The sequence below is a fragment of the Psittacula echo genome (assembly GCF_963264785.1).
Source record: "Psittacula echo genome assembly, chromosome: 17".
NCBI lineage: Eukaryota > Metazoa > Chordata > Aves > Psittaciformes > Psittacidae > Psittacula > Psittacula echo.
In genome coordinates, this window is record NC_137753.1 from 8,415,942 (window position 1) to 8,482,868 (window position 66,927).

Below are 66,927 nucleotides of genomic sequence, written 5' to 3' on the forward strand. Positions count from 1 at the left end.
GCATGAGGGTCACGCTTTGCTTCAGTCCTGGAGGCTGAAGCATGAGGAGGAGGATGATGCTGTGGCATCTGGTGGCTGGACATAGGGATATTGCTTGTCTGCAAGAGGAGAACGGGACGGTGGGGAGGGCGAGGACCAGCCTTGGGACCGGTCTGACGGGCACGGGGGCATCCAGGAGCCCTCACATCTGATCCATGCAAACAACCCGGATGGAGGTGGGAGACTTGAGCCTCATCCCGGCCTCTGCCCGTCCCGGGGGGGGGGGCCGATGTGGCCGCGCAGGGAGCCTGCAGCTGCGGCGGAGCCTCTTGGCAGATGCAGGGGTTGGCTCCTAATCCCCAGGCACCCCCGGGCCAGCGCTGCTGCGGCTCCCGCCGCGGCCAGAACCCCCCGTCCCCCGGCAGCAGCGGGGCTGTCAGACAGCAGCGGGTGATTGATGCCCCGCGGGGTCCCTCAGAGCCGCGGCTGGAGCGGGGCGGGAGCCGGGCTCTGCTGCGGCGCCTTCACCTGTTCCTCTCCTCAAGCCGCCTGGCTCCGCGGTAATTCCAGCTCCCAGACAAGCGCTCCCTGGGGTGAGCTGGGAAAGGCTGAGCCGGGGCTGCTCCTCACCCTGCCAGGGCTGCCGAGCTCCCCCCAGCGCTCCTGCACCTCCGGGGCCAGCACAGAGCACCCGGGCCACGGAGAATGGGACCCCAGTGTCCTCAGGTGCCCTGGGAGCGGAAGTGCTCTGCTCCGGAGGGACAGGACAAGGGGTGATGGGTTCAAACTGGAACAGGGGAAGTTCAGGTGAGACGTGAAGCAGGGGGTTGGAACTGGATGGGCTTTAAAGCCCTTTCCAACCCAAACTGTTCTATGGTTCCCTGATGTTAAATTGCTCAACGAGCAGCGTGGTTGTGCAAAGATCAGGATCTATGGGGGCATTCTGCCTCCTGGGCTCTTTAGTTGCTTTCCAAGATTTTCTTCCGGCCCTGAGGTAGGGTCATGTCTTCTCTGCTGTGTTATCCTGGGGATGTGAATCCCCTCTTTATTTATCCTAGCTGGAAGCTGACATCCCGCTGCATTCTCATGACTTCAGGACCTGGGGCTTTAGCAAAAATGCTAAATATTAGAAGCCTCCCCATAATTCTGCAGCGTTTTGGGTGGGGATGGGGAGTGGGGGCACTTGTGCAGCTCTTAAACCCATGGTTTGTTTGTTGAACGGGGCTGAGAGACTCAAACCCTCTCCCCCTTCTCTCCTTTGCCTGCTTGCCCGCATCCGCACTGTGGGAAAGCCGGGCTCTGGAGCTGAACCCCACAGCTCTCTCCTTCCTCCCCACCAGTTTAAACCCGCCCAACCCAGTCCTCCCAGTCCCAAGGCCCAGGGATGAGGGACCCCGGTCTTGCAGCGCTGTGGGAGCTGCGGGGCCACCGGTTTTCCCGGCTTGCGGAGAAAGGGATAAAGACCACCATCTGCTGCTGAGTGCCTGTACTGCAAACATCTCCCGCCCGCAGCCCGGGAGCTCTCTCCCCTCTCAAAGCCTCAAAGCACTTCAGGGACAGAGGCGGTGGAGCCCCAGGCAGGAATAGAAGGAAGGAAGAAACAAGATAAGGCAGAAGGAGAGAAGAAATTCCACGTGTGGCTCCCCGCGGCTGGAACTGTGGGTCCAGGAGGTTTCCAGCCTTGGGCAGTTTCGCAGCAAGCAGAGCTGAAGGGGATTGTAAAGCTGGGCTGTGATTTGGGCCCATCTTTAAAGGTATTTCCTGCATCCCGCAACCATCCCCAGCCTTTCCCCGCACCCTGTGTGGTTCTTCACACACACACCCCCTGTAGCATCCATGTCATGAGTTTCTTCCAGCCTCTCCCTAGGAAACAAAGTAAAACGCAGAGCCCGAGCATCCCCTTGGTAGCAGCAGAAGGCAAACCCAGCCTCTTGGATTGCATTGAGTACCTGCTCTCCAGCCAGAAACACTGCCTGGTCAGGAAAGCTGCCCCTAGGACACTGGATATAGGACTGTCAGGAGGAAATCAGGCAGGATGGGAAAGAAGGGAGCCCCAAATGTTCCAGTGTCTGCAATCTGCTGCCCAGTGCCAGGGGTCAGCCCTCATTCACTGACATCAGGGGGGGATTTTGGGCTCCCTTCAACCTTTATTAAGCCAAATTCAGCCCCTCCTCTGTGCTTTAGTTCTTGTGTTCAGGAACAGAGGTGATGGGTGATCCCCTTCACTCTTGGGATATGGTGCTGGGGTTTTCCAGCCCCATGCCTCCTCCTGAACAACAGCCATTCCCAATGCATGTGTTACGGAACTGCAAATGTTACTTTTCCTTTACATAGGGAGCGTGGTCATTGCCTCTCCTCTTGAACCTGGCATTGCCCAGAAAGCCAGAAGCATCCTTTGGGACTGAAAGAGCCTGGTGGCTGTTGCTGTGCTGGTCTCCCTGTGGCAGAAGGTGCTGCCCATCCTCTGCTCTCCCATCCTACCTCCCCATGAACGACCTGGTCCACGCTGCCTCAGTTTCCTGCTTTGCTTTGCTTTAAGGCTGAGTCTTGCTCCTCTCACCAAGGTCTCAGTGTCCCAGAGCTCGGGGTGGTTTGCATTAGCACCCTGCACAGCCCACGGTGGTCGGGGAAGGCCTTTGGGCTCCATCCAGGCAGCATCATGCTCACTCTGGCCTCTCCTAACGCCATCCCTAACACAGGACATCAGAGGGTTTGATCTGGCAATTAGCATCAGCCGGGGCCGCTAACGGGAAGCAGATGGAGCTGTGTGTTATCAGAGGGGAAAATCTGCCACTTCCCAGAGAGATCCTGGCTCCTGCTCCTGCCAGGCTCCAAGGCTGGATAACCCAGTGCTTCGGGATGCAGTGGGGGACTGCCAAGAGCCAGGCCAGCTCTGGCTGGGCATGGGAATGGGATTGAATCCCTACCAGAGATGCTCCAAACCTGTTGCCTCTCCTTATTGAGCCACGCAGTGCCCTTATACCCTCCCTAGACCCTTTTCCCCACCCCAGTGGAGAACAGAGAGCTCCAGGAGCATCCCAGTGGGCAGGAGGGTGCCTGGGGTTCCACTGTGCAAGCCCCTGTCTCTCCCAAACCCCTCCCAAAGCGTTTATCAGCTTCAAAAAGGCAACTGTTTAAATAGCATTAGGGGACTGATTTAAAGTCACAAAAAGCCATGAAATTCAGAGTTAAGGCTAAAAAATCCACTTGACACTCTGGCCTTAAGTCATAAAAGGCGTGAGCCAAAGGCAGCGGCGCCTGGCTCCTGCGATGCGGCATTCCCGATCTCCAGGAGAGGGGGTGCGAGGCAGAGCCCTTAATGAGATTTAAAAGAGCTGATGGAAATCAATCGGGAAAGGTTGGGAGATGTCAGTGGAGGAGCTCTGGGAGGGTTTATCCTAGGCTTGGCGGCAGGATGTGACTTGGAGAATGGGACATCCCTGTGGTCCCACCTGGATGACCTCAGGGGGTTCAGAGACATTCCCTGAAGGATCCCAGTGGGTTCAGTCCTTTCCTCCCTGCTGAAGGATTGGGGTGGTTTTGGAGCTGAACTGGAATCCCGGGTGCCCTCCCAGTGTGCAGCACAAGGATGCTTTGTACAAACCTGGATGATACTGAATTAGGTGCTTACCGGATGGTCCTGCCCCGTTCAAGGGCAATGGCTTCGTTTTAGCAGAGAACACAAACCTGGCTTGGTTTATTATGGTTTTTTCTCTCTGGAATGAGAAGTGCAGCCAAAAGGCTTATTCTGGGGGTCCTCAGCCTCGGTGTTATCTCTTAGCAGATGCATGCATGGAAGGTACCAAACACGCTCGATCTAGCTCTGGATTTGGCAACAATTTGAAGAAATCATTCACAGACCACCACAAAGGGTATTTAAAGTTTATTTTATTGCAGATTTTCTCAGTTAAACCAAAATTCACACCTATCAGTGCAATACCTTCATGACCCACATGCTAAACACCAGCCCAGGCCCAGACAAGATCCACACTTAATGCTTATTACAGCAGGGTTCTCCACTCTGGCTGCAAACCCTGATAATTGAAGTGTTATTAACTGTAGGTGATACAAAGGGTTTTGGATTAGAAATGATCCTGGAAGGACACAGACTGTGCCTAAGATCCCTTTTCCTGTTCTCATTGCAGGACCCATTGGTGTGACCATGCTGATGGCAAGGCAGTGCCTGCACAAGTCACAGCAACAGGGACCAGAGAGGCCAGCACTGATTTAACCTCACATCAGGGCAGCTTGCAGAGCCTCAGTGATGTGCCTGTGTCAGAAGCAGCTCCACAGGCTGAAACACAGCCCTGGACAGAGCACAAGGGGCTGGGAGATGCATCTTGCTCTTATAATTGCAGCCCAGCACCTCCTGCTAATTAAGTGATATTCCTTCAATCTCCCCTCCAATTCCTTCCAGGGATTTGAGGGATGCTGCAGCTTGTGCAGGAATGGTTCTGTTCCTGAAACACCTTCTCTTAAAGTCTTAGCAACATGAAGTGAACATGCAAGGACTGGAGCAGGAGAAGCAGCCAGACCCATGGGAGGCAGCCTGACCCCATCACCAGAGATGAAACAAGGGGACCAAACAGGGTGCTGCTGCTCCATCTGCCCAATGTCTGCACGTACCAAGACCATTTGCAAGGTAATGTGCAGGGAATCCAATCTGCTGCCTTCAGAGCAGAGGAATAAGGCACTTAAACTCACCTCAAAGCGGCACCGCATTCACAGCTGCCCTCTCCTGCCAAGTTCTCTCCCTACATCAAAAACATTTGGGGATATCTGAGCTTTGCCCTTGCTCAGGGACAGGGAGAAAACACAGCTCGGGGCTCCCACCACATTGTGGTTTAAAGCAAGCCCGGCTGCCCAAAACTCCCGGCAAGGCTGGCTCAGGCAGCCCTCAGCTTCCAATGGTTTCTGCTGGTGCAGCTCCCTGGGGACACAGGGACACAGCTTTTGGCAGGACAAGGCCAGCCTCTTAATGCTCAGATCCTGCTTTAACTGCAGCCCCATTGAGAGCGAACCATGCTGGACCACTCAGGATGGACAAAACAGAAGGCCAGGTTGGATGGGGCTTGGGACAACCTAGTCTAATGGAAGGTGTCCCTGCCTGTGGCACGGGGTTGGAACTGGATCTTAAGGTCCTTTCCAACCCAAACCAGCCGAGGATTCTATGATAAAAGGAAACTGGGCTGCAACCACACACCCTTAATCCATTATCACATCACTCTTGCATGGACCACAAGGACTTTCTCTTCTGCGTTTACAGTTTAATAATAGAATTTTCCTTTCAAAATAAAACCTAAGCTCAGGTTAGAGATCAGATCTAAGTGCTTCTCGAGGGTGTAGCTCAAGGCCACTCTGTGTGTTGAGGATCAGTAGTACCAGTGGGGCCAGGGAGCAGGAGGTGTCACTGCATGTAGGCATAGCGCCAGTCCGTCAGGGGCACGTGTGTCTCCTTGATGGCCTGAGGAGACGTCCAGCGCAGGATGTAGTGGGGGCCACCAGGTTTGTCATTGGTGCCTGTTTCAGAAGGAAGCAAAGTGCAGGTGACCATGAGCTGGAGGATAAGGGGACCTTTAAGGTCCACCTTAAAGGGGATGCACCACCTTGAAGGGGGATGCTGAACCTTTAAGGGGATGCAGCTCCATGTGCCATCGCACAGGTCCGTGCTGTCTGTGAACAGGGGTTTCAGGTCTCACCTGAGATGCGGGAGCCTCCAAAGGGCTGCTGAGCCACGATGGAGCCCGTTGACTTGTCATTGATGTAGAAATTGCCGGCTGCATTGCGCAGGAAGCTCCTGGCCTCCTCGATGATTCTCCTAAGGAGGGATAGAAACAGCTCTGACAACCCAACAGCAACTGGTGTGGAGGCCTCTACACTTCTAGAGCCATTAAAATCATGCAAAAAGCACATCTGCTGGCGTTTCAGGGCTGCACATTGTTTATACACTCATAGGATCACAGAATGGTTTGGGTTGGAAAGGACCTTAAGATTACCCAGTTCCAATGCCCTCTGTGGCCAGGGACACCTCACACTAGTTTGACACACGCTGGAGCAGGTTGTGAACACTTAGAGCCCACGTCAATGATCCCAGGTTTGTTTTCTTCTAGTTTGATTGCTATAAATGAAGGCGACTGAGACTTAAGGATGGTCCCTCATTGAGGTTACCCTGCTCTCAGCCCCCCTCCTACATGAGGGGTGTGTGGTGCATCCTTCTGTATGCTCCAAACATCACCTCTGGGGCAGTTTCTCAATGAAAAAGCATTTTTAGGCTTTTTATGGTTATTTTAGAAACAACCCCCTGCCTGTTGAGTGGGAGGAGGGTGTAAAGCAGCAGGAAATGCTTTCCTTCATCCCCATCGTGCAGCCGGGGAGCAGTGAGACACACACCTCACCCCGGAAGGGCAGAAGCATCCTCACTGCGGTGGCAGAGCGGGCTTTGGCACTTACTTCTCCTGGGCGAAGACCGCCCCCGTGAGGCCGTAGGGTGTGGTGGTGTCGATGAGCTCCAGGACCTCCTTGTACCGCTCCTCCGGGTAGACGTAAACCGTGAGGATGGGGCCAAAGATCTCCTGTGCAGCAAGAAGACAAGGGAGCAGTGAGCGGGGACAGCCTCCAGTCAGCAATGAACAGCTACAGCCGTGATGAAGAGGAACATCCCTGAGGAGAAGAACTTGGGGGTGTTGGTCAATGAGAAGCTCCCCATGACCCAGCTTCAGTGAGCGCTTGAGCCCAGAACCCCTCCGTGTGCTGGGCTGCACCCCCACAGCGTGTGAGCAGCAGTTCAGGGAGGGGATCCTGCCCCTCTGCTGTGCTCTGGGGAGACCTCCCCTGCAGCCCTGATCCAGCTCTGGGGCAGCAGCACCAGAGGGACGTGGAGCTGCTGGAGCGAGGCCAGAGGAGGCCATGGAGATGCTGCGAGGGCTGGAGCAGCTCTGCTCTGGAGCCAGGCTGAGAGAGCTGGGCTGGGGCAGCCTGGACAAGAGAAGGCTCCTGAAGGGGAGACCTGAGAGCAGCTCCAGTGCCTAAAGGGGCTGCAGGAAACCTGGAGAGGGGCTTGGGACAAGGGCCTGTAGGGACAGGCCAAGGGGAATGGCTTTAACCTGCCAGAGGGGAGACTGAGATGAGCTCTTAGGCAGAAGCTCTTCCCTGTGAGGGTGCTGAGGTGCTGGCCCAGGGTGCCCAGAGAAGCTGTGGCTGCCCCATCCCTGGCAGTGTTCAAGGCCAGGTTGGACACAGGGGCTTGGAGCAAGCTGCTCTAGTGGAAGGTGTCCCTGCCCGTGGCAGGGGTTGGAGCTGGAGGAGCTTTAAGGTCCCTTCAACACAAACCATTCCATGATTCTAAGATTCTATGCTCCCTGCACAAGTTACTCTATGGTGCTGGCTCATCTCCACACACTTGACTGATGTCTCAGGGTGGGATCTGCAGCCCCTTTTACACCTTTGCTGCCACCTCCCCCAAGCTGCTCTCACCTCTTTCATGATGGGATCCTGTGGGTCTTTGCTCTCCACGATGCACGGCTCGATGAAGTACCCAATGCTGTCGTCGCATCCCCCTCCTGCCAGGATGGTGAGGTTGGGCGACTTCTTGGCGTGCTCGATCCACTTCTTTATCCGTGCAAAAGACTGAGAAAAGGGAATAATGCAGTGTGGGTTCGGGGTCTAAAAGGAGGTTTGGGCATCCCCTGTCAGGGCTATGCTGCTCTCAGTGCTTCTCCAGCTCAGGAGCAGGAGAGGGAGCTGGAAATACGGTCCCAGGCACTCTGATCCTTACATCTGAGATGGTTTCTCAGTGTAATAACGCACTCGTCAAGAGGGGTGGTGACCAAGGCACGCAGTGCTCCAGGAGGGAGCGCAAGCGGCCTGAGAGGCAGCTCTAATCACTGATGTTCATACCTTGCTGTAAGCAATACAAACATTTAGCCCAGCCCTTGGTGAAAGTCCGGTGGCGTCACCTCCTTGCACCAGCAGAACAGGAGCAATGAGCTCACCTTGTCATCAATCACTGCAGAGAAAAATGTCCCAAAGTCCTGGGTGGGCTGTTGGGAAGCAAGAAAAGAGGGAAAGTCAGTGCCTGCTGAGCCAAAGAGCCAATGTGACACTCGGAGGAGCTGAAATTCCCCAGACAGCACTCCCTCCCGCCCCAAGCACACCTCCGGCCCAGGGCACAAGCTACCCCTTTTCAATTAGTCTGCAGCATTCAGTGACTTGCACGATCCTTCCTGCAGACACTGGCTACAAGTTAATTTCTAATCACTCTAAAGAAGAAGATGAAGGGGGGGATGGCGGTGGGGAGAGCCAGTGGATGAAAAGCTGGGTTCAATAGGAATTAGTAGCCAGTTACTGCAGTCTCTAATCCCATCAACCACCCGCTGAGCCGCAAAGCCCTTCAGCAGGCCGGCAGCTCCGCTCACATCTCCCACTTTGATCTTCCCGTGCTCCTCCAGTAGCTTCTCTTTGATCTGGGGCCACAGCGAGGCCGGGGCGTAGAGGCGGGAGCAGGCGGAGCATTTCTGGCCGCCATACTCGAAGGCCGAGCGCAGGGTCCCGTTCACCACGCTGCCCACGTCGGCAGAGCTGTGCACCAGGTGGAAGTTCTTCCCGCCGCACTCTAGGGTGCAGGAGGGAGGAAAAGAGATGAGTGAGGAGCTGTCAGGGATGCACAGCCTCCGAAGAGCACAGATCACAGCCAGGTCACTGGGGCAGCTCGCCCTGCCTGGTCCAGAGCTCCTCCATTGTGATCCCAGGGAGCACAACCCCGGAGCTCGAGGAGGCTTCCAAACCTGATGGGAAAGGGACTGAGCCGAGTTCCCAATCTTAGCTCTGTAATCCCAGAGTGGCACCTCCCAAGGGCCCATCCCATGCCATAAGCTCCTCCACATGCCCATCACAGCCACACAACCAGCTTCTGCCACAGAGGATGCAATCTGCTCCCTGCTCCCACAAGAGGAATCCTGGCCATCACTTCAGGCTCTCCCCTCAGCAGGGGACAAGCTGAACCCCCCATCCTGCATGGCCACCCCTCCAAAAAGGTGTGGAAGTGGCAGTTACCTCCAGCCAGACGTGGGAAGTTGCGGTACTGATCCAGGTTTTCTGACACCTGCCTCCAGAGCCGCTTGAAAGTTCTGGAATAGGGAGGAGGAGCTGGTCAGTGCACAGGGAAAAGGCACCAGTGGGTGATGTGCTCTGCTGAAGGGGACCCCAGGAAACCCCTGTCTATCCCTAGAAGGGATGCCCTGCAAGCAGAGATGCTGGCTGAGAGTGAGACCCTAAGGACCCAAAGGCACTACACAGTTAGAGAAGAAACTGTTGCAGTGTCACAGGAGGTGAAGTTTGTCCCCTTTGCCTTTCCCCCCTTCCTCCTGGTCCTTACTGTGACAAACCCCTCTGCTGAAAACAATAAAAATGCTAATAGCCTCCCAGCAGGAGCCCAGCCGCTAACACTAATTTATGAGCTTCCCACCTCTAACGCACGATGCTCATCAGACCATGTCCTGCGCCGGTGGAGCAGAGTCCGTGGGTTTAATAGCCCGTTGCAGGCTGCCAGGGACCCTCGGTGTCAGTAACACACCACAACGGGCAGGCAGAGCACGGGTTTGCAGAGCTCCCTGGAGCTGGCACCGCTCTGCCACAGTGAGGTGCGCTCAATCACAGCAGCGCTGGGAGATGGGGCAGCGTCACAGGCAGGTTTGTCTGTTCTGTGCCTTGAGTTTGGCAACAGAAACTGCCTCCTATTAAATTACATACAGATTACCTTCCAGTGCCCAAAGGGGCTGCAGGAAACCTGGAGACGGGCTTGGGACAAGGGCCTGTAGGGACGGGACAAGGGCCTCTAGGGACAGGCCAAGGGGAATGGCTTTAACCTGCCAGAGGGGAGATTGAGATGAGCTCTTAGGCACAAGCTCTTCTCTGTGAGGGTGCTGAGGCGCTGGCCCAGGGTGCCCAGAGAAGCTGTGGCTGCCCCATCCCTGGCAGTGTTCAAGGCCAGGTTGGACACAGGGGCTTGGAGCAAGCTGCTCTAGTGGAAGGTGACGTTCGAAGGAGCAGCCGATGAGCATCAGTGGCTCCTCACCCCTCTCCCCTCCGCCCCCTCCCCACGTACGGCACGCTGCCAGTGAAGTTGAGCCCGCACAAGTGCTCGGAGCTCGTGACGGTGTCCCCAAACACAGGCCCATCCGCCGGCACGAACTGCACGATGTTGGGAGGGAGCCCGGCCTCCAGCAGGATCTTGTAGACAGCGTAGCTGGAGAGCAGGGCAGTGTCACTGGGCTTCCACAGCACCACGTTCCCCTGCAGGAGAGGATGCAGTGAGCACAGGAGGAAAGGCTTCAGCCCACACATGGGTGTGCAGTGCTTAAATGCCCTGGTGAACATCTGTCCTGCAGCACACAGGGGATGGGACCACAGCAACGGGCACCTTTGGGTGATTCACACCTACAGGTCACCCTCAGCATTGGTTCTGACAAGGTCTGTGATTGCCTTGTGCACCTGAAGGCACAAAAGCCCTCCCTTTTCAAGCAATGCTTCCTGTGCCACCTTCACACCCTCTCTTGTTTGGAGCCCAGAGTTCTGCCTCCCAAAGAGGAGCTGCAAAGCACAGACCTGGTTTGTGTGTTGGGAAATGCATTGGCACCACAAGCGCTGTCACTCGCTCTGTGTGTGTGTGTGTGTGTGCCACTCACTGTGTTTGTGCCAGCCCCAGCAGTGAAACAAACCCTCCCTCCCGGATCAATCCTGCACAAGCAGCAGCACAACTGGCTGCAGAACCCAGCACCAGGATGCTGCAGCAGGATCCCACCCCTTTGGCTCCTCGCCACCATCCTGCCCTCGACTCTGTGCCCAGGGACCTCCCCATGTCACTGTCACACTGCCTGGCCCCACTGCACGTGACCCTGCCACAGGGTCACTGTCCTGGGGGGCAGGAGGGGGGGTCTGGACTCTGCCTCACCCCAGCACCTGCTTTAGAACCCACTGGGCTGAGTTGGAAAGGGCCTTAAGATCATCCAGGTCCAACCCCCTGCCTCTACAGGGACCCACGGCACAGGCAAAGCTCCTTCCTTCCTCCTTAATCCTTCCACTCCAAACAGAGAAAACCAAACTACACTGCAGAAGTATCCGCAAGCAGGGAAATCTAACTCAGGGCATGGTCAGTGACAGCATTCCCAGCAGCACTGCTCCAGTGCCAAGGAAATCCCACGGCCAATGCTGCAATGGCAATACCTGCATTGATCTCTCCAGCTCTTTGGGCAGAGGAGTGTTTAATCCCCTGGGAAGCGCACTGTGGTGACTAAACCACTGGGGCTTTAATTAATATCCACCTATTAAGTACCATTTTCTCCTACATTTAATGCCAGGTACCATTGCCACTGAGCTTCTCAAGGCACCCAGGTCCTTTATGCCCCAGGCCAAACAGGGGGGTTTTGTCATGGTGGGAATTCATCTTAGCCTCAAGGAGGGAGAGGTGGATGCACGGCAGGATCCCAAAACAGACCTGGCAGCATGGGCTTGCCCCATCCCAACATGGTTCATCTGCTCCGGGGTGAGTTTATCACCACACGTCCCAAAGCCAAGGACCTGCCCCAAATCCCGGGGTGGAAGGAATGCATCTTCTTTCCCCAAAAAACTTCCCAGCTCCACACTGGCTTTACCCTCTTCCTTCCTTCTCCCCACTCCTCTCCTGCAAAAGTGACAGGTTCAAATGCTTTGCCTTGAATATGGCTTTAAAATGGGATGTCCCCAAATCAAAATCTTGGTGTTCCCCCTTATGGCTGCCTCTTCTACCTCCAACACAGGATGCTGCAGCTGGAGGGACTGCCTTTGGTGCCAGGATGAAGTCTGGGCCTAATTAGTAAAGAGCTTGGGATAACTCTGTGGTTTCTTTCTTTCCATGTAAATTAATGCATCCTGGCCCAAACTCATCCAGTTATGGGTGTCTCTCCCCAGCACTCACCCTGCAAAGGCAGCTGCTCCCCATACTCAGTGAGCACGTTGTGGTGGGACACATTAGTTGTTACCTAGATCTTTCTGGACCATCTCTCATGTCTGCCAGGATCAGCTGTCTCCCAGTTCAGTGCTAAATGCCAGGGCCACGACCTGCTCCCACCTACCTTGCCCCAACACCCCCACTGTACCCAGAAAGCATCGTCCAAGAGGAACATGAGCAATGACAGGACTTACACTTCCGTGCCACAACAGCACCCTGTTCACAGAGCAAGCAGCATGCAAGGAAACAAAACCCTGCTGCACTGCTCACCTCCCTTCCCTCCTGCAGTGTGAGACCTCCTCTCGATCTAAACCCCAGCCTAGGAGTGGAAAGATGAGGTGCTTCAGAACAAAAACCCAGGCATGAGCAGTCTGTCTTGTTCCAACACATCACACCTGCCCATCAGTAGACAGGTTTAAGATCCAGCCATTAGAATGCCTTCTTTAAATCAAAGACATCTGAGCCTAACTGCAGCACAGCTGATGGAGTTCAAGGGGACCAAGAGGAGCAGGACCCCCACTGTGTCCTATTGAACAGCTCCAGGGAGGCTGAATTCACTCCTTGCAGACCGCAGACCAGGCAAGCTGCAGCTTGGAGAGACCAGGTCCTGCTCCAGCCTTCCCCTCCATAGAGCCCACCACACCACTCACCATCAGCGCTGGAGCCCCGGCCAGGTTTCCACCGATGGCTGTGAAGTTGAAGGGGGAGATGGCTGCCACGAAGCCCTGCGGCGGGAGAGGAGAGGGAGCAGTGAGCCCAGGGAGCCTCCCCTCACTGTGGTGACACCACAGCCTGCGTACAAACAGGCAGCTGCAGAAGCAGGGGCCAGCCCCTCACCTCCAGCCCCCGGTAGACCATGCTGTTGGTGCTGATGTCCACGCTGATGGGTTGGCTCTTCTCCAGCTCCAGGGCGTACTTGGCATTGAATCGGAAGAAGTCGATCAGCTCAGCGGCAGCATCGATCTCTGCCTGGATCACTGTCTTACCCTGTTGGGTCAGACAAAGGCACTGAGAGGAGGCAGAGGGGAAGGCAGCAGCCATGAGCCACACTGCAGCTCACAGACCATGTGCTTGCCTCTGAAAGATGTGGCCTTCTGCAAGCCCCCTCCTGCCACGTCTCCTTTGCACTGAGCAGAGGCAAACACCACCCATGGCTGTGCCTGGGGACATCTCTTCACTCGTGTTCTCCCATTGCCCTTTAGTACATCTCCTGGGGCAGCCAGGGCCTTTTGCAGGGGTGTACCCTGATAGCTGCAGCCCACCAGGAGCTGATCCTGTTCCCATGAAGCCCAACTCCCATCTTCACACCCCTTGTCAGCAAAGAGGCCACAGTCAGCCTGTATCCCCCCACAGTACAACTACAGGTGCTTCTAACATGACAGCCACCCCCACTGCCAAGCAACACATTGGCAGCAATCCCTGCCCTGCTTCCTGACTCCCCACACTCCCTCCCATGCACCCGTTATCCACGGGGTCAATCCCACATCCCCCTGACCTGCCCGATCATGGTTTTGGCCAGCACTTCTGCTCGCCTCAGGCCGCTCAGCATGTCAGCTGCCTTCAGGAAGATCTGCGCTCGGTCCTGCACAGGTTTTAGGTCCCATTCCTTCCTCGCTGCCAAGGCAGCGTTAATGGCTTTGTTAATGAGCTCCTGTAGGAGAGAAGGGGAAAGGCAGCAAGGAGGACCCCACCATCATCCCAAGTGAGGGGCCACCCATCCCTAGGCACAACCCAGTGCACTCACCTTGCTGGCATAGCAGAACTTGGCCACCTTGTGTGCATGGTTAAATGGCTGAAAAGAGAAGAAGAGCCCACAGTTACCGGTCCTACAGATCTCCCTCCGGTGGGTACCTCCCTCAGGTGCATCCCTCTGCCCATTCCCACTTGTTAAAGCAGCTTTCCCCCACACTCACCGACAGCTGGTACCGCACCGCTGGTGTCCACACCTCTTCTCCCCCGATCACGCATGGGATGGCTTCTGTCTTGCCCTTCAGGTCAGCAAGTGCCTGATGGAGGAGAGCACCATGGGGGCAGCTACACACATGGACCTGCCTCTCCTTCTGTCCTCCCTGCCAGCCTCACAGGCAGAAGGAAACCTGGGGACAAGCTTCCTTTGGGCCCTGGGTGTCCATGGGCTGGAGGGACAGGGGTGGCAGTTACAAATCCAAGTGTCCCCAAACTATCCTGGGCTGCACTCCCAGAGTGTAAGCAGCAGGTCAACAGAGGGGATCCTGCCCCTCTGCTCTGCTCCCATGAGACCCCACTTGCAGCACTGTGTGCAGTGCTGGTGTCCTCAGCATAAGAAGGACGTGGAGCTGTTGGAGCAAGGCCAGAGGAGGCCACGAGGATGATCAGGGGCTGGAGCAGCTCCTGTATGGAGACAGGCTGAGAACATTAGGGCTATTCAGCCTGGAGAAGAGAAGCTGCGTGGAGACCTCAGAGCAGCTTCCAGTGTCTGAAGGGGGCTACAAGGATGCTGGAAAGGGACTCTTCATCAGGGACTGGAGCGATAGGACAAGGGGTGATGGGTTCAGACTGAAACAGGGGAAGTTCAGGTTGGAGATAAGGCAGAAGCTCTTCCCTGTGAGGGTGCTGAGGCGCTGGCACAGGGTGCCCAGAGAAGCTGTGGCTGCCCCATCCCTGGCAGTGCTCAAGGCCAGGTTGGACACAGGGGCTTGGAGCAAGCTGCTCTAGTGGAAGGTGTCCCTGCCCGTGGCAGGGGTTGGAACTGGAGGAGCTTTAAGGTTCGTTCTAGCACAAACCACTCTATGGTTCTATGAAAAGGAAAGGGAACCGGATGGGGCCGGTCCCCACCAGGGAAGAGCCTGGTCCTTTAAGACCCCCAAAAGCCGCACCCCGTGTGCTGGTACCTTCTGAAGCGCTGCTCGCTCGGGGCTCCCTGGCTTAAACTCAAGGATGGGCTCGTTGGTCACCGTGACAGCCGAGTGGTGCCGCCATCTCCGCCTGGGACAGGAGGAAGAGGAGACACCGAATCCCGCTGGTTCCCTCCTTCCCAGCCTCCCAGCAACGCCTGGGTTTGGCTCCTGGTGCCCAGCCATGCGTGCCCAGGCACAGCCCCGTGCTATTGTTCCCGTGCTCCATCCGCCCATCCGATCGCGCTGCCCGAGCCAGGCACAGAGCCTGGACATCGCCCCCAGCCAGCGATCCCCTCTCCTGGCTATGGAAGATGCTGAATTCCCAAGGGAAAGTCGATGTTTGCTCCCATGCCCCAGTGCGCTGCCAGCTCCTGGTAAAGTCCAGGGGGCAAAAGCCAACCTGGTCCCTGCTGCCCGCTCCGGTGCGCGGCTGGACCCTGGGCTGCGGCTTTCCCAACTCAAAACTGCCGATCTCAGCAATATCGCCCCCAAAAAGCGTGGAAAAAGGGGCAGAAAGGGCAAGGCGGGGAGGAAACGGCCGTGCTCGGCAGCGGGAAAGGCGCCAGCAAGGAGCCGGAGAGGGCCGGGGTAGCGAAAGGGAATAACGGCCCCGCACAGCAAAGCGGAGCCCCGACGGGAATGGAAAGGGTCCGAGGAGCCGGTGTCGGGCGGGGCTGGGCTGTTCCCACCGGGAAAGGAAAGGGAAGAGAAAAGGGAAAGGAAGGGGACGAGGAAAGGGAAAGGGAACGGGAAAGGGCCGGGAGCCGTCACTCACCCGCCGCCCCTCAGCGCCCGCCACATCCCGGCCCCGCCGCACTCCCCGGCCGCGCCCACACCACCACAGATGGGGGGAGCACACAGGGCACACCACTCGCACCCGATGGAACAAGAGACGAAAACCCAAGGGAGCGGGTACGGGTCGCTCCCAGCGCGGCCCCACTCCCGCACGCTCCGGTTGCGCGGAGCTGTGCGGGGTTTGTGTGGCTCCCACCCCTGCTCCGTGTGCGGGTGCCCCCCCACACACACACAGGAGGCGGTGGTTGCGTCCGACCAATGGGGAGGCGGCGCGCCCCAGCACGTGAGAAAGGGCGGGGCGCTGGAGTGCGGGAAAAATCATTAATTAAAGAGAAATTAAGTAATTGCAATTAATAATAATTAATAATAGTAATAAATGACCCGAAGGAGGAGGCTTCGGCGGTGAGCAGAGGGTGGCGGAAGGTCCCAGCCTTGGACCTGTGTGGAAGATGAAGCACCTGCTTCCATCTCTTTAAGCACTCAAAATTGGGGGAAAAAAGGGGATTTCACCCCAAACTGGGGACGCGGCTGAGGCACAGGCCAGGAGGAGGCTGGGTTTGGATGGAGCAGGTTTAGCTCCATAAGAAAAGCAGGAGTTTAAGAGGGGCAGCTGAAAGATGAGCAGGTTTAGGGGAGGTTGGGGGATTCGGGGGTACTTTTAGGGGGGTTTGGGGTATTAACTTTAGGGGAAGTTAAGGTACTTTTAAGGGACTGTGGGGTAGTATTTTGGGGGGAGGCCGGAGTACTTTGGGACCCCAAAGACCCTGCCCAAAACCCGGGCTGTAGAGCCATGGGGAGAGGAAGGGTGGCCCCCTCCTCAGCTCCAACTCCACAAACAGCTTTTGCTTTAAAAGCATTTTCCACCCCACAATCAGCACATGCAGCCAATAACCAGGAATTCCATGTTTATTTTAGGAGTTTTTTGTCCTTTTTCCCTCTTTTTGTTTTTTCCTCATCACCAGAGCATGACTGGGACCCGTTTCTATCACACCCGCTCTGCACAGAGAAGCCCACGGAGGGGGGTACGGCAAGCGATGGGTCGGGCACTGAAGGATGAACCGCTCGGATGAGGACGGATGGACACAGGATGGGAGAGTGGAGTAGGGAGCAGACCTGGAAGGGGTCGGTGAGGTCGGTTTTGGCACTAAAAAAGGAAAATGGAGATAATCCGCTGGAACTCGGAGGAGCACGAGTGCTTCTGGCTCTTGCTGCCGGGGGTTCTCGGTGCTTCAGCTAAAGTGGATTAGGTTTTGGAAGCCTTTGATGGCCCCAAATCCCCCTCCAGTGAGTGTGTGTTCCACTGGGTCTGCTCACAACCACCCAGCACAGGCTTCCAGCCGCAGAGGGAATCGATTTGCAGCTCGACTCTGGAGCAAGCTTGGGAGCTGGTTCACCCTCCGTCCTTTCCTCGCCAGAGATCAAACAGCATCATCAAGTTCAGTCTTTTTCTTGAAAAGAAGCTAATATACAGAATACAAAGCACTATATTTACACCAGTAACGGTAAACAGGTTCATCTCCACACTGATCAGCAGTCTGTTTTCATGTGTATAAAAAGAGAGTCTTACATTGACTTCAGAGGAACTGATGAGAAGTGACACAGCACAGGGAAAGAGGCATCAATACCCTCCACTTAAACACCTTAAATAATAAATAATCATTACTTTTGGGGCAGAACTCAGCTAACATACACTTTAGCCACAGATGTTTAAGGACTGAATCGAGTGTCTTTTGGTGAAATCACATTACACAAGAAGTGGTTTTAGTGACCAAGCTTTTAACCATCCTCAACCCTCTCTGAAACAAAACTGCAGGATTTCAGATGAAATCTGTGCAGGGGTCACCAGTCTGGGCAGCCCACAACCATGGAGTGTTCTGCATTGCTATGACACAGCTTTGAAGCCACCCTGGGGTTGGTTTTAAGCATCATCATCATCATCATGTCCTCTGAATATAGAGTGAGCCAGACCTGTGAGCCCCATCTCTGCTCACACAAGTTCTTCACTGCTGGAGTGCCCCAAGTTAGGAGGGAATGGAGTTCTAGAAGCAGCAAATACCCACTGCTTAAACACGATTGGTTGCTTCTTCAAAAGAGAAGCTTTGAAAGGCTCCCGCAAACACGGAAGGGTCTTAAGACACTGAACTACACACAAAAACAGACAAAAGGAAACAAATCAAGTGGTTTTCACTGCTCTGCCAGAGACTTGTGTTCAAGCCTTTAGTGTTCCCCTCTCCAGAACCAGGATGGCAAGGGAGTGAATTAACAATCTGGCAGGTTGTGTCTCTAGTTTACCTCTAAAACCAGCATTATTAACACCAGGTTACTGTGTGCTGCCTTGGCTGGCAATTTGTTTTCTCTTTTAAAAGTCAACCAGAAGTTTGATTCTACTAAAAGCTTAAATCTGGGTGACTTAACACTGAAGGCAAAGCTTTTTAAAACCTGTGTGTTCCCCTGCAACCAAGTCCTGGACCAGTGCAAAAGAATAAAAAGAACCAGAAGTCCTGAAGAAACATATGGAAAATCCTCATCAGGGTATTACTAACAATGGAAGCACTATGATTTCTTCATTTTGCTGTGATAAATCACGCTTTTTAAACATTCAGCTCTAAAATGAAGCACTCAAATGTGAAACACAATCAGAGACTTCCCAATATTGCAATTCTCCTCCCGCACGCTCCAACACAAACATTCTTCCGTGTTTTTCCAGAGCCAAGGGAAACAAAAGGAAATCGCTGCTTTAGAGAGACCGCAGCAGCGCTGTGGCAAGGCTGTGAGCACTCCCCCAATCGCCGCGGCTTTCCCTCTGCCAAGCCTGGACCAATGACCCAACTTCTGCTTTTGTTGGCAAGAATGGTTACTCAAAATAAATAATCTCCGATTAGAAGCAGCTTTAGAAGTAGATTCAGGCACAATTCTGAGCTATTATTTTGTTTTCAAGTTAATTCCCATTTACGTGTGGACAAGCATCATTTATCTTCCAGCCAGGTATAACACAAAAGATGCTCTGGGGCAGGATTTAAAACTGCTGTGCCGCAGCGGGTTGTGGCACAACCCAATGTGCTGGGGGTTGGAACTGGATGATCTTAAGGTCCTTTCCAACCCAAACCATTCTGTGATTCTGTGATGCTCATCACCCTGGTATTCAGGGATGCAAACAGAGGTTCTTACCCTCACAGCAGAACCCCTCACCATCAGGGGAAGGGAAAAACACCACAACGGGTGTATTACAGCAGCAATAACTGTGCAGTGGCAGCAAAGCTGTTAACTGTTTGCTTTCCCCCCTTGCTCGAGGAAGTGATGGGCAAGTGCTTCACAGCCATACCTGTCCTATTGTTTCCACATTATCACTTGAAACCGCTAGAGAATTCGGAGCCCCACCAGAGCAGAAGATACTTTCCAAGGGAATAATTGCGTTTGCTAACAGAGTTCTGTTTGCACTTTAAAAACCTCTAATAAAAATAACTATATAGTGGGATTTTATAAATAGAATACACATTTAGCTTCGATGAGTTTCATTACATCCCTCCCCCCCTTTAAAGAGTTTTGTCTTTAACTCTTGTGAACTAACATGATAATTACTAAGTCTCTGAAAAAACACATTTGTACCACATTATTCTTTGGACATTTTTGAACATGCATCCACAAAAGCAACTGCCATTTGTGTACTGAAAACAGTTGTGTTGTACAAACCCAGTTTAGGAATCGGATCGAGTAGTACACTGCTAACAAGCAAAAAAATTTGCTTCCTTGAAATCCTCGTGTAAAAAATGAGATACAATGAGGAGGATTTTCGGATCGGTAAGTCTAAAAACGTGTCAATATGACACCGCAGTAAGAATAGAAAACAAAAAGAAAGTATTTACAGCTTTACAAAGGAAACAAAGAAAAGAGGTCATCAAAATCATTTCCAGCATTTTCACCTTTTTCTGCCAAGCTTTTGATCTGGTTTCTATGGAGTGGTTATATGCGAACACAACAGGACCACTGTCGGCTAAGTCAGCAGCATCGCTTGAAACTAAACCAAAGACCTCCGAGGGAAACTCTCAAGGACCGACCCTGGTGATCCACTAAGTCCTACACAGCCTAAATAAAAATAAACCCCTGATCCCAAGTATGAAAACACCTTTTCTTCTTTAAAAATGGATTAAATACGCTTAAAAGAAACAGACACCAACAACCATGGTAATTTACTGACATACACATCACCACCACACACATTAATTCTAAACCCTCTACTCTAGCCCTGCAACCCTTACACTTCCCAACAGACACAACCCTACTACAGATGCTCCTTGTAATTATGGCTATGAGATAAACCCGAGGTTACAGCTACCTTGTTACAGCTGAAGTTCTGCTTCCTCACTTGTGGCAAACTGAGGATATTCCACTGTTTCCTACCCTCATCACACCAGCTCCCAGTTTCAAGAACTCTCAGCCTTTATCCTACTAAGACATTGAGTTTGAACGGAAACAAACCCCACAACACAGCACCAGCTAACCCGGACGGCCACTGAAATTGCTCAGTTTCTCCAGTACCAAAGAGCGTTTCCTAACTGAGCGGAGCCAAACGACAGCCTCCACCAAGGCTGGGTCACTGTGCAAGTCGATTGCTTAACAACGCCTCCACAACCATCACTAAAGCATCACAGACATTCAGCTTTGGCAGATGGTTTCTCAGCCCCGTGAGAAACTATGTATTAGCAGCTGAAGTTCATACAGGCTTCACAACCTTAAGAGTACTTGATTGAAAACATGCAGTCCCAGCCCCCTCACAAAAATACCCCATATCTCTTGTCCCCCACCCACCCCCCAACTTGTAGCCCTAGTGAACGTAACATTTACCACTTTGGCCACCTAAGAAATAATAGGAATGAGCACTTTGGAATAAGGTTCTTTTCCAGAGAAAAGTTATCTACATTTTACATGATGAAAGAGGCTTTGAAAAAGCCCCTAACCCACACCACAGGAACCAAGAAGTTGCTAGCTACTCTATGAATAACTGCACTGAGTAAGGAAACCACCAGAATATCCTTGGATCTGTTTTCTTGAACAGAAGCCATCAACTGTGGATCATGACCTCCACACTGTGGATCCAGATGGATCATCCCAGCACCCCTCCCCACTCTGAAAAACACAAGGAGCCCATTTGATTCATGTAGCCTAAAAGCACCATCATGTCTAAGCAGGAGACGGAGCTGAACAGTGATGAAACTCCAGGCAGCAACATGGGAAACTGATTAGACATTACTGTACCCACAGTCACAGGGGGAACAGAAACCCCCTGAGATCCTGCCCCTCTGCATAGCTGCACAAGACAGAGGCACTTCTGCCCAGGAACATGCCATATGCTGAGACATTTGCACTCTTTTTGGCAGAAAGCAGCACTGATTTACACTGGGTGCATGCTTACAATGCAGTTCCACTGATTTCAGACCAATAGCTTGGAAATAATACTCAGGGAGCTAAAAAGACTGGCCAGCTTACCTTTACATAACACTGAGAGGGTGCTTAAATCAGGTAGTTCCCTGTCCAGTCCTAGCACTGCTCCTACACAGCAGCTTCTAAGCTTCCTGGCAGGAAATCAAATACATTTGGTATTTACTCCGAGTCCTGCAACTGCGCATTAACTACACAGTTACCTTTAGGCAGTATTAACTACACTTTCAATCTTGGTCTAAAAAACAAACAGAAAATTATTGGCTGAGGTTTATACCCTGTTTTTACCTGGCTGAGGTGCTACAATTCCCACTATAACCATACCTGATGATGACAGAGTTGCCTCAAACACCACCAAGACTTTTGATGCTGCTTTCTCCTGTGTAAAAATACAGAAAGATTGACAAAGTCTAGGTCTCCTCACTTTCTCACAGAGAAAGCACATGGCTGTCCCTCCCTAATTCTAGGGCAGCAGTAGTTTGGGATTCATTTTACTATGCCCTAAAAAGGATTACAGTATTTCCTGATGTTCAGCTTTCCTGAAGAACAGTGGTCTGGAACTCTCCCAGTGTCATGTCTCAAGCCTACATCTATCCTACCACATGTCAGTTTATCCTGATGCTTCAAACTATCCCACTCTAAACATCATGAAAGCAGCATAAAATGGAGTTACCTCCCTGTCAGCAAAGTCAAATCTGCAAACACTATGGTTTAAAAGAAGAATCCTGAAAACGAGAACACACAAAACACCACAAGAACTGAAGGGCTGAGTTCCCTCCTAATCCAATCACTGGAAACAAAGGCATTGTAATATGACATTCCTCCTCAAAAGAAGCTCTACAGATAACTAACATGTGCAAATGTGGTTTTAGCTTTCCTTTCCCAAGAGATAACTGTTTCCCAGCAGGGACCAAACATTCCATATAAATAAGGCGAGCTTTTTTTTTTGTGGGTTTTTTTTTTTGCATAGAAGTTTATCAGGGATATTCCCACCCCATGGAACCCTCCTCTGTCCCCTGCTTTGCCACCGAGCTGAGACCTGCTGCTTCTGCAGACTCTGGAGTGGAGCAGAGAGCTTGTAACGCATCTCAAAGGCTCCTTCAGCCAGAAAGATGGAATTGAGAAACTCCTGTTAATACTGTAGAACTGCTTAATCCTAAAAGCTGTCTCCACCCCTGCTCTTATTTTAAATGTTTCAAGTTCAGTTTGGACTGTTACAGTTCAAATTGGTACAGTTCAATTCTCTTGTTTGGAGCCAGACTTTGGTAATTGCACCATAAATGTCTCAGGTTCACTTCTCATTTTGCAAGCATTCCTTTTGCCAATGGGTGCAGCAGTTCAATAAAACCATGAGCTTCTTGAGACACCCAGAGCCTTTTGCAGCACCATTCTTTGCTGCTAACGGATTAGGATTTGTTGAAAGAATATTTTGTATAAAAACACCTGCTATTAATATTCCACTGGAGCTCAAAGTGGCTCAGCTTGGGGCAAAGGCACAATTAAAACACCATGTTTTCTTAGAGGACTCTGCATTTACGATTTGTAGAACAATAGAAATTTACAGCACCAATCCTTGCGTGGGGTGGGGATGCGTGTAGGAATGAGTCCTTAGAAACCCTGTGTGAGGGCTTAGAGTCTTATTGTTATCTGCCCCCACATCAGTGTATTCTTTTATAATCGTTTCTGGTATCTTCCCTTTCACTAGAGTGCTCCAGCTATGTATCAGGTGACCATTGGCTCCACATCCGTCTCTCTGTCCAGCTCATCCTGAATTTCATCTGTGTTTCCTGAGTCGCTGCTGGCTACAGAGCTGGGAGATGGAGAATTTCTGTAGGAAAGTCAGAGAAAGGTTTAGACAAGGAATTAAATATCAATGACAGATAGGGGGGAAAATGAACCTTAGAAGAAGACAGTGGCTTTCGCTTCCCACAACATTTTTCAATATACCTTATTAACATTAAACTTTGGGTTTATGGTAAATACAAGTAGTAAAACAGCCCACGTGCTGCCATCCCACTCCTGCCGTCTCCTGTCAAACGTAAAGGCTGCCCTGGGTTTACTGATGAGGAAATGGACGATGAACATCCTACAGAGAGTGTCAGCATCCATAAGTATAAAACTTGAAAACTCTAAAAATGTTTATCGTCTTGTTCTTTTAAGCCAGGATGTGCACTGTGGGCAAGCAAGAGCTAAGAAAAACCCCTTACAGTACAGGGTCCTTAACACATGAGAAGGTTAAAACCCAAGTTGTTCACATAAGCCCACAGTCAAGGTTTAATTTTGGCTTTTGTTTGAGAGTTCCACACCCACAACATTAAGGCTAAACATCCACTCAAATTAGAGATCCCTGGTTTTACCCACAGGTGTTGAATCCTTTGAGCTGGTACTGTGTGTAGCACACAGTAACTGTTACACAGTTCCTTTTTGACTGGTATTTGACTCTGAACAAAGCAACCTTATCCAAAGGACAAAATGATGCTACTGCCTTTAAAACAACTGGCAGGAAACAAACCAAACCTCTTGAAGCATCCCAGGCAGAACAGTAACATCTTATTACCTGTCAGCTGAGCCTTTGATAAGCCTACGACAGGTTTCCATTTGGACATCCAGGCCCCTTTTCATACTACACATTTCCATGTATTCATGAAGGTGGCGATTCATGTCACTCTTAGCTGTGGCCAATTCCAGCTGCAAGAAATAGAAGAGAATATTCAGCCTAAAGTGAGACGGTAACAGCTTCTCTCAGCTTCACTGCATTTATATATTGGTGGAGATACTAAAGCTATCCAGAGCCAAGCCAAAGCATCCACACCATTTATGTTTAACCTCAGTGTTGTAAACCATCAATTCATTCATCAGCTGATGAAGTGCAATTTAATCAGAGCTCAGCACTGGTTTTAAGCAGCCCTCAAGTTGTTTTTTTTCCTGCTGCTTAGCATCTTGTTTGTCAACACCCAGTAATTAATGAAAGCATGTTCTAGGCAGGGCAGAGAATTGGAGAAGCTACAGCTGTTGTGTCTGGCAACCTCTGAGGCCACGTCTTGGAAAGCGTTTCTCAGTGTGACAGTGGATATGCAAGGGGGGAAAGAGTAATAGTGCATTTTTGCTCTCTTTGTTCTGAAGGTTCTCTCTCCACCAGCTACAGATTTATGCTTACTCAGTAACAGTGCTGTGCAGAGAATGGTATTTAGAAAAGAACCCCAAGGGTATGTCAGAGGAAAATCCCTTACACAGACAGACATTCCACCTTTCCTCTGTGTATATACTGCATCAGAACACTGTAAGTTTTCATCCACTAGAAACAATTCCTATTGTCATGAACCACTTCCTTACCTCTATCTGCCCTATTGTTTCCTGGTATTCCTTGTCTCTCGTTTTAAAGAAGGACTCTGTTTCGTGGATCAAGTTTCCCAGGTTTTCCTCCTGCAGGGGAAAGGAGGACACAAAGAATTAGCAAGAATCTAACACAGAATTCAGGTTTTCTTGTCTAACCTGCTCAGAAATGCAGGTTGTGATGCTCTTCCATGCAAAGACTCTTCTCAATACATTTTTACACAGGCAGGGAATATTCTGCTTCTTAAAACACATTTTTGTACAATGACCATGGCTTTGCACACACAAAGTCTCTGATCAAGGGACCTACAGACCAAGGCTCCAGCAATTCACACACATACACCCGGTGCTGCCAAAGAACCAAACCCATGGATTTCCCGAAGCTTTCACAGTCTGATCACATTTAGATTGTAATTGCTCTCCCGCCACAAAGCTTTGTTTTCCTTGCATTGACCACAGTGCTACTTACAGCTTTGCTCTGGAATACCCATTTTCCAATTGCATATTATTACTCTCAAGTCCTTTCAGTTTCCATTCGCTCATACCTATGCTCTGCATGGATTGTTTCCTATTGAAATCTCTAACTGCTAGATAAAGCAAGCTCACTCCAGCCTACTACCGATGAAAATGCCACATGCAAGAACACATGCTGTCCCATAGGAAACGTCCTGCCAGACAGCAGCTCCCATAACATCATCACTTTGGATTGTCAGTCCAGTCTGGGCTACAAAACATACAGCACTATTTCATGCTGTCACAAAGAGACTAAAGCAACGCCACTGTTCTCTCTGTCACATTACTACCTATCTCCCTTCTCCAGAAAGAAAATGATCAATTTAATGCAACTGCACTGATGAGCATTAATTATGTTTCCATCCTCTGGTCATATCTGAGGCAGCTTTACCAGAATCATGCCTGGTATCAGCACCAGGCTACCCAGCCTATAGCTACAAGAATCATTCCACTTATCCTTTTATATGCAGGAGTGCTTTAAGGAGGAAGGTCATAAAAGAAGGTGGCTATGGCACCACGTAAGAACTTGAAAGGAATAAAGCCCCTGGAAGGAAGATTCAGGCATGTAAAGCACGATGTTAAAGACCAGGCACAGTCGGAGCAGTCTTTATTCTGAATCTCCATCTACAAGACAAATCTACCCTTTCCTTGTGTAATTTTCATTTAGAAGGATTTAAGCTGCTTAAAACCTTTATAGAGTTTCTGTACATAAGGCCTGAGTTCGGCAATATTCCTCTGATAGCTGTGCTTATACATGCACACATGGGTATATGCAAATCAATCTGTCACTAATTCCAGCACATGGCTGCACATTATCACTCTGCCACTTTCCCTGCTCGAAAGACGACATGTAGCTAAGCACACTGCTTTCTGCAGCCCTAGCACTTCTAAGTAATCTCTGCAGTTTCAGAGGATGCCAGATGATACACAAACGGGAAGACGTAACATTAACACACTCCTGGCAGTCAACACAAGACAATATTCAGGAGACTGCTGCCTCAGCATCTTCACACTACAGTGCTGATGGAAGGAGGCAGGATTATTTCTTACCTACTGCTGTTGTGCTGCTCGGTAATGAAATAATAGCATTGCATTTAAAGACTACCCGCACAAAGCCTGACCTCGGCATTTCAATCACTCTTTAGGCTTGTTTAAAAAGGCTCAGGAGTCACCGAATGAGGCAGCATGCAGCCATTAGCTTATTTAGTGTGGGATCTTAAGGATTAAAAGCAAGCTGTTTATTATCCACCAATGCCAGGAGAATCCTATTGACTAAGAAGATGGAAGCACATGATTCACAGCTTCAGAAGATCCCTGGGGCCTTACGCAGTCCTGCAGCCACAGCTTCTTTGTTTGTGATGGGATATACATGCTTTAACATCTTCCATAGGCCATATTGAGTTTATTTTCCTCCCCACTAAACTGTGCCACCGTGTGTGCTACGTGTACTCTTTTGACAATTAAAATGTGAATGATAATCTACAGAGATGCTGTGTAGAAGATACAGGGCTTGAGATAAACGACTGCTCAGGGTGACAGACCATGTGATGCTCCTGTAACACCGCGACACATTGGATCTTTTGACACTCAACCTGATACTTTCAAATACTCGGTATGAAGGAGCAGAAGAAATGAAGTTTGACAAATAAACTGATTGCACACACTGAAAAGCAACCATAAAGAGAAAGCACTAAGAGGATTTTTAAATCAAAGCAAGTTTGTGTGGCAAACTAGATCACCAGTTAAATACGCAAAGGCTCAGATGGCTGAAAGCAGCTGAGGGCTACAGTTCCTGCAGAGAATAGTTTGAGAAAAGAAGGGAAGTAAACTCACCTCTCCTTGGAGGTCAATGGAAGGATTGCAGTTTGTGAAGTCTTCCCAGAGCAGCAACGTTTCCTCATTCTCCTCCCATGTTAAACTATCACAGTCATCATCAAAATCAAATGTCTCACGACTGTTAAGGGAACGGGAAAACCATTAGTGAAAACTGCTGCAGCCCCACTCCTCTAATTAATCATCCTCTAATTAATCATGATAAAAGGGGCTATGAGAACCAAGTGAAGGAAACAATGCAGCAGCTGAAAATCCTTACAGGTTTTACAAACAGCCTTTTCCACTGTCCAAGTCCCTCACTCCTGGGCTCTTTGCCACCCCCAAGCAGAATAAAAGCTCCTTGTTAACATCCCTGATGCCAGGCCACAGCCCTAGCTCTGTCCTCCAGATGGTGCTGCACATTAGTTTCCCCTGTTTGCAAAACCACAAAGATGTTTGAAACTATTCTTTTTATACATGGGAAAATGAGCCCAAACACAGTGCGAGGAGTTTTACAAGAAACAGGCACCAGAAGCCTCCCTGCGGCTTTGCATGCTGAAGTTGAGCCAACATTTCCCCTGAAGCACTTAAAACCCATGATTCCCAAAAGTAACAACGATGAAAAACTGAAGCCTCAAAGCAACGTGCAGGTGAGCAGAAATACTCACTGTTGACTTGGACAACAAAGATACTACTGCAGCCACTTAAGACTGAGAACAAACAATGGCAAGAGCGGCCTTTAACCTCGTTATTTGGTTAAGCCCCTTTAGTAGGTTCTGTTGTGTAAGAAAGGAAAGTTTTAGAAGGCACTGAGTCCCTTTTGGTTTGAACAGCAGCAGAGCAGAACACCAGTAGCTGCTTCTTGTCCTTGCTAAGGAGGCCTGACAAAAACCTGAACTGGCTCCCAGAACCAGCCTGCTCATTTCAGACTGATGCATTTTTATTACTTGAGCTCACTTCCTTTTAAGCAGATAACATCTTAGTCCGGAAGCAGAGGCCAATACTGTCTTCAGGAGGCTGAAGAGCTTGGCAAGAGACAGGCTTTTTGCCTGGACTCAGCATGACTTTAAAAAGTCATTAAACCAAAACCCCCTATAAACTTGGACATACGGAATAGTGCCTTTTGCAATGCAACTTTTTCGCATCAGTTCCTTTTCGCAAGAGCTATCCTTGTGGGAGAGCCCAAAGGCTCTGGTTCTGAGGGCTGCTTACTTCAGAGACTCACTCTTCAAAGCTGACTGCACTTGGACTTTTTACTACTAGACACGTAAAGATCCAAGTTCGTAACAGCTAAAATGCAAGTTGCTTTGTTTCTGTGAATGAGAGAAGCTCTTCAGCTGTGTATTTTCTACTTCACAAAGATCCCAAACCCAGACATAGAATCACAGAGTAGTTAGGGTTGGAAAGGACCTTAAGACATCCTTAGAAATGTACCATCCCCAATAAGCCACAAACCCTGTTATCTACATCAACCCAATCTGAACCTATCTACAAGAGTCCTGCAGTGCTTTGTGCCATGTGTAATAGGACCAGGAAATAAGAACTTCATTAGCAGCACCAATAAAAACCAGGTATCACAGGCCAGGTTTAGGAACAAAACTAAAAGCTAGATGCAGTACAAACCTTGGAGTTCAATTTTAGCCTCTTGCTTTTCTAACACCTACACACTCTGCTCTCACACTGAGTTTTAGTGGTAGAGAAGTCAAAAATCGATTTATTACACTGAATATTACTCAGGGACTAAAGATACCCAAAACAGAGTCCTAACAAGAGGAGTTACGTATGACTTCTGCAAGAAACATGCCCTCCTGAATGTGAAATTCATGTGGAAAGAAAGACATTCCATGAAAACAGAACTTTAGGGAACAGCTGACGACAGAAGAGGAGTTAGTGCTTCCTGGAAAATTTCTTGTGTACTCCTACATATGAAATACTGTCCTACATTGTGTGGGAAAGCACTGGGAATTCTTCCCTCTGCAGTCACTGCAGGAGTTGGCAGAAGTCACTGCTATTCAATGCTACGGAAGTCAGACCTATGGTGCTTGCTGGGGTCATCCTCTGCCAAAAGAAAACAGCAGAGAACCCTCAAAAGCCTCACCAGGCTTTGGCCACCTCCATCACTTGTAGAACAGAAGAAGGTAACAGCAGGGGCACAGCACCAGCCAGCCTCCTGCACTGCTTTGTGTGCCACCAAGGTGCAGAGAGTCTCTTTTCAGGTGCTACAGACTTCCCAAGACTCCAATCTGGGAGTCTTTAGGCAAAATAAATGCCAGTCCTTCCAGCTGCAGAGACCAGATTCTGCAGCAAGACTTAAAACTGCTAGAACTGATCTTCTGGACAGACTCACCACTACCATTTGCCTATAGCTCCACTGAAAAATCATGCAAAATACTAGAGAAGTTTGTATCCGTTTTGAACTGAGCTTTCAGTGACCTTCCCAAATTCCATCCAGCCCAAGCAGCAGTGAGGTTCTTTCCAAAACTCTAGAAATCTGATTTTCAGCCAAATATGCAGAATAGACTCATGGTTTGTACTTTTTTTATGGTGTTGCATATTTCTTGGTTTGCTACTGTTATAACAGTACTGCATTGGAATCCTGTATGCACTTCCAGTGTCTCCAGCATAGGAAGGAGATGGAGCTGTTGGAGCAAGTCCAGAGGAGGCCACAAGGATGATCAGGGGCTGGAGCCGCTCTCATACAAAGACAGGCTGAGAACATTGGGGCTGTTCAGCCTGGAGACCTCGTAGTAGCCTTTCAGTATCTGAAGGGGGCCTGTAGTAATAGGACAAGGGGTGATGGGTTCAAACTGAAACAGGGGAGATTTAGGTTGTATAAGGAAGAAATTTTTACTGTGAGGGTGCTGAGGCGCTGGCCCAGGGTGCCCAGAGAAGCTGTGGCTGCCCCATCCCTGGCAGGGTTCAAGGCCAGGTTGGACACAGGGGCTTGGAGCAAGCTGCTCTAGTGGAAGGTGTCCCTGCCCATGACAGAGGGTTCGAACTGGATGATATTAAGGTTCTTTCTAACCCAAACCATCCTACGATTCTATGATAACAGCAGTAAAAGAAGATGTTTGTATTTTTTATATTCTCTACTTAAGGGAGGAACAAAAATCAGTTCATTTTATTTGAATTTCTAGAAAACCTTCACGTATGTGGCAGCTCAAGTGTTCTGGGACTGTCTCCATTTCAGAACAAGCTTTCCCCATGTTGTTCATGATACTCACAGCTGATTAAACATGCGCTTCATTTCATCTGTGATGTTCAAGGAGCAGCTGACCTCATCATCAGAGAACCTGCCATTGTCTCCATCCTGTTCAGAGAGGTCATCATCAGATGTGAGCTTACGGTCTTTCTTCTTGGAAGCCACCTTAATTGGAGAGAAGAGCAGTAACTAGAAGGTTCAACTGAAGGTGCTGCACCATGAGAGGCAGAAATAGAGACAGAGAGGCATTAGGTGTGAGCAGATATAACTGTTCATCAGGCCCCAGGCAATTCAGGGCTTGCTCATATTCAAGACAGGAATTGCATCTTTTAATGAGTGGTGAACACAGAGCACAAGGAAGCAGTTCAGAACAGGGAAGAGCAAAGCAAGCTGCAGGCTGCCAGAGGTCTACAGATGTTCATCTGTTCACTGGCACCGGTCTGTGATCGACCAGAGAACATGCAAAGGTTAGAATGATAGAGGGAGAAGCAGAAGCTGGCAGGAGTGCCCAGGCAGCAGGCTTGAGAGCAGTGACAGAACTCTTCCTCTCTCCTGCCACCACCACAGGACTGAACCACAACAAAAGAGCAGACAGGAAGCCTTTCTAGGTAGCCTTGATTTCAGGGTCATTCCCACCCCAGCAGCAGAGGCAGACTGCTAATCATCAGGTTGACAGAAGAAGGGTTAAAGTGAACCATGAAAATGCCTGGACAACCTCAAAGAAATGAAGTTCAGAAACATACGGAGAACTCAAGGGATGCCCCTGCAGAGCGTGCAGAGGATCACTTCTTCATCTGAGGACTGTGAACATGAGAGATATTCAGAGATCATGCCACAGAGTCACAAACACACAGTCCACTCTCAGCCTACTTTAGCTTTTCCTCTACTCAGCATATAAACCATCCCTTACTGGTATTGTTCTCCACGATGATCATTTTAACCACTGCATGCTTGACCAAAAGTGTGCTCTGCAGTTACCTTTGAGCAGAAAGACATGGCAGCCCTACTCAAAGACACACTTAGATCAAAGTAGAAGGAAGCTGGATTAATCACAACTGAAAGTGCAGTTGGGACAGAAGACCAACTGCATCAGGAGTTACAGCTTTGCTCCACACAGAGCTGTAACTGCTTGCTTCTGGAGCAAATTAAATCACTTTCCTACTAGCACCAAGGAGCCACATTAGCTCAATGAAAGCAAGGGGAGTTTCTAGTTCAAAGCAGTCATAGTTCACCATCACAGAAGTGTTATTTCTGGCCTCAGAGCTTGAGCCAGAAATAAGAACATTCAAATGACAGTTGTAAACGCTTAAAACCCTTCACTTATGAAGGGAACAAATGTGAGGAAGCCATTTATAAAAACCTACACTCTGTAATGCTTTTTTCCCTGCATTCATTGTAGACTAGCATCAGACTAACAGTGTGCCTTAAAGGTCATCCCGAGGCTTCTTATTTTAAACTCCTTGTGTGTTGTGCTCTTAATACTACAGAGAAGAGAGTTATATTCCAAGACTGAGAAAGAAGAAAATCTGCCTGCACAGAGAAACATCAAGAGAAGGCAAATGACCTGGACCACACTCCTCAACGCTGCTCCCTCTTGTCCCCTCACTCCTTGTCCTACCCTATGGAAAATTCATGGCCTAATCACCTGGAATATCTTGGAAACGTCTTCAGAGTTGCGCTGCTGCGCTACATCACACAGCTTGGCTGTGATATCGATTCGCCGACAGATGTCCATGTCCACCTTCATGGCCTTTTCTTGAATCTTTGTGTCCAGGTCTGTCATGGGCTGCAGGAAGGACAGCAGTGATTATCCTCTATTATTATACAGTTCAGGAAAGAAGAGATACCCCACAGTATCTCTCTAACCCCAGGGCATACCACTCTTACACAGTATTACATCTTGCTCTCCGGAAAGGCAGTACATGGACAATCTAAATGGACTAGACAGCTAACAAATAACATTCATATTTGAACCTAATAAAGTTGCAGAGTGCTCTGTCACTGAAAAACCTATCCCCACCCCAAAACAACTGCTAGATGTGGCAACAGGCAAATTGTATGGGACGATAAAGCTTTAAAAATGGAAGAGAAAAACCCTGTTGAGATTGTGCATGACAGAATAAAATCTAAGACCTGGAGAGTATGCAACAGTTCTCCTCCTTTCAGACAGAAAAGCTGTGCCTGCAAGGGGAAGTTGCTTTTAAAACAGACTCCAGGTTACACAGCAACTTTATACATACCACAGAAACATGAAATCAAGACTGGATCTAAAGAGATCCCTGAAAATTCGTGACACACAAACCACTCCTCATGGCATTAACCTGGCTTCCAGCCTAGCAAAAGTTCTACTTGAGAAATATCTTGTCTTACTTCCCTCTGGGCAGTAATCATAAACATCATTTATATGAGATACTCCCACTCAGACGTACAGCTGGCTCCTCATGAAGAAACATTAAAGCCAAAGGCATATTTTCCAGCCTAGACAAGACTTACTCTGCTAGAAAGTATCACTTCAATGGCCAGGCAATGCTTCCTCTGTGACCAGAAAAGCAGAAACACTCTTTGCAGAGCATGTTTAAATACCAAATCCCCTTTCCAAGATGAAATCTTTGGGGTTAGGTTTTTTGGTTGGTTGGTGTAGCTTAGTTTTGGTTTTAAGTCATTAGAAGAGTTCTTCTCCAGCCCCTGTCAACCACCTTTGGACAAGCTAGAGATCTCTGTTTCACAACCACACTGAGAAAAAGAGGTCTTTAAACACTGACACACTCTGAAACACTCTCTCAGTTGATAGGTACCAGTGATTCTTACCCACAGGAAGGCAAGAGCCACATGCCAACATCTTGCATTTCTCTGCTCTAAATATTTAGACAGTGAGATTCAAAACAAGCCTTCTCGCTGGTTTCCTTATGCTCTCTTCTCCCTTACAGGGTTTGCAAAGCCCAAAGCACACTTGAGAGCAAGTTGAGGAGGATGCTTGCCTTCACCACCACCCTTTTTGTACACATGGAGCACCATTTCTTCCTCAGTGAAAACGCCATCACAGTGATGCAACCCTAAGGAGTTTCTCCCTTTCACACTGCCTCTAACCAAGCATGCCTGTCCTTGATTAAACACCAAAAGAAGAGAGAGCTAATTGCCAAATTTCACATGAACAGATCTAGTGGCCCTGAGAGAATGGATTTGACACCAGGAAGCAGGTTCTGCAGGTTTATATAAAGTCAGAAGGAAGCAATTCCATGCAAAATTACTGAATAAATAAGCATAATAGGACATATTCATTAGACAACTGGCATCTGCACTACTTCAGTCTTACAGAGAACAGCACCTAACTTAATGTTCACCTGGCTTATCTTCCTAGATACTTGCATGAGTACACACTCTCAGTATGTCTAAGTGTAAGTATTCAAGGCCAGGTTGGACGGGGCTTGGAGCAAGCTGCTCTAGTGGAAGGTGTCCCTGCCCATGCCAGGGGTTGGAACTGGATGAGCTAAGGTCCCTTCCAACTCAAACCGGTCAAATTATCCAGTCGTAGCCTAAAAGATCCCCAGCCTTGAAGTGAACTCAGGATCTAATGAGACCCAAGCCTTCTACCAAAAAGCACCACTGGAAACAAAGCCAGATACTTGAACCAGTGATACTGAGAGCTTCCCCAAAGGGAGCTGGGAAATACACAAAGTGTGCTCCCTTTCTGAACACAACTCTCTCATGTGACTCCGAGCTGAATCCCTCCTGTTAGCAGTACATGGTGCTGCTCAGTGACCTGCGAGTTCTCCAACATTTGTGCCATGGCCGCAGATGTGAATGTCGGCACTGCCAGCTGTGGAGAACAGGGAAGGGAGGGAAGAGTCCCGGTTACGGGCTAAGCAGCAAAGTTAATGCATCTCTATACAGACCAGACAGGAAGCAGGGGGCAGGGTGATCCGCCTGATGCATTAGATCATAAAGGCAGCCATAAATGCTAACTACAAAGCAGCACTCACTAAGACCATAACCTTTTTATGAATGAAGCCATTTGCATGACACGCACATTTCACAAAGGCAGTGGGAGTTGGCCACTCTGTTCTCCAGTGTACTTACATCACTCATCAGACCCTTAAAGACCACAAGTTCTGCTTTCAGTCTTTCAATCTTTTCATTTAACTCCTCCTGGAGAGCTTCGGCTTCCTGTGCCTCCTGCAAGAGAAAGCACACAAAGAACTAAGGGCTAAGAGGTCAATATATGCTTCCTCACTTAACCTGAACAGGGCTGATAAGGCTTGTCACCACCCCAGACTTCACTTTGCCAGACTTCAGCACCTCCCTGCTTCAGCTCCCAAACATTAACACTATTCTCTAGCACAGAGCAATGCAGCCAGCTGCTTTAGCTAGGACAAAGATTTTAAAAGACAAATTCAAGTTATTACCACCATAATAAAAGGCACAGAGAAAACCTGTACTTTTCAATACATGCTATTCAAAGCTTACCTCTCGTAAGGTTTCTACCATAGATTCCAGACTCATTCTTCTTGTGAATTCCTCTTCCCATCTGAAAGATAAGATTTGCAGGCAAAGTGTTAACTGGTTTTCCCCCCTCAAAATCACAAGTTTTCTGGTAGCTGTAGGATGATGACAGTTACTTGAAATGTAAAGCAGATGGTCCCCCACACTTGTACACCCTTAGAACGGGAACATTAAGCCTGTAGGAGACTAAAAGCTAAATCCACTTTCATTGGGATCACTACTCTTCCTGCTCTCATATGCAATATTTGGTTGCAAATAAAGTGGGCCATTTTCAGTGCAAGAAGAATCAGCTGAAGGTAAATTATGTGAATCAGCAGCTGTACTATTCATCTGTTCGGTCCAATCAGTTCATACCTTAATATGACTTTGCTATCAAAAGCCTCAATAATCTACATGCCTCAATCATTTCCCAGCACCATCACCGCAAGGAGTACTTACAGAAGCATCCTTGAATGCAGGGAATACACACTTACTCTGCTGCAGTACTGAATGGGCAGAAGAAAAGGAATTACAAACTGTGTAATTAAACCTCATACTATGAGCATCATTACATTTGAGTTCATTGTTGGATTAAGTGTAAACATATTCAGCAGTTCCCCTTTTTCAACATCAAAACCCTTTAAGGAACAAAAAGCACTATTTGACCATACTAACTTGAAAGCTAAACTCTTGAAAACATGATGATACCCATTCATACACACTGATACGGTTTGATTTGGGGGAAGAGAGAGGAAGTAAAACATGTGTCCCTCTTTTTGAATGGGCAGTGGTGCACATGACACTTGTCCTGTCTGTTATAACAGGAATTACACCCCTGGAAGAGAAACTCTGGATACCACAGGATGAAAAACAATCTCAGAGTACCATCACGGTAATTCCTGTTGCCACTTCAACACGTTTTATAGCCTAACTGAAAATGGGAAACCACAGCCCAGAAGTCTATTAAATCAAAGGATTCTTACAAATGCAAGGTTACATCTGCTAAAATGCATCATTTCATCCTATTTTCAAACCCACAAAGGAACCTGGTGATGGGTAGGTTTCAGGATATTCCCACTGAGGCAGCTGGTTTGATGCATACGTAATCACTGTGCCACTCGATACATCTGCTCATTCCAAGTGCAAATTTAATCCCATCTGAAATGGAAGCCAGGGGGGACCATTTCAGCAGGAAGGATGCAGGCAGGCACAGTGCTACTGCAGTTTGCTGTCTTCAGGAGCAATCACAGGCACCTGAAGGGGTTACATCTTAATGCAGCAGCAGCTCAGAGGAGCAGGGTGCCATGATGACATGCTGCCTACATCTGCTCCTTCCTGCTATTGTGGGGCAGGAATCTCCAACATCATGGCATGTGGATTCCCTGTCATACAGTTTGACTTATGCAGGAAGCCTTGTGTGCATCTTTTTAGCAGCAACGATTTATTGCCAAGCAAAGGAAAACATTTAGGTTGAAATTTGCATTTGTCATCAAATGTTTTAGCTCATATTTGCATTTCCTATTTGTTTTTTTTCCACTACTAATTACACATATTTCTATAAAAATAGCAACTGGATATTAAAATCTGCTATCCTGATTTTAACACTAGAGGCAGCAAGGTGAAATGAAAGCAAATGGATCTGCAGTCTGGAAGATGGGCTCCTTCTGTTACAGGAGGAGTGTTGCATGGCTTCAATCATTTCTCCTGGTCTCGCTGCCATCAGGCTGTCATTAGGGCTGGAAGTCAAGCAGACACTGCAGAAATTGATACGCTGCTTCTCCAGGTTTGCACTGTTGCAATGAGGACGCCTGCCTTCATCCAGGTTTGCCTGCTGTACAGTTTGCATCCTCACAGTGCATTCTGCAGAGGGAAAACGTAACTGCGTGTTTTTACAGCCTCTGCCAAAAGCTAGGGAAAAGGATTAGCATTCCTTCCCAGCAGTCCAGCCGTGCTGGGCTGCTGCCAGAATTACACATCTCAGACCCAGACCTTCCTCATCCTGCAGAAACTCCAGGAGTTCCTTTTTTTTTTTTTCCCCTTTGTGCCGTTTTGCAGCACAGTGATTTACAGCCCTAATTCCCTTCCATCACACTCATGACATCTTCAAGAGGAAAAGGATCACCTCTTTTTACACACATACAGACCCCTCTCCACAACTCCTGTGTTGTTCATTATAAGAATAAAGCAAGCAGGTAATTTTTAACCAAAAAGTTCATGCCTAACAAAGAAGTTTGCACTGGACTGACATAAGGGTCCTGCTAGAAACACTCATATCACAGTCTGAACCTCAGAGCACATTTCTCCCACCCACCACCAAGCTGATTAACCTCATTTAACAGATAAAAATGCCAATCTTACTTTCTCCTCACACGTAAACCTCAGGAGACTATTTGTAAAGAAGAGAGGAAGGAAATGGACAGGAAGGTAGAGGATGACAATGGAGCCGAGGATTAATTCTCCATTTCAACTTCCAAGGAAGTGAGATAATAGAAAGATTGCTCATTCATATGATCATCCTGTATTTGTTGTGACACACAGGGCTTTAAAAGGAACCTTGGCAGCTGTGCTACTTACTACACACTCCAGCAAATACAGCAGTGAGGAGTCAGTGTGCCACTGAGAAGATGCTAACTATAGCTCTGACATCTTTAATGTTCAACACACTAAACTATTCTCCTGGTCATTTATACTGGTCAATATTTTTCTCTTTAGTTACCATCTAAAAGCAGAAGATGCTCTTCCACAAGTCTTCCACAAATGCTCTTCCAGTCAGCAGGCTGCAGGTGCCTTCTACTTCCTAGCAAACAGAACCAGTGATGCCACTCTGCATGCATGTCCATGAAAGGGACCAGAGCCTTCCTTCATCTCAAGGAAGAGGGAAGCACCACCTGATTATCACTTCTGCAGCACAAAGCAGAGTGGGCAGGTAACTCCTCAGCTGGATAAGCATGGGAGAACCAGCACAATGGGGACTGTAATCCCAAAAGGGAAACGGCTGCACATACTGTAGACTAAAAACCCAGCAGACTTCACATATTTGCTGCAGGGTATTACCCAGCCAGCTACTCCTGCTGCTCTCAAATACACTGATGTCTTGGCTCAGATGCATCGATTGCATCCCAAAAATCTATCTTGTGACCCACGTTGCCATCTAAGTCTACCAGACTTTCAGTTTCTTGTTTTACTTTATTTTTTTAACACCAGTAATACAGATTTCAAATCTAACCAAGCTTTTTTCCTTCTTTCCCATCTTCCAAAAATGTTTTAGTTCCAACCCACCCCCCAAATAAAGGGATTTTAGAAGCTATGGATCTATTCCCCTTTTACCAGATGTGACACATTACATTCCAGCAGCATTCAGTCATTGCAGCTTCAGGCCCCAAACTACTTCTGCAGTCCTGTCTTACATAGCTTAGAGGAGAACAAAGGCTGCTGGCTTTCTTTAATGGGAATAGCTACATTACAGGGATATTAGACAAACAAAACACATGAATAGTCAGCTGGGATTAACACAGCTTAAAGCAGTGTTCTTGTAAAGCTGAGTCACACCACAAACTTGTGTGTTTCCTTTGAAACTGGAAGAGTAGCTACCAGTTCACCCATACTAACATCAGCTCCTGCACCCAAGAAAGCCCATGGAGACATCCCAGGAGCTGGATAATGTCACTTAAAAGCTTCTCTAAGTTTTCAGGCCTAACACTCATGAAATTAAACTGAGCTTGTTGACACAACAAGCTTCGAGCCACTTTCCCACTCCCTGAATGCCTGCATCGATGAACACAAGTATCTTTCTTTCTCCTTTCCCTGTGCCAAGACAAGCTCAGGAATCCTGGCCAGTGAAGCGCCCACAGCAGCAATTCAGAAAACCTCTTTGGAAAAGAACATTAGTTTTAGAGAAGTCTTCTTTCCAAAGATTGCTCAGTAGTTTCCTTTAAACCCCAGGATTTTTAGGTGTGAGTATGGTATTACTTAGACAAGAAAACATGCTTACAAAATACACCAGGCATAAATACAGTGGTTTAAGTATGTTTTTGCTCAAGGCAGAAAGGCCCAAGTAGAGCAGCTAACAATGCCTGATGGTATCAACTGCATTATTTCTTCCATAAAAAGTATCCTCCCCTCAAGGAAGCAAATAGCCCTCAAGTAGCACTGAATGACATTTTTCCATATAAAAAACTCTTTAGGGAGGAAGACAAGATCCTTCTTCCTGGGAGTTTTGTACAGCCATGCTGAGAAAAAAACCCACCAAACAGGACAACAGAAAACAGCTACAGTGGTCCAAGCTTCTTCCCTGCCCTTCCCTCAGGTACCAACTCCAAAGCTGGAGCATCTTCCCATCAGTTTATGGGGACGAGCAGCAGCAGAAAGGAAAACCTAACAGTTTATGAGTGCTTCAGTCCACAAAAGGAAACTGAAGTGTTAGTTTGAACAATGGCTATAAAATGCCCATCAAATTATTGACAGTAACCACTGAAACAGACCAACCATCAGCACTACTTCAAGGAACAGCGTAACTGTTTCTTCTTGCATGCTAAAACACCACTATTCCACTTTTGGCACAAGATGCACGCAGCCTTGCTCATCTGTTGGACACGAAGCATCTAAGATGCCTTCTCTGATGTACCACACCTGCAAGAAGATGGAATAAACCACTCATGCTATGGCAGGGCCAAGTAATGACATGTCCAGAGCTGCCCACTCCCGCTCCTTTGTGGCAACACTGCTTGTTCTTTGTGCATGTTGGGATCGTTCTGACGCCCATACATTGTTTACAGGAACCCCGAATGGCAAAGCTGGCCAGCGCTGGCATGAGATTTAACACTTAGGACACACCAGCCTAACCGATGTAATCACTTCGCATTACTCACGGTTGTTACACGCCGCCTCTCACTGTGGGCCTGCAGTAACATGCCCACTAATCCCCTTCTCCAACACCTAGATAATAACTATCAACATTACAGTTTATAACTCTGGTTATTATACACTGATTTCATTCAAATTGACTTAACGGCCTAGATGTACAAACCTGGATTCCCACAGAAAAGGATCCAGAGCCTAATCCTGGGATCTGCCAAAACAAAATCTGAGCAGGGCGTGCTGTTTGAGAGCTACACAGTGTGATAATTGGGAATAAGAAAGCATCATGTTCAAGACTTTCTGGACAGATGTCATCAGAATTAAAGAAGACCATGTTGGAAGGGACCTCAAGGATCACCTGGGCCAACCTTTCTAAGCAAAGGTATAGAGAAACCTTCACAATACTGAAGTTCTGCTGCAGCATCAGTCTCTATTGAACCATTTGCAATGATATTTCTTAATTGAGAGAAGAGCCTGCATCTACAATCTCACTAAACCATTCCCAAGACTGGAATGGCAGTTTGGGAATATAAATACAAATAGCTGTCTGCATGTTTTCATTAGCTTAAAAGAACCAGACCATACAAGATGGATTTCATTTAACAACACCACGAAACCTTTATTTTGTTAAGCAAACAAAATCATAGAATCCATTCTTTCTGCTTTTAGAATTCTTGCTTAAGAGATCATTTTCATGTCCAGGCTTAGTTTAGCACTATATTAAATGTAAGATTGCATTAATTTGCTTATTCAGAAATGCCACCTCTTGTTTCAGTGAGCATTTTTAAGACGCTGTAATAGAGGGATTCTCCCAGACGATCCCAAGCACAGACCATTTTGATCCCACATGCCCTGACTTCTTACTGAAGCAAATTAAATGTCAGTTGATGGGCTCCATGTAAAACCTATTAATTTAATGGGAACTTCTGATTCCATTAAAGCCTGGCTGTAACACAGCAGCACTTGAATGAAGTCATGTTTCTTGCCTGTTGCAAGCAACATCCCTTCCACAGATTCTCCCTGCTACAAGTCAGCCACCGCAGCATCACATTTCCCAAACATCAGAGCACCGGAGAAGTTTGCATCCTTGAACCTCTAGCAATGGTCTAGATGATACAGGAAAAGTCGCTGCATAGCAGAACTTGTACGCTTTGCACTGTTAATACTTAGGTGTTTCATTATAAAGGACCATTATAAAGGAGAGTTAATATTAAAGTCCTATTCCAGACTTGTGCTCTGCTTAAAACAGCACACAGACCTTTGAACAGCAGCAATTGCTTGTGAAGGGAATTACTAAAAGGACTTACTCTACAGAAAACCATTGTATAATTATGCCTCCCAATTACATACACCTAAAAAGATGCTCCAGCCTGTTACTGCAACCACAATAAAAATCATCTGCAAGTTCATTTGTGTTCTGTTCCTGACCACATGAGGTGTTTCAACAAAAGCCATGCCTAATGTCACAAGAGTTCAACAACACCAAGTAAAAGCAACAGCCAGGCCTGCATTCCTTTACAGAGAAAATTATGGTGCTTTTAATACAGCAGGAGTTTCTGCATATAATTGTGCAATATTCACAGCAACATTAAACACATTCTCAGCTCCATAGCTAGGAGTCATACACCCCTGCAGCACTTATTCTTGGAAACAACACTGCACTAAAAAGCCAGTTTTAAATCTAAAGTGTATTTTGATACTTGGATAAGCTCTGGACCTCCACTTGCACTTGCACCCAGCCCCAAACACAAAAGTCAATTAACAAAGACACAAGATACTTATTCAGGGAGGTGTAACACAGCATGAGGCTGCTGTTGGGGGCTTCCACAGTATTTTATACATCTTCCTGATAGAGAAAGCACTTAAAAGCTCTCCTGTCCTTGAAGAAGGGCACCACCTATTACAAACTTCAGTTCTTTTCAATCTCACAGCTAGGCAAGTGAAGGAAAAACAGAAATAAATCCTTGGAAGTCTTCCACTTCCCAGTGCATCCAAGGCTATTAATGCTGGTAAGTCAATTTCCACATCACACAGTAGCAAAGTCACTTGAAATAGGGCTGCCTTAAAAGAAATGTTTTCTTTTTTTCCCCCACCATAAGTAGACTGAGCAATAGGGTAGAATAGCTGAAGCCATCAAGCTCAGTGCAGCCCAGCTTTCACTTTAAGCAAGGCCAAGTTCAGAGTTGTCTGGCTGTCAACCTGCTCTCAGCTGAAGAACCTGGATTCAGCTTCCTCTCAGAACATGAAGGTGTCGGAGCTCTGAACTGAGTAAGTGCTACACAAAGAAGTCTTTTCCCTTGTGTTTATGATCTAACCAACATCCTGGTTTCTAAGCCCTTCTGAAAGCTCAAGTCCAGAACTTCTGAAAGTAGGTAAGTTATAAAGTTACTTTGATTGGAAAGAAAAGCTTTGTACAGCATCCTTTTTCCCCATGTGCTCTAAACCCCTTTCATATTCTCCTGAAGAGAAAAATCAGACCCATGACAACATACTCATCTGCAGATCACTGACCTGCCTATTCTGCAGCCCCAAATGATTTTGAACACCACTGAACAGGTTAAATCTATGAGAAGTGTTGAAAGCATAACTCAATGGCCAGGAGTGCAGCTTTCTGAAAATAACCTGATCGGGTTAGGTAACTCTTTTTGGTGTTTCATGCAAGCCCATGGCATCTGTACTCTGCTACTCCTGTTCCTCTCAAGCATATGGAAATCATAACTGCTTTGGAGGAACAGAGATTTTATACTTTAAGGAGCAAAAGCATAGGTGGCATCTGTCTATTCAACCTGTATTTCTAACGTATCCATACTCCAGAAGCAGAGTATAATTCAAACCCCATTTTATCACTCGTGTCCTTCACACCTCAAACCATCACAGGAACATAACTGCAAGCAAAGGAACCATTTCTGGTTAGTCATACACTGTTTTGGCTGGTAAGATACCATCAGATTGCAAGCTCTTGGAGCAAGACTTAATGATGTAATTCATGATACAGTAACTGCTACAGACGGTGAATTAAACCCTGCTTTCCACAGCCTCCTCAGTTTGACAGTGTCACCACAGCTTCACAATCCTGTGCCCAACATGTCCCAGCAACCACAGACGCAAGCAATAGTAGCTCAGGCTGGATGTACTCCTCAGCAGAGGTGGGCACTCACAGGCTGCAGCCAAGTCTGCAGGCAGAATTCAAGCTAGCTGTATTCCCCTCAGCACCAGCAACTGAAATTCATTTTTCACTGCTGTCAAACTCTTCAGGACAGCATTTACAAGCCCTGAACAAATACACAGCTCTTAAGCATGAACAAATAATTCTGCAGTGTGGATCTATTGCAGTTTTTGACAGCTGAAATGCAGTTCTTGGGTGGGTGCAGCAGACCCCGGGGAAGAGAAGAGTGATTTGGGCAGTAACATGAGAAAGCACAATGAGAAGGCTGCTTGCCTTCCATTTCCCAGCCAGCTTAGCAGTGGCTGAAGTTAGCCCAGAACTGTTTCTAACAAAAGAGCCTTGTGGAAGAAAGGCAACTTGAGCAAACACAAGGCCTACAAGTGGGATTGCTTTGGCAGGGGTTAAGGATTGACTCTGCAATAAAGCAAAAGCAGCCAAGACTACAAGGTAAGGACAAAACAGTCTACAATTAGGAAAAGACCAATAGCTCCAGACAAGGCAAAGACTTCAGAAGTGGAGACGGACAAAGATGTGCAACACAGAAGAGGAACAGCTCAAAAGCCTACCTCTAAGGAAGTTCTCCACTGCAGATAGGAAATGTCATGATGAACTTTAAGCTTCCAATTACTTAGCTTTATTGAGACAGCCTTCAGCTATCAGAAACACATCATAGACACAAGAGCTGCAAACCAATTGAATTAGCAAAGATATCAACTTCTAGCAAGCTGCCCTTTGGCATTAAGACAGGCAGCCACTATTCCCTACACCAACAGGATCCCCAATTTGAGCAGTTGGTCTGAAGTCAGCCCACTGCTGGGGAGCAGGACCAACCAGTGCCACGTCTCTGTGCCTCCAGGGTACCTGCAGTGACATTTTGTTCTGAAAGGAAATGTCAGACAGACAGTTTGCTTGACAAGTGAGCTCTGATTCCAGGAATATGATACAGCCCACGCGTGGCATAGTAAATATGGTTGGGTTTAACTACAGAACATCTGATCAGATTTATACCCAAACACCCATTTGACATATATCAACACAGAATGACACTTTTGGCAAGATGAGAATCAGAGCACTGCATTTTGTACTTCTTTTTAGCTCAACTGTGCAGAATTGAATCATCTTTACCACTATTTTCTTGCAGCCTTGGTAGCTACTACTTCAACTTTCCTGGGCCAATGCTCAGATTCTCAGTTCTTTTCCTCTGGTATCAATTAAATCCGAGGCATTTCCCCCATTTTGTAGGTATATCCGCATATTTTTTCTTTCTATATATTTCTACTAACAATAAAAAGGAAATTTACGGAGATGGACACATCCTGATTGCGCTATACTGGGTAACAGCACCACATTCCCAAGGCTGTTTCCCATGCTGCCATTCTTATTTACTTCTCACAGGTCTCACAGCGCCAGCAATCCACCAACCAGCACTACCAGAAAACACAGAGAACTCCAGCAACTAATACAATCGGGAAGAAATATCCCATTCCTATAGAGATCAGTTGCAAAAGCCACTGTCCTATAACCTTAATTTTAGCCCACAGTTGAGTCTGTGCTCACATCAGTCGTGTCTGATCAAACTGTCCTCTCGCAAACAGCAGCACTACACTCACTTGTGCATGTTATTACAGCAAACAAACCCTTATCTCCCTTGCCACTGAAGTGTACAGAAGAGCTCTGCATTCTCTAGACCTGCAGAAGGCAACTGCAAGCACAGCTTATGAAACAGCCAAGGCAAAGAACATTACATTCCTGTAAAACCATTGTCGTTGCTGCAGATAAAGTAATTATTCTGACTCATTCTGAAGCAGGTAATCTGAAAAGCACAGGATTACATTACTGCATAGTGCTGCTGGCTACAAGTTAATTATCAAATCCTGAATTCCCATGTAAGGAAATCTCCAGCAAACATAAGCACCCACAAACCTCACGCATTAGAGACAGCTGATCACGTATATACATTTATTTTACAGCTCTGCCTATTGACAAGCTGCTGGTTTATGTTCTTTTATATTGCATGCATTCAGGTGTTTTGTCCTAGCACTCTGCCACAGCCATATAGATATAAAACTGCTGTGAAATTCATTCAAGCTCACTAGCCCTAATGACCATTCTCTCTGAAGAAAACATTACTGAAATAACTGAAGATGCTATAGAGAGAGAGAATAGAACAAAGACTGAGCCTGAAGAGAAGCACTGACTTAAGTCAACTGTTATTATTATTAGTTTTTCTACTTCCTGCAAAAGTCAAAACCCTGCCTAATGTTTTCTACTCATCCTAAGGAACTGCTTTATCTACCCACCTCTGGCATGGCAGGGGTTCACATTTCTTATGTGGGTCTGACAGACACGAACAAGCATCTCCGAGCAAATGAGAAGCAGAAGTTTGACATCTTTCAGCAGCTCCTTCGCTAACCCTGCAACAGCAGGGCAGGAAGCAGTAGCCCATTGAGTGTTTTTAAGCCATATTGCAATTATTGCATAGACTATTCATCATCTCGGATTCTTTTGGTCAACACACGGAAACAGCCTGGGACATGTGCTAACACGAGAAACTTGTACAATCGGTGTCTCCTGCACCGAAAAGGTCAAAACAAGCTTTCAGAGACCCTGCGCAGACAAAGAGGAGGCTGCACGAGGAGAGCTGTGGAACACAGCACGCTATTATCCCGGTGTCCCAGTAAAGCCATGTGATTCCGTTGGACAGCTCATTGCCAGCATCCACATCATTACAGAACTAAATACAGGCTGCAGCAAACAGAACAGCACGAGAAAAATGTCTTCTGCAAATTGCAGCTCGGGTTGTTTATAAGGGAGTTACCAACAAAACTTCACTGCTCGGTCTCAGCAACCAAACTGCACAATGAGAAGGGATTATTAGAACTGAGTCATGTAATAACCACAGAAAAATCCATCCATTGTTCAGGGAAACTTAAACCTTGCCTCATGCTCTTCATTTAATCAAATGTATTTCAAGAGCAGAAGATAAGCACCAGCATGTCTGTCCCAGAATCTGAAGCTTTGCTAGCTTAAAAGAAATCATAGAATTATTTAGCTTGAAAAATACCTTTAAGATTATCAAGTTCACCTTAACAGAACAGTTTTAAGAGTTAGCTAAGATGCAAGACTACTAACATGAGTACTTTAGGAGAAAACCTTCATGCCATTGTAAACTGCACATTAGGTTAAGCAAATATTTATAATACGTAAGTTTTCTGCAGCCTGCCACCAAGCATGACTTCCAATCCATCTACACTAAAGACTTAATCCTAGAACGATGGGCGTCGAAGGGACCTTAAAGCTCATCCAGCTCCAACCCCTGCCACGGGCAGGGACACCTTCCACTAGAGCAGCTTGCTCCAAGCCCCTGTGTCCAACCTGGCCTTGAACACTGCCAGGGATGGGGCAGCCACAGCTTCTCTGGGCACCCTGTGCCAGCGCCTCAGCACCCTCACAGGGAAGAGCTTCTGCCTAAGAGCTCATCTCAGTCTCCCCTCGGGCAGGTTAAAGCCATTCCCCTTGGCCTGTCCCTACAGGCCCTTGTCCCAAGCCCCTCTCCAGGTTTCCTGCAGCCCCTTTAGGCACTGGAGCTGCTCTCAGGTCTCCCCTTCAGGAGCCTTCTCTTGTCCAGGCTGCCCCAGCCCAGCTCTCTCAGCCTGGCTCCAGAGCAGAGCTGCTCCAGCCCTCGCAGCATCTCCGTGGCCTCTTCTGGCCTCGCTCCAGCAGCTCCACGTCCCTCTTGTGCTGCTGCCCCAGAGCTGGATCAGGGCTGCAGGGGGGGTCTCCCCAGAGCACAGCAGAGGGGCAGGATCCCCTCCCTGAGCTGCTGCTCATGCTCTGGGGGTGCAGCCCAGCACACAGGGGGGTTCTTTCTGGGCTCAAGCGCTCACTGAAGCTGGGTCATGGGGGCTTCTCAATGACCAACAACCCCAAGTCCTTCTCAGGATTGCTCTCAGTGATCTGACCCTGATACACAGAGGTCTCTCAAGAAAAGGATTCCCATCCTGTTTCTCTACTCCCTTGCACCCTCACTTCAAACTCTTACTCCTTTACTTCCACTTCAGCACATTAACTTTAGAAGAGTAATAGAAAATTTAATGTTAGAAGAGTAATGGAAAATACCCATTAAGAAATCTAAGAGGGCAGGAAAAGCATGACCAGCACACACAACCATATCAGACTCTGACATGACTTGTTTCTGAAGCCAAGCACCCCAAGAGCTTCCACATAAAACCCAGTACGCAAGACTTGAGCTGATTTCAAGGCTCCCCCTCTAAGTCTTCAGTTGCACTACAGGAATGTCTATTTTTCCACAGATAACTGTGTTCCCTCTTCCTTCACCTTGCCTTTACCCCTAATTCTAGGATTAAAAACAAGGAAGAAATGAGAACACAGGAGACTTCAAGAGCTGATAAAAATATTAGTATGGATGAAGACTTTTGGGTGTTAGGAAAAAAAGTAAGGAAAAAGAAAGCACACAATAAACCAGATCTGAAATCTAGTCAATGACACAGCAACAAAGGAGTATAGTTCTATATAGCTCTAGCTTGGCAGCACCTTTAAGAAGGTGGCACAGAGGCATGCTCTAATATACACCAGCACCATGTTAAAAATACATTTGTATTTTGATGGTGCTCAGGACATTTCACTTGTAATTTCTCACCTCCTACTGCAGCGAAGGACTCAACAAAACACAGACACCTTGCCAGAAGCCTGGCAGCTGGGCAGACAAGTAGTTACAGCAGAGATTTAAAGCCATAATAAGCTCTAACGCTAAGCTGTCGGAAAGTATAGGCAAACTTCTGTGGTATGATTTGCCTTTCTATTTTCTATAAACACCTAATGAAAGCCTTCATGAATGTCCTTTGGAGGCTGCCAAGTTCAACTAGTGCATTATCTCAGCTGATGCACATGACTACATGGAAGATTCTTACATCACAGCTCTAAGAAGTAATCTAGCAGGCTTTTAACTACAGGAAAACTTTCCCATGTAGGGTGTAGATTATTTCTGTACAGAACTGCCTTATGATTTCATGGCAATGTGTTATGAAGAGGAAAACCTGGATGTTTTGAGCACTGTTGTTGTGCTGTGGTTCTCCTGCTCTCCGAATGGAGAAGGAATTTTCCGGCACTGGAACATATACACCCATGCTGAGTCTGTGGCGTTCGGGTTGAGTTCCACTAAACAGACTCCAAGTTCTCTCATGACGAGGGGTTTGCACAGTAAGCCGGCACGAAGCTGAGCATTACTCTGGAGAGCGAAGCAAGGATGTCTGCCTGAATTCCACAGCTGGGAACAAAAAAATCCCAGTTAAACTGATGGCCGTTCTAAAGGATTGCTTTCAGGAATGCATCACGCTAGATAGCATGCGTTGCATCTGGGCTAGCTGGTGATCCTAAAGAAAAGGAAATACATCACTAGCACAGCACAAAATGATCAGACAGCACCATTTTTAACACCTACTGAGATCTACTAAGACATAATCCAAACCTTGTTTTCAACAGATATTCCAGTCTTTCCTCATTTCAGTATTCAGGGCAATCATCCATTTCTGGGGAAAACCTGATCCACTTCTATAGAGAAATACTGAACTACGTAATTAAATGTACAATTACCTAAGCTCAGCTGTTAGAAAGTAACCTGCATTAAGTTCAAAACATTGGTATTTTAACATCCTCTCTCATAAAAGGTCTTCATTTGACCTAATGTTTTCATGAGTAAATGCTTTCTGTATGTAGCCATCCCCTTCACTAGCCATGTGGTAACCACTCTGCTGTTATCACCTCAGACTCACTCTGAAAGGCTCCAATAAACCCAAATGATAATAGATGAGGATTACTCTTCTCTGGACAGGAACCAGAGATCCTGTGGATGTATTACCACACCATTCTCATTCATTTCTGCATTTCTTCAGCCTGAAATGCCAAGAATAATTGCAAGTTGAGGCTGAAGTCCTCACCGCTCTCCTTCCCTTGCCTTTAGGTTTATCTCCATCTGCCTTTCCTCTTCCTCCACAGCCCTTAAGAGTCAGCATCAAAGCTGAGAGCTAGAAGTCATCTAATCTCTGCCCCAATACTTTTATTGAACCTAGTAAAGATCAATGAAACTGTCTACTGAAATGAGATAATGCTTATCTGCTTCCAGGGGTCAGGCAGGCAGCTGGGATACATACCTACCATGTAGCAGTCTCCCAGTAGAGCTCCTATATATCCATTATCTTATCTACATTTTAAGAGTTTTATTACCTTTGTAAAGGTAAATATATAAAGCATAGCTTTTATGTGCAGTATCAGGAGTCTAAGAACACAAGTATTGACAAAGGGTAAGAAATAAACTGTTCTTCAAGGGTTTCTATGACACGTGAGGAAATACCCGGCGCTCCTCATATGGTCCTTCCAGAATTATAAGAATGCTCACTCTGCTTAAGCTGCTTTAATCACTTTTAATACAATGGACAGAACAATATAGTTTAGCATTTCTAGTTAATTCTGGTGCCTGGCTTTGACGGCATTACCATTAAACCACAGTACTGTGCCATTGAGATGGCAGTGAATGAATAAAGATGACAGCCAGGAGGATGCAAACCTCAAGATCAGGCATTTTTAAATATTTGCACAAAGGCAGCTCAGTCTTAAATGCACACAAACATAATGGTTGTTTTGCTGCCTTGGTTCCATCAAATCCCAAGAACATCATTGTTTAGTACCTGAATCCACAGGCAAACAAGGAAAAAACCCCAGCAACTGAGGAACTGACCCATGCTGGAATACCAAGATATTAGGCACTGAAGCCTCTGGAAGGGAGGAAGCTCAGTGTGGCCACTGCTTCAAAAGAAGTTGCTCAGTTTTCCACAAACAAATCCAGTTTTAAGGCAGTCAAACACTGCACATGTTTATAGGGGAAGGGTGGTACAAACCACTGGCAGTGGCAACTCTGTGCTATGTACAGAGGGGAAGCGATAGGCAGCAGAACAGTTCCAAACTTGGGTTTAATGCAAAAAGCCAGTGAAAAGGAACAGAGTGACTGAGGCAGTGACCTCATTCCCTGCCTTTTTTTGACTGCCCTACAACTACAGGAGAACTAGGCTGAGCCATGGACCCAAAGCCCACCCAAGCCACACCTCACCACAGGCAATAAACCCTTGCCCCTGGGTCTAGAGCAATATCTCATTGTGAATTTTACAGGAGAAAGATCAAACCCAGTAATTACGGCTTCACTGAACACTGCAGAAAGAAAAAGGCTGAGAAATATGTAAAAACAGGATGACACCTCTTTCCAGGCTGCAACCAAATGACAGAGGGTCAGAGCCTGGACAGCTACTGCAGAATACCCACAGCAATAGGACCTACCTTGACGTGGCAACTGTGAGGCTCCTATGATCACCTATGCAAATTAATAACTAGAGAAGACAGTAAATTCTTTCCAGCCACTGAAACTCAAGAGGGAAAAGTCTGACTGCATTGCATATGAATGGATAGAAGTACCCAATGCCCAAAAGGGGAAGAGAAGCTATGAAAGAAAACAGGTTTATTCACAGATTCATCACAAGCTACCACCATGAGCTTGCTATCCTTCAGGGACAGTTATCACGACATGAGCCTCCTTACATCCCATAGCCATTCTTGAAAGGCTAAAACGATGTACAGCAGCTCTGCGAGTGGGACTTCATTCCCAGGGTCACTTTGTCCCATTTAACAAGCAAAGCTGGTCTCCCACTGACAAGCAGCAGTTCTGCACTCTGGTTAAGAATACAGATCAGTGGAAAAACATTTTCCAGGGCACTCAGGAGTTCTTAAGTGCTTTGCACTCCCTTTTTCTCCCTCCCTTTAAACACCAGAAAAACAAAACACACACACATAAAAACCCAGAGGGGCTTCAAAATTGCATGGATGACAGAGCCAGTGAGAGGCGAGCTGCTGCTGGTATAGGCATTTGGGGGAATAGAAGAGAATTCAGAGTGCCCAATGCTCCAGTAGATGGTCAGTGCCTTACTGAAAAGTTTAGAAGGGGAAAAGGGGGTTTTTGGTATCTGCAAGAGGGGGATTTTCTTGTGACAACTTTAATTATGACAGCTTTTTGAAATATTTTTTGAAATATTACACTTTTTTGTTAAAATATTCCCACTCTGATTCAATGTTAATGCACTCGTGCCATTCTACAGGATTAGGTAAAATTACACCAATACCTAGTGTTCTTTTTAACTCCATTTGACTTGTCAGGGTTTTACTTCTAACACTGAACAGACATGGGCCTGCTAAGTTTAAATTGTGTTCTCTGTGTAGGGAAAGCTTCACTTAAATAAAATACAAGAAATGCCATAGTTCTTTCTTCTCCCCTCAGAGACCTGCAGCCAATTTGTACCTGTAAAAATCACCAAGAGAAACACATTTTCCATTGAAACCACTGATCTGGAATAAAAACTGAGCCAGGATCCCTTTGATCTCCAATTCCAGCATGAGTCACTTGGACTAAACACATCTACTGTATTTAAGAGCAAGGGGGATCCAATCCTATTAGACATCATCACCTCCTTCATCATCTCTGTTCTCTGTGTTCATGTGCCACTGCAAATGAGTAACTTTTCTCACCCACATGAAGAGGACCAGGTTAATTCCTCCTCCTTTTAGTACAGGGTCTGTGAGCTGCCGTGTCTTTCAACCAGTGTTGCTCTCTGCTTACAGATACAAACCCCCATACACTTCAAAGCAAACAAAACTGGGTTTGTAATGCAGTGGCACCTGTGTACTGATAACCACACAACAGAGAACTCGATCTGAAGTTTACCTGCTCACAAAGGCTTTGTAATTGCTATGCAGATTCCTGAAACCATGTCAAATCAAAACATTTGGCTTGTGCTTGGCCCCAAGAGATCTGTGAAGTTACACATGGAATTCAGGGTCAGGCTGCAATGCCAAGTTTTGCTTTTGGTTGTTATTTCAGTGCGAATTCAGACTAAATCCACCAAAATTAGCATCAGATTGAAGATGGGATCCCCATTACTAAACAGCAGCAATCCAAGCCACCCATCTGACCACAGACAGCTAAAATCCTTTTCTAAAGCAATGCATGGTGGTTTCCAGACAGAAAAAACTGGACAAAGGACAACTGGACATTTCTCCAGTGAGAACGAGCTGCAAAAGGCAGCAGTGGGCTTACTTTTGAAGCCATGACACAGAAAGCAGATGTGAGAAGGTTCAGTCACAGAATCTGCTTGGAAAGGGGCTCAAATTAACAAATCTGGGGGAAGTGGCATACAAAAGGTCCAGCAGAATGCTTTCAAAGTGAGTCCAGTACCCAGCAAGTCACACGTAGATGAGTTAAAGTGTGGAAATGCTTGGACAAAAGCCTGAAGAGATGCATCATCGCTGATTCACTTTTGCACAGTAGCAGTGCAACCAGTCCATGTTCTGTGTCATTAACAAGCAGGACGCATCATTAATGGGCACAGAGCACCATTCTCTCCCAGCTCCCTTGATGCTCTTGCTATTGAAGTAGACCCAGAAGCAGAGTTGATGTCATCTTTGCACATGGATCAACACCAGTCACTAACTACAGTCATTCAACCCCAAAGCAAGAGATTTTAACAATATATTTGAAATGCAATGATCTATCAGTGTGGTCAAGCTATCATCATGCTACAGTGATCTTATTTTTACCCCCTATTCTAAATGCATCATAAAGCAAAGGCAGGTTCCTTCAGATGCAAAGTGGGATGTAAATGCATAAGAACTTGAGTAAAAAGTGACAAGGATGATACCAGTACAGGAAAGCAGCTGGAGAACACTCAGACAAAATGAAACTGGAGACTAACACATGTGGAAAATACCCTGTAGAAGCCAGGTGTATGGTGGGGGAGCGCAAAAGAGAGTTTGAAATCCGGTTTAAAAGCACAGCCATGCACTATACAGTTTCCCTGTGTCTTGCTTACTAAGCAAAATCAGTCTTGTCCCATTTATTACTTAGCAGTTCTGGGAACAAGATAATTTTTAGCTTGGAGAGGTCACAAGGCTGCAGTTAGACTGAACAGCACACACATACATACGATTAAGTTTTTAAACTTCCCTTTTAAAAGACCAACTTGGAAGAAATCTCTTCTTTTCGTATACAAAAAGACTGGTCTTAAACATTAAGATGGAGACTTAAACTGCACTAAACCATAAAGAACAACATCCTGTGCCTATTTCTAGCAAAATAAATCTGCTCACAGAGAAGCATACTCAGGAAGCCAACATAAGGCCTGGAGAGCATCACCACAAACCTTTAACCACAAAAAAGCAGCTTTGAGCCGTACATGGGTTCAATGCTTTCTTTAGCTACAAGCCCAGCACTCAAACTGCGTTACTGCAACACAAGCCTATGATTACAGCTGACAAAGAGCTAGAAATAACTTGTTTCTGTGTTTGTTTTCACCTCAGCCTTAAATTGCAAGGGTCTGTAGAGATTGGTTGGGTTTGAGATCAGAGGTACCTGGGGGCTTTCACTCTCAGAGCTACTCAGTGCTTAAGCTGTGCTCTGGAAGTCCGTTTTTTTTGCCTTCAGAAAGGCCAAAGCTTCCCACCATGAGTCACAGGAGGAATGAAAAGGTAAATTCCAAACAGACACAGAAAGCCCTGTGGTTCTCTTGCCACAGAGGAAGCTGTCCTTTGAAGAACACAGCACAGATCATGGCCCGGGTTTCACTGAAACTCTCACCACAACACAAGATGCTGATATCTTTTCTTCACCACATCCAAACTGCTTCATCTGTGAAGTTAGTATTTTACTTATAACTCAGAGTTAATAGCCAAAGATAAAGTTCCGAACAAAGAGCTAACTCGCACAGCTAAGACAGCTATTTCAAATCAGTCCTAACACCTCTTAGCCCTCCCCAGTTGCTCCCATTACAAGTCAGTTTAAGGCACACACAGAGATTTATCCACTTAAATACAAAATACAGCCCCAGTCCCACTGCGGAGCACTGTTACAAAGCAGGATCGAAGGGAAATGTCCTCCTCTTCTTCCACACCTTCTCCTACATTACTACAACCCAGAACTCACAGTTTCTAGCTATGCCAAGGAAATAAATACATCTGAGATCCGTTAGAGTGCTCCAGGTATTCATACTGTAAATGCCTGTCTCTGCAGCAGCAGTTTAGAAGCAAAGATGGCATTATCTAAAGAAAAATGCCTGACACCCAAACAAACCTGATTCTTAGAACGCTTCATTTGCAGAGCTCCAAGCAGAGCAGCTTTCCAGCCAGCAATTACAAGGGATGTACAGTTTTGTTATGCAGCCAAGCTTTTCCACGTTATACAACTTTATCTGCTCTTCACAAAGAAACCTCCCATCCTCTCAGTGCAAGTAAAAAAGTCATTCCCAGATTGAGTCTCAGGTTTCACCAGAGTGAGCATTTACCATCAAAACTTCCCATCCTGCAAAGGGTATAATCCAAAGCATCTCTAATACCAGGTTGTGTAGCTGCTTTGGAAGCAGTGAGGGGGCACTAAATTTCAGCGAAAAGCCACACTGAAGCAAAACTACCCCTTGAAAACACAGAAAGAAGAGCAGAAATGCCAGAATTAAATATATATATATATGGCTTTTCACAGAGCCTGCTTTATTACCAGCTCTGTAACCAATTGAAGCCTGGGCAGGAGTCGAACACACTGGTTACATTCTTCTAGAGGGATAAAGAAATTATTTGGTTTTTATTGGGTCTATGTGTAACATTTGCGTCTTGTTACCACTGATATTTCAGCTTTAAAGGTTTGCAGACATTCCTCCAGGGCTTCTCTTAAGCACATTTTTATGAAGTTCCCTGCTTTAAAACAACCCCAGATCCAGTTAGTTTTGACATGCATTTGCCTTTGACAATGATAATCTTTTTCTTTTCCAGCTGCAGCAAATTTAAGCTAATCTCTTTTTCAAGTGGACTTTATTAATCTTCCCAACAAAATACCAACCTGAGGTAAAACAATTATTTCCAGTTCAACCCTTAGTACCAGTTAAGTCTGCACTGGAAAAGGCAACTGATATCTGGCAAACTCAATATCTGCACCAATTAAGCGCAATTGTGAAACCATAATATACAAATCTATTCCAGTGTTCCCCCTAAAGCTCTCCCCAGCCAGAGGAGCTGCCTCCTTGCAGCTAAAAGTGAAAAAAAAAAACCCAGGAGGGAGAACAGGGACCGACTGCAGAAGGTTTTCACCAAGTCAGCAGCCTCTCGCTGGCCACACGCAGCAGCGTTTTGACTGGCATAACACACAGCGCCGCGCTTCCATCTTCCAGGAGATCTCCCTGCCAGGCTGGAAAGGAAGGAATCGCCTCTCTCCAGGTCTGAGCCCTGTCCTTAGCATCACAGCCTGACACAGGCTGTGTTCTGTGCCATGAACAAGCAGGACACAGTCCATGCGCACTGTGGCGTCCTGCCTTAGCCAAAGGCAGGCTGTCAGCGCTTCACCTCGGTGAGCAGTGTAGCTTGACTAATTGGGGGCAGGAAAAAGCACGTTTGTTTTCCCCTTTTCCCATAAGCAGATTTAAACACCCGGGTGCACGCTTGGCCACAGGAACACAGGGCATTCCCTGTCATGCTGCAGAGGCCCATTCAGCTCTGCTGCCTCATGCCTGGAGAGGACCCCAAAACACGCACGTACCAAAGACAGGACTTACATAATGACAGATGATGCTGGTTTCACAGTCCCAGATGCTCTTCAGACACCCGCTTTTTCTTCTAAATACACTAAACAGACCCAAAGTCCCTCACAGGGCAGCAGCATTGCCACGTGCCTGTGATTAAACCTGCTTATCTCTCTCCTGTGAAGCTGGTTACCCAGGGAAGGAAGGAGAGAGAGAGATCCAAGATTCCAACACTGGTCATGTAAAACCCCACAACTGTTCCATCTCACCTCAAGGGAGGTGAAGCAGAACAGTATCTTGGGTTTTTTCTCTCCAGCTGTGTTTCAGCTAACAAAATCTGACCCTTCCCTCCATTCCCAGGTAACTGAGATCCCTGAGAAGGATTTTTCCTGAGCCAGTTTGACTGCAAAGGAAGTGGACAATTTTACCTTTGCTTATTAGAAGTGTAATACCAGATAAAAAGTTAGGAAGGATGTGGGATCAGACCTGGACAAAAATCCTACCATAGTTTGGAAAAACCTAAAGGAAATTAATTTTAAGCTCATTTTTCCTTAGAAATCTCCTCCAATTGCTTATTCCCACAGCGAAAATCATAATGCACATATGTAAAGTCATGATCATCACTAAAACATATTGGAAGATTAAGACAATATGTTAATTAGAAAAATACGCCATTTTATATATCATTTGTGTAAAATAACATTAGCTGGGGGAGAAGGAAAGGCTTTTTGGTCTGAAATATCTGCTGGGCTCCTTAGGGGGAACACTTTCCCATTTGTACCTCGGATACAAACAAAAGCCTGAGTAAAATACGATCGAGGTGCTCCCTGATGATGCATTCTTATATATTCTAGACCTCGGAGCTCCAGTTTCTTGTGTTAGGATGTCCAAGACAAACGATTTGTGGGAATGGAACAAAGGAGCTGAACATGTGTTTCTGAAGTGAAGCCATTGGTAATTCCTGAAACAGCACAGGCAAAATTTCATTGGAAAGAGCCTCTTCTACCATCTTCTACTGTTCTTTTTAAGAGTAGTAGTAAAGCTACCTTTAAAAGAAAGGACACAAAAGGGACTATTTCACCTCTGAGTCCTATCACTGCATTTTTCAATTCAGAAGTATGACAGCAAGGAGTTTGTGTCTTCAGCAACCACAGATACATCACCTACAAGCTATAGGTCTTTGAAAGCAGCTCTTCACTTGAGCAGTATTCACTGACTCGCAATGTAATCATCTGCCTGGTGTTTTCCTGGTAGCCAAATACTTCAAACAAGCAGCACTTAACCAGCTGTGACCTCCTTAACCAAGTGGTCATCCTGGAAAGGAAGAAAAGCCTCTGCTGTTTCAGGAAATACATGTTAACACATCACTATCTGCTTAAGCATTCCTGCATATGGAGTTGGTGGCCTCTTGGTCAGGTTACAAGGCCCAGTGGCTTCCAAAAGCAAACTGGTTATTTTCTTGGTGTGAAACAGCAACTACAGTGTCTAAACCACTTCTAGTACATCTGGCAAACTGTTTCTGACACAAAGCTACCTGCCATTGCACAGGGCACCGCGGCGGTCCCACCAGGCAAAGCAGCTGCCCATCTGTTCCATCTTGGGATGATCATTCCAGTCTGTGCTGGAAAGTTGTGCACGCACCAAACTCTCTGCAGGCCCCAACACCACCATCACGAGATGGACGTAAGGTTTATTTTCCACTTGGAACTCATTTCCCTAAACACAACTTGATCATCAAAGGCTTCACAGCAAGATAAGGCAACCCCAAAGTGCATATTTATATACATAAACATGCCATGACAGAGATCCCTTCCCTGCAGAAACAAACAAGAAAACATTGGTACCAGTCTTTACAGGGCTGCTGACAAACACCGCAACACCCCATTAGCTCGTGATAATGAAAGCAAATTGACTAATCTACTCCAACTGTAGGAATTCAATTTAAACCAGCACAGTGTTACTCCACAAGCATGCAAAAGTGTGCTCAAGGCCATGAATGGAAGAGCCAAGCTACCCCAAAAGAGCTTAATGGGTGATGTCCATCCGATGGCTGAAGGTCAAGAGTGGAATCATCACCGCAATTCCATAGTAATGAACTGCAGATACAATGCTAGTGTTGATAAGCATTAATCAGACCTTTCTGTCAAGCATCCGGAGGAAAACCTGTTTCAAGAGCAGGAAGGGTGGTGAGAATGAGATTTGCCATTGCCTACAGAGAGGTGCCACTGAACTGATGTGGTTTTGGAATGACCCGGAGTGCGCACACAGTCACACCTGAGTACAGACTCTGGGGTGAAAAGCTGCTGTACACACGCAGGACAGACAGAACCAGCCACACATCAATTTAAATAGCCCCCAAGTCTCCTCTTCCCTAAGAGGAAAAATAAATCACATAGCCATTAAAAAGCAGAAAGATCCCCAACTTTTGGTGACGTAACCCACACCCAACAAGTATCATCTTCCTTAACCAAGCCACCACCAAGCACAACTTCCTCTGAAGCACCACTACTCCCATCTCCTTGGTACCAACCATAACAACAAACACAACCACGATGGCATCTACTATTCCAGACCAACAAAAAGAGAAGCCAACTTCTTTTTTCCATCCAGATTCAAGAGGTGCTCCAGCCATTAGGAGCAGAGCAGTCAAGGCACGCAAGCTTTAAGAGATGCACTGAGAGTATAGGCAATACTTTAGTTGAGAAACAGGCCAGAAATTACTACCGGGACAGATATGCCTGCCTAAAAATCTCGCTAAATCATGTTAATTCACAAGAGGAAGTCTGTTATAAAAGCTGGGGACTGGAGGTATGCAAAGAGCACACTGCAGTCCTGTTACCCTGGACAGAAGAAATCCAGCTACGCTTCACAGGCCACAGAGCTGGGAAATGCTGCTGCCCCCAAAAGCAGAAAGCAAGGATGACATTTGTTCTGCATCAAAAAACACAAGGCTGGGCAAAGAGGAAGCACATTTTAAGCCTAAAGATGACAAAACTCCAGCTGGGAGTGCCCACACCAGCCCCGAAGGACAAGCAGCTCCTCCACAATGCAGGAATCTCCCTGCAGAATCCCAACTACCTTCCCCCCCCCCCTCCTTCCTCTGGCCTCCATTTCTGCCACACTACGTTGAGCAAATACAGCAACCCAAAGGGGACACTATCCATCACCGGGGTGGGGGGGAGAAGAACACCATTTGAAAGCCCAGGGCTTCCCAACAGGCTCGGAGCAGCCTCCAGCCGAGCAGGGCTTACAAAGGCTGGCGTTAGGGCTTTTGTTTTCACTAATTCCGAGGAACACCAAAGAGTGCAACCCTTCCCCTGCAGTATTTGCAACCCGAATATTGCAGCACTGAGCTAATTTTGGGGAGCTGGCACACGAAAGAGGCTACTGGAGGAATCAGACCAGAAAACGAAGGCAAGCTAAATTTAGGAGGCACTATGCAATGCAATATTAATAACAGATTTTTTCCTCTTTTCCCAAACGGATTTTTTGTCTAATTTTCACTTTTCTTTTTTTTTTTTTTTTTTTGTTGTTAAATCGAGCTGACAAGGCTCCTTTTGAGACCAAAGCTTTCCAGGGAAGGATCCTACAATTTTCCTGTTTCCAAGCTCAGGTACAGCCCCCTTAAGGAAGAGCCTCCCCAAACCCATTGGCGCATCCTCCCCAGGGAAGGAGCCCTGAGAGAGAGGGGACATCACCCCCACGTCCGCAGGGGTCTCCCTACGGTCCCCACACGCTCCCTCCGCCCCCAGGAGGGGCTCTCCCGTTTCCCCGCAGTGCAGGAGCGGGCGACGCGCATCCCCCCCCGCCTTTCCCCAGAGGCTCAGGGCCCCCCAGCCGCTCACTTTCTCTTGTACTCGTCCCGCTCCCGCTTGACTTTGGCCAGCACGTTGTAGAGGGCGCGGATCTCGGGGGTGATGGTGTCGATCTGCACCCCGACGCCGTCCGGATGGATCCAGGAGACCCCGGGCCCTTGCACGGTCTCCAAGCCACCGCCTCCGGTGCGCCGCACCTGGGTGTAGCTCCAGATAGTACCGGGTAAGCGGCTGTAGTGAGGCGGCGAGGCGAGGGGCCCCGCGCCCAGCCCGTGCCCGGGGCCCGGCGGGGGCAGCAGCGGGGATGCACCGGAGTCGGTCTGCACGGCCTGGTCGCGGGAGAAGGTCTTGTAGCGCAGGCGGCGGTCGCGCTCGCTCTGCTGGGCCGCCAGCTGCTTCTCCAGCAGCCGGTTGCGCCGCTCCAGCTCGTGGACCTTGGCCAGGAAGCAGCGGAACCGCACGTTGAGCCCCTTCAGCAGGTGGATGTTGGAGCCCAGGTCGTTACGAAGAGCCGCGGTGACCGGCGGGCCCCCCCCCGCCGCCGCAGCTGTGCTCCCGGGGCCGCCGGCAGCGCCGGGTCCTAGCGGGCAGGAGGCGGCCGCGGCGCCGGGGGCGAAGGCTCGGGCCATCTCCCCGAAGAGCAGCGAGTTCATGGCCCGGCGGCCGCCGAAGCCCCTGAGGTGAGGGGATGGCGGGGAGCTGCGGCCGGAAGCGGCGGTTAACGGCCGCTGAGGCGGAGGGGCCGCGGCGGGAGAAGGTGCTGAAGGGAGAAGCGGAGACGGGGACAAGAACCGGCACCCCCTCCTCCTCGCACTCCTGCGGGCGCCGCCGCTACCCGGGCACTGAGCGGCGTGCGGGGCGGGCCCGACTCCGCCTCACCGCGGCCCCAGCGCCACAGGCTGCGGGCAGCGCTGCCGCCAGGCCCCGCCCCTTACCTCACATCGCCCCGCCCACCCCAACCGGACCCCGCCCACTACGAGCCCGTAGCCACGCCCCCGCCGAGCCACGCCCCCTAGCGCCGCATGGGCGCGGGAATTCCCCGCGTGTGCCCAACGGGGCGGTGGTTTTTTGGGGGGTAACCGGGTCCAACAGCGCGCCCATTCCCTCAGCGAGCCCCCAGGTTAATTGTACAGCGTTAAATAGACACAGCAGCATTACTCCTGCCCTGCCCCTGCCCTGCGTATCGCCACTGGCTCTGGGGGAAGTCGGCGAACTGATAAGATTGAATTATAAGGGTTGAATTCTGTTATCTGAAAGCAGAGTCCTGCCTAAGTGCTAAATAACGTGGATATTACAATAATTAAGTTATTAAACAAGCGTTTCCCAACTGCTGCTCCTGGACCTCTGAGCCAGTCGGCAATCAAGGGCTATTGTTTAATTGAATTGTGTGATTACTCCGTTGCACTGAATGATGATGCTCTGTGAGCAAGCGAGGTACAGAAAACCCTCAGTAACACTGGTGTAAAGCTGTAGTTGTGCTATTAGCTCCAATAGAGCTGCAGTTATGCTATTCACTCCCATGGCTTTTGAAATGTTCAGGTAATATTTATATTAACCTACATGGATAATATTTATATTGAACTACATGGGCAATATCTGTACTAAACTCCATCCGGATGGAGTTTCATCAGCCCTGGAACCGCGGGCTCTTCAAAGGGCTCTGTTCGTGTGTTACAAACCCCTGTTTTCTGAGCACCTCCTGGAAAAAAAATACATGTAGTGGGTGGAGGTGCTTTATTAAAAGGGTGACTCAAAGAAACACCTGAAAAGATTATCTCTTCCCAAGCACAAAACCACTTTATGTAGACTGTAACCTGTGTTCACTGAGATTATGGGAAAACACCTTTAATACCTTGGTCGTTAGGGCCTGGCTGTGACTGCTGACAGTGGGTACAACCATCAAAGCTCTGCTGAACCAAAACACTTGCAGCTCACTGGGAAGTGTTTCTGTGGCACGTTCCACCCTGCAGATCCACAGCAGTGCTGGCAAACTGCAGGAATAGACTGAAACTGCCAATAAGAAGGTTACTACGGGGGCAGAAGCCAACCAAGAGCAGGTTTCTTAGAATCCCAGCCTGGTTTGTGTTGGAAGGGACCTTAAAGCTCATCCAGTTCCAACCCCCGCCACGAACAGGGACACCTTCCACTAGAGCAGCTTGCTCCGAGCCCCATCCCACCGAGCCTTGAACTCTCAGATCTGGGTAATTTCCCATTTTCCAGGCACGATCCATCCTCAATGGCAGGCGGTGATGTGGGAAAGAGAACGGTTAACAGCTGGGAAAATCCTGCTGAACACCAAGAGATTTCATTCCTTCTTTTCCCTTAAGGAAGCAGGAAAGCATCAGTGGGAATGATAAACTGGCCAGTTTAATAATTGCTTTTGTATCTACCCACACATGATGCTTATCATGAGCACTCCTTAGGCAGCTCCCATCACCACGGTGAGGATGGATTCACCAGGGCCCCATCCAAAGGTCATTAAATCAAGGAATCTTTTTCCTAATGGGCTTTGGCTCATCCCTGGGATGCAAACGGTCACCACCAGCATCCTGCTCCGCTGCCAGGCTATGGTTTCATCCCAGCCCCTGACAGTGAATCATCCACAATTAATCTCAGCAATTAATTAGGTTTAGGCTTGGAGAAATGGAAATCTTCCATGAGGGCTCGTGCAACCATGGAGCTGACCCACTGCCACCAGCCACAATCCAGAGCATGGGATACCCCACAGCGGCTGGGGACATTCCTGAAGAGATTCCTCCAATTCCTGCCATGGAAAGCTCACTGCTGCCTGCCAATTGCAGATATAAATAATGAAGCACTGATTAGCCCTTTCCTATTTGGACAGGGAGGAAAAGGGATGGGAAATGGTGCTATTTCTGAACGCAGGAACTACCCATCAATTAAATAACGGTGCCCACCCCTAGTGATGCTAATAATAATGCACTGGGCTTATTTTTGCTCTCAGTTGCTTCACCCTGAACAGGCTGGAGCAGGGACTGAGTATTCCGGACCATTGGATTTGATTTTCACAGCCAGTTTTCCCTTTGCTTTGTGAGCATCCTCAGCAGCTGTTCGAGGATTACCCTCTACATTTCTTAGGTCTTTTGATACTGATTTCCCTGGGTTTGGTTATATACATTGAGGCTTTGGTAGTCTCGAAAGTTCTTGTTTTCTCCCATCTGCCTTACTTCAAAGGAACCAGTTTACAACCAAACCAAACCAAAGCCAACCAACAGCCTGGCCTGCACGCACGCACCGCGCTGAGTTACACTGAGTAGGTGATGCTCCCCCGAGCTGACCTGCATCACCACTGAGTTATGGTTTGTGTGTTTGACTAAACCCCCCTTTAAAACAACCAAACAAAATCCTTTGTCCTAACACCCATAAAACTCCCCAGCCCTTAAAAATTGCCCCCAATAACCTCAGCAGAGTCCTCCTTGGCTTCGGCTTTCCAGCATCGTGGTGAAGCAGCATCTCTGCCAAAGCCCCGGGGATCTCAGCATCCCTCCCTCATCCCTATTCCTATTCCCTCAGGCTGCAGCAACCACCCAAGCGTGCTCCTCATTGACCTCAGTGATGGAAAAGGGGGATTTATTCACCCCGAACTCTGCAGTAACAGGAGGTAGCTTCTGTCTGAGGCTGCCATTTAACAACCAGCAAGCCTCAGTGGTTGAAGTGGGATGAATGTTGCTTGCCTGGGGCTCTTACCCTTGCACTGCAGTTTGCTGCCTGCCTGAATACAGGTATTTGGGCAAACCAGGTGGAATTTTTAACAGTGCCTCCCTAAAATGGTTGTGTTTTTACCCAGCCCCATGTGATGCCGCATGAGCATCAGCAGGGTGATGGCATTAGCAGCTAATGAGTTGCTCTCATGAGCCCTACTGCATCCTGGCTGCATTTTTGGCCAGCAAAGCATTTTGGACCCCATCCGGCCCCTTTCCTGCACACTCCCATGGTTGCACCATGAAATGGGAGCAGGACCCATCCCTGCCTGCGCGTGCCCTGCAATAGGTGTGTGGGAAGATGGGCAAGAACACGCTGCGGGCCCCGGTGACTCCTCCAGTGACTCAGTCCCCACCTAACGCACCCAGTCCCTGCAGGAGGACACAAGGGCTGCGCCTCCTCTTTGTACATCACCGAGGTGTCCGAGGTGGAGAAAGGGCCAGGTTAGTCACCGGGGTTATCGTTTCCACCCGTATAAGGGAAGCCTTTGGATCACACCAGGAATTGCATCGGTCATCACGTCACGCTGTGGAAACAGACAATATTTGGCAGGTTGGCTGCTATCAATAATGAGAGAGGAATGAGTTACATCAGCGGGTACAAAGCCAGCAGCTTTTCCTCCCTGCAGGTTCCTTATTGCCTTTAAAGGAGGTTTCTCCTCCTTAAACTGCAGTTTGTCTCCCTGTATAATTTCTACTCGTTCTATCAGCTCACCTGAAAGAGGAGCTGCTGCTTAAATCCAGCAGCTTCTCCCATTGCAGCTCAATTCCTTTGCTCCAGTCACTTTTTCTGAGCTGAAAACCTCATTTTGCCACATTTTGGGGTTTTCTGCGCATCCACACCACAAAACAGAGTTCAGCCCCAAAGAGAGATGCCTCTCATGCACAGCCAGAGTTACATTCATCCTCAAGCCCTCAGCAAAGGATTGAGAGTGCCAAGAAGGGACCCAGGCTGGTTCACTTTAGCGCATCCCCTCCCACTGCAGCTGGGGATGATTTTCTCTATGGAGATAGTGTAAATATTTTGGAAGCAGAAGCTTCTGCACGGGGTTGAGCCCAGAAAGGTGGGTGAGCTCCGGAGACATGGGTGCACCAAGAGATAAAGATGCTGAAGCATCCACTAAGCCGGAGTGGTTGAGACACGCCGCGGTATTTCCTTGGCGACTGTGGCAATGTTCACCGCTTCCTTAGGAACCAAATATTTGCATCTGTATTGAGTAGAGCAGCAACTATGCATCGATGGGCCCGTGCAGGCTGCTGCAGGTGTGCTTCAGGACGCAGCGATTGCTTTGGCAGCTCATCGAGGATAATTGCAGGATGCTGCTTCATTAATTTGTGCATGCCCAAGTGCTTCAATCCCGTCACTGCTGAGCTCTGCATTCTGCAGGCAGCAGGTAGACCTGATTAGCTTGAATCCAGAACAGCTTCTCATAGAATCATAGAATCCCAGACTGGTTTGTGTCGAAGGGACCTTAAAGCTCCTCCAGCTCCAACCCCTGCCACGGGCAGGGACACCTTCCACTGGAGCAGCTTGCTCCAAGCCCCTGTGTCCAACCTGGCCTTGAACACTGCCAGGGATGGGGCAGCCACAGCTTCTCTGGGCACCCTGTGCCAGCGCCTCAGCACCCTCACAGGGAAGAGCTTCTGCCTAAGAGCTCATCTCAGTCTCCCCTCGGGCAGGTTAAAGCCATTCCTCTTGGCCTGTCCTTACAGGCCCTTGTCCCAAGCCCCTCTCCAGGTTTCCTGCAGCCCCTTTAGGCACTGGAGCTGCTCTCAGGTCTCCCCTTCAGGAGCCTTCTCTTGTCCAGGCTGCCTCAGCCCAGCTCTCTCAGCCTGGCTCCAGAGCAGAGCTGCTCCAGCCCTCGCAGCATCTCCGTGGCCTCTTCTGGCCTCGCTCCAGCAGCTCCACGTCCCTCTTGTGCTGCTGCCCCAGAGCTGGATCAGGGCTGCAGGGGGGTTCTCCCCAGAGCAGAGCAGAGCCCAGTGCATGGGGGGGTTCTGGGCAAAATAACTGCTTTTTGGGCAAGGACAGAATATCTGATTTTTCGTTGTGCCCCCAGGCTTTGTAACCTGTGCTGGGCTCGGGGATGCTGAGCAGCATCCAAAGTTCAGAGCACAGAAGAAGAGGGTGAAGTTGAACTGGGATATATTTTTAGCTCGCTATCTCAATCTCTCCTCCAGAAGCCATTAGCTAAGTGTTTGCATTGCTTGCACTGTGGCTTTTTTAGCCTGACACATTTTGCATGACACAGGTTGAAGAAAAGCTTCCTGGTGGGAGCTGGTGAGGGGAGTACTGGATGTGACTGGTTTGGGCACCCCAGTCCACGCTGGGGCTGAGTTTCCTCCAAGCATCCCTCTCCCTGCGCAGGATTTCTCACCTCCATTCCTTCTCCACTGGCACAGGACAAGGGGCTCTGCCCGATAGGGATGATCCTGTGTGCTCCAACACCCTGGACCACTCCAGCCCTTGACCTCCCCTCTGAACCCAGAGGGATGCTCATGGCACTCACAAGCAAACCTGGTACCAGCAGAGTGAGTCAATGAGCTGAAGCTGTCAGAGTGGTTCCCCCCTTGGATTTCCCAATGTCCAGGGGTGTTCCTGAGGGAGAGGTCCTCGGGTGGAGTGTCTTGACAACTAGACGCCCAGTTTCCAGTGATCCCCAGCCCGTAGCACAGCCTATGGCTGGTAAATACCTTTCCCCTGCGCCAGCTGATGCAGTCAGCGAGCTCCTTCTATCAAAACTGCTTACAGCAGTGAAAGAGGGACGGAGGGAAGAGAGACATTAATGACCTGGCACTCGGGAGATGCGCCTTTAATGTCTGATGTCATCATTTGGGCATCAGTTCGTTGTCATGCAAGAGCAGGAATAATTACAGGACGGTGCAGGGATCAGAACGCGCTCGTGTGTGTTCATTAAATGAGATTAATACAACTGGCCTGGGAGAAGCTGCGGGGATTAAACACCCAAAGACCAGCTCGAGGAGCATCCCGACACAGATGTTCAGCTGCCCGGGCCATGTGGCAACACCAAAGCCAACACAACAAGAGGCATTGACACAACCCATCATCCCAAACACTTACTAGGAGCTGTAAAGGAGATTTTATCCTCCTGGCACACGTGCTCTCCTGGGATGCTGCTTTTGGCTCCCATTCCTACCCAAGGTAGTAATTTGGGCCCTTGCAGGAGCATCCCAAGCCCTTTCCCACCAGGATCTCCTCATCTCGGGGCAGGACAGCACCCACTCACCCAAGGGTGTGCACTGAGGGTTGCTGAGGTCGTGTTGCCACAACCCATGGGAAGGAACAAGCGGTAAGTGGGATTATAATTAATAACAGCAATTATTGGGGTTATCATCATTATGGTAAAGATCTCTGCGTCTGGACCACTGGAGCCCAACAGCTGCTTGAGCGCTGGGGATCCCTGCCTGCCCTGGCCTCCTTCCCCAAGCTAAAGCATTGCCTTTGTTTCACTGTGAGGGTGCTGAGGCGCTGGCCCAGCGTGCCCAGAGAAGCTGTGGCTGCCCCATCCCTGGCAGTGTTCAAGGCCAGGTTGGACACAGGGGCTTGGAGCACCCTGCTCCAGTGGAAGGGGTCCCTGCCCGTGGCAGGGGTTGGAGCTGGAGGAGCTTTAAGGTCCTTTCCAAACAAAATCACTCTGGGATTCTATGCATTTCTGTTTAATATGTGCCCTTTTCTGTATCATCCACTTTCCCCAGTGGAGAAAGGCTGTTGGAGGGTGTCATCCTGCTTCCCTGGTGACTTACGACTAATGCAATACAATAGCAATGCATTCCCCCTGCGGAGCGGTCAGGGTGAATTGCAGCAGCCCCAGATCTACACCAAACCATTTCCCCTGTGCCTCCCTGGACATGTGCAGGTCACCGAGGCCTCGCTGGAGGTTGCACCAGGTTTGGCTGGAGCTGGCCCAGGGCTCGGGCTGTGATTCACCTGAAAGTGGTTTCTATTGTACAAGGGAAGGGACCTGAGTCAGGCAGAGCAGCGTCGGGGCGGTGGCACCTTTCCAGAAGGAAACCCTTTTGGGGCTTTTTCAGAGCGGGAAACCCATTGGGAGGTGCCTGATGCTCCCAGGGTGGTGCAGGAAGGGGCAGGAGAGCTCTGTGGCACGCAGCTGTGTGATGAAACAACAGGGAATGCACCTGATCCTTCCAGGGTCCATGGCAATGGGGGGATGGGGGAAAAAATCACTGCAGGGCAGAAGAGGTTTGGAGAGAGATTGTAACTCCTGCTTCTAATCTGGAACCTGCAGCAACAGAGCCGGATGTGGGGAATAGCACTAAGCATAGGATTATCCTGCTCATAAAGGCTATGAAAACCATAGAA

General features: G+C 48.2%; 2 protein-coding genes across 2 annotated transcripts; both read right to left on the reverse strand.

Moving 5' to 3' along the window:
* Positions 1-5,386: 5,386 nt before the first annotated feature.
* ALDH4A1 (aldehyde dehydrogenase 4 family member A1) lies at positions 5,387-15,639 on the reverse strand (the record flags this gene model as incomplete). The annotated part of the gene is made up of 15 exons (XM_080631411.1): positions 5,387-5,499; positions 5,679-5,797; positions 6,430-6,551; positions 7,453-7,605; positions 7,971-8,018; positions 8,394-8,590; positions 9,031-9,104; positions 10,082-10,269; positions 12,613-12,687; positions 12,800-12,949; positions 13,458-13,613; positions 13,707-13,754; positions 13,876-13,968; positions 14,833-14,926; positions 15,614-15,639. The coding sequence occupies 15 exons, from the start codon at positions 15,637-15,639 to the stop codon at positions 5,387-5,389; spliced, it is 1,656 nt and encodes a 551-aa protein (XP_080487537.1).
* Positions 15,640-22,747: 7,108 nt separating this feature from the next.
* IFFO2 (intermediate filament family orphan 2) lies at positions 22,748-59,516 on the reverse strand (the record flags this gene model as incomplete). The annotated part of the gene is made up of 9 exons (XM_080631225.1): positions 22,748-22,897; positions 23,627-23,757; positions 24,403-24,492; positions 26,749-26,869; positions 29,952-30,094; positions 31,575-31,715; positions 34,007-34,102; positions 34,394-34,454; positions 58,894-59,516. The coding sequence occupies 9 exons, from the start codon at positions 59,514-59,516 to the stop codon at positions 22,792-22,794; spliced, it is 1,512 nt and encodes a 503-aa protein (XP_080487351.1). The 3' UTR covers positions 22,748-22,791.
* Positions 59,517-66,927: the final 7,411 nt, after the last annotated feature.